Source organism: Corvus cornix, chromosome 1 (genome assembly GCF_000738735.6).
Source record: "Corvus cornix cornix isolate S_Up_H32 chromosome 1, ASM73873v5, whole genome shotgun sequence".
Taxonomy (NCBI): Eukaryota; Metazoa; Chordata; class Aves; order Passeriformes; family Corvidae; genus Corvus; species Corvus cornix.
In genome coordinates, this window is record NC_046332.1 from 83,951,094 (window position 1) to 84,023,182 (window position 72,089).

Sequence of the window (72,089 nt, forward strand, 5' to 3'; positions counted from 1 at the left end):
GTTTCCTCTCTGCAGCGCTCGTCCTTCACTAAAATGATTACATCAGCTTGTCAGAGAAAGTAGATTTTCAAGGTAAAGACATAATTTTCTTCTGAAATGTATGCAATATATTATTGTCATATATTTTTTAAAAGTCATAATATATCACAATTTCATGCTTGAGAGATATGCAATTAATGCTATACAGTGTATATTTCTCCTTACTCTCCACCAAAAATCCTACACTTTGAACATTTATTAGTAGTGGAGACAGTGATCTTGCTTCATTCATATATATCAAGTTGAACTGTCAGGCACATTATTGTGGGGAATGTTAAATTCCACCATGGTTATGATCAGATTGGGCTGAATATAACTGAAGAACTTAAGCACTCCTCTGGATGTATTGTGGGACATCCTAGAGATGTGACACAGTGATTTTAAGGTGAAGGTGAAGATCAGTCTTTCATTTGGTGCCTGAACTCATCGGCAAATTTCTTAATTATAAGGTTTTCAGAACTGCAGTCTCTCTTCAGGCACTTCTCTTCTTGTCCTTTGTTTCCCTTTCTTCCCCATATTCTCATTGCAGCTCCTTCCTGTTATCTCCTCTCTTTTTCTACTTCTATTTCCCTCTATGTAACATTTTTCCTTCTCAATTATCCCCCTCCGTGCAACACAGTCACCTGTGTTCCCAGCTGGCACTCGATTCTTTCCAGCCTCACTATTTCAGACTGTAGGAGGTAGACCCAGGAACTATCATTCCATTTCATCCCCTTTTGAGGTATTTTCCCTGTAAGCAAATCTTAGACTTCCTCTATCCTTTTCCTTTTTTTCCTTTTCCCTTTTATCCTTTTTTCCTTTTGTCTTTTCCCTTTTTTCTTTTTCTTTCCCTTTCCCTTTCCCTTTCCCTTTCCCTTTCCCTTTCCCTTTCCCTTTCCCTTTCCCTTTCCCTTTCCCTTTCCCTTTCCCTTTCCCTTTCCCTTTCCTTTCCTTTCCTTTCCTTTCCTTTCCTTTCCTTTCCTTTCCTTTCCTTTCCTTTCCTTTCCTTTCCTTTCCTTTCCTTTCCTTTCCTTTCCTTTCCTTTCCTTTCCTTTCCTTTCCTTTCCTTTCCTTTCCTTTCCTTTCCTTTCCTTTCCTTTCCTTTCTCTCCTTCCCCTTCCCCTTCCCTTTCCCCTTTTGCTTTCCCTTTCCCTATCCCATTCTTTTCCCTTTCCTTTCACTTCTTCACTTTTCTTTTCAAACCCATGGTAGTGCAAAATCATGTAGGCCATGAATATTATTAAATTAAATTAATATTGTCCATCAGCTTGGCACACACTCTTTTGGAAAAAAATTCACTTTTCTCTCTCTTAGAATTTAAATAGTAAGAATAATTATTTATATTTTAAAAATGTATTCTTCAAGGACGTAGGGATCAGTATAAAATTCCTAGAGAATTTTTTTACCTGTTATTATTAAGTAGAAGTTCCAGTTGTATTAATGCAAATAGGCCCAGCAAGGACCAGCAGTCCAGGACATGAGCGCAAGTTTCTGTGAGCAATAACTAATCCAGATGGAGAACTCTCTTCCAGCCGATCTCTCTATGTAATAAACTAACCAATTCTTACCTTTCTAACACACCCTGCAATTGATTTTCATTTCCCTTACAGAAATCTTCCTTCTGAATATGCTGGAAAACCTTCTATCAGTTGACCTTCTAGGGTTTTGTCTTTGCAATCACAGAGGTTGTAGTACATTTTCCAGCAGCTGCAGGTTGTTTTTCTTTGATATTTATCATCCACAATCTGGCTCAGCCCAGCAAGACATGCATCACAGTCCAATCCAAGCAAGTCTCACAAGGGCAACAGAGACCTGACCAAAATGAAAAAGAAAGTGAAAGGTAACACAGAAGAAGACAACCCAAGATAATTATCACGGTGTCCCACAGTAGCAGGGAGGAGAAGAGAGATCCAGCAGGCAGGAATTGTGCAGCAAGATTGATTTATTTAATCATTTTACAACTCTTTTATAGACTTTTTTCTTCGTATTCTAATTGGTCAAAGGATCAGCCACCCCTTGGGATGATTGACTAAAATCCTAAAACATCCATTGTCAAAATATTTTTCTACTGTACTATAAACAAAGATTTGCAAGGTCGCAGGTGTTCAGTTTATAGAACTCTACTAATATCTTCCATGAGAGAGAAAAATATGTCATGGGACTGGAAAGAAGCAAGAAAAATTCTTGCTAGCCGCATATTTGTAACCACAATTAAAAACTTTTAATGGTGTGGTAATGCAAAATTTTTATTACTGATAAAAATTTATTATGATATAATAATAATAATAATCGACAATATAAAGGGACAGCATCAAGGGATGTCGAGAGAGGCATTCCAAATATTTCTTGTCCAAAGAGATGAATATAGCATCCAGTTCAGTCAGGCCTTGGTTCAGTACCACATGCAAGCAAATATTGTAGATAACCTTGTACAGTTCTCTATCTTTCTATGGTGGAGACCTTATGTCAGAAAAATCCGTGTCCAGAGATCCTCTTTAAATTAATCCTGGATGACCGCAGAAATTATGACGAGGTTCTTTAAACTCCTTATTCCTTACTGAAAGACTAAAAAAGAAAGGACTCCTTCAAGCAAGTTAGGGCTGTAAGAAAAATTAAATTTCCCACTAACCTCTCACAGCGTGAGAAAGCCAATGCATACATTCAGTCCCTTCTTTGCTATTCATATTGGAACCCTGACCTTCTGTTACTGACGTATTTGTAAGAACTTTTTTTTTTTGTCTTTTACAGCAGTAGCCAGATTAAGTTCTAGTTGGGGCTTAACCCTTCTAATTTTCTCTCTGCATAATCTCACAACATCTTTGTGAGATAGTTCCCACTTCAAATCTCTCTGAAGAAAGATCTGACTGAATCCAGCAGGTATAAAAGCACGGAATATTCTGAGAGGGATGAGAGGAGCTTCACCTATCCTTGCTAAAATTCAATATCTGAATTTGCCAATGCTGACCTTGCATGTCTATGTGGGAATAAGTGGACTTCTAAGTTATGCCAACCCTCAGCTGCATGTGAAAAATTGAGACTGAAAATATCACAGCTCGTTTAAGCACCTAAAGGCCAGCACAACTCATCTACTGGAGTAGAGTGACTCCTAATCCCCAGCAGTGCACACAAGTCAAATCTATTTCCTGAGGCACGGAAGGAAGGCTCAATCAGCAAATGGAAACCCATTCTCTCTCTCACTAGCGCCTTATAGCCCTTGGCCTTCTTTCCTCCATCTAGCTTGACATGTTTTCCTCTATATAGAGGAAATCCTTGTGGAATGATTCAGCTTTAGCCCCATGTGCTTTGGTTCACCCTGGGCCTCCTAGAAGCTCCCAATCCCAGCACGTGTGCCAAAATGTGAGTGGTATTGGCTTTGGGGATGTAGCTGTAATGAGCTTTGGGGTGCCAGAACACACATAGCATGCCCCTCGAATACTTTGAGCCTTTGAAGCCCTGGAGGAGTTTTGGGTGGTGAGTTGTCTCCAGAACATTATGCTTTCTTTCAGGGAGAGAGGAACTCTCCTCACCCTCTGAAGCTGCTTTCTCTGTGGATCCTTCCAGGTCTCACCTTCTCACTTCTCTATTCAGGAAGTCACACGGCCACTTGTCACTCTTGGAAAAAGGAGGTGTCAGGCTAGAACCAGTTCACCAAGAGAGAACCCGATACACTCTGGTATGACTACCATTAAGGAAAAAACAACAGTCACCAGTAGATGTCTGTCTATGAACAAAGCTGGAATGAAAAGTGAAAGAAATCCCATTTTTTTGTTAGCCTGATTGTCAAAAAAAAGCACACAGGAAGAGTCAACTAGCTACATGGAACGAAGTAAGTGATCTTTTTCCATTATAATCAGGACACAGAGCCTGTGATATCTCTGGGAGCTCAATCTAAATAAGGCCCCATCCTCTCGTCTATTTCACATTATGAATAAAAACATGAAATTAGTTTTATGTCAGAAGAACAACCCTTAAGACACTTGTAACTTATAATTATAATTTCTAAGCTGTTTGGCTTGTCAGTATCAAGGAATTCACAGCCCAAGACTTCCAGGACTTTATAGGATGAGACATGCTGTGCTAGCTACTGAAAATTAACTATGAATCTCTCATCTGCATCCTGATTTATTAACTACAGTGAGAAATAGAAAGTTTAAGAAAGTACTGTATGTGCATAGCCTGCTAGAGTGGAGGGAGCCACTGGCTGTGTTCTGCTCCTATTCAATAAACTACTAGCGATGGGTAAATGTAGGAGTTTCTTCCTGCAAAAGTATTCAGTAGTTTTCTTGTAAACAAACACAGCAAAATTTTTATCTTCACTGAAGAGCAGAGTTGGCCATTGTCAATTTCAGGATTCTGCTGGACTCACTGGTAGCAAAAAAATAAAAAAAAAAAGATGTCTTAAGAGTCTCTTTCCTATGCAAAATTATGTTAGCATTGCCTGTGATGCATTTTGAAAGAAACAATATTTCTTACCTGGTTTAAATAAGAATTTTGAGAGGGAAGGCTGCCAAAAACAAATTCAGAAACAGAAATCCACTTCAGATTTTCAGCTTTTACCAAAAACAGGAAAATAAACTAAAAAAAATTTTTTTGAAAAATAAAATATTTCATCCAGGATATTTCAGGGGCAGTTTTTACCAAAATTTTGTTCTTTCAAAAAAAAAGTATTTAACTTGTAAGAGATAATGCTCCATGATTCTGCAGCTTCTCCAGATTCTATTTTCACCCCAGTTTAGAAACATTTTTACATTAACACTGAAATTCTACCTTTTACTATTATTTTAGAGATTTAAGAGGCTCATCAGTATTCCAGATTTTGTTTTGGGGAGGCAGAGTAAGGGGGTTTTTTTTTGCAAAGTCAGCTAGTTCCATTTTGTAAGTGAAACACTTTGTGATAGCAACACAGTGTGGATCCTTAGAAGGCATTAAAAAACAGTTTCTGAAAACAAAGGCAAGTAGAAATCATTCTCATCATTTTTTGGTTGGAGAAAAGAGGGCAACTAGGCCAAAATAACTTGTCCACTTTCTCTCTGTTCTGACTACCAATGTCAAGAGGACATATGTCTTTGGTTTCTGGTTTCCCAGCACCCTACAACAGGATGCCCTGAGGGATACTTTTCTAATGAAGCTCCCAAATATTCTTTCCCAATTTCTTCTGGTTCTGTTTTTTTTAGCAATGTTGCTTGTTTTGCTTCTCCCCATCCCCACCTAAGGGCTTTCATTATGTACCCCTTCGCTGTTTGAAATTTTTAAAATTTCAATTGATCAACAATTAAACAAAGGCAAAAAAGAAGAGTCTCCAGAATTTCAAGGGGTTTGATTACATTAGGTCCATGTAGAAATCACTCCTGATTTTTACTTTGCAAGATCAAAATCCAGTGACAATAAATTTCATAATTGAATCACTATTGTGCCACTTATGAGTACAAAGTTATAATTAGACCTGGAACACTGACATTTATTTTTCTTTTTTGTGAACAGAAAATTTCTGAACTTCTAATAGCGATGGTGTTCAGCCAAACACAGAATAGAATTTGAAATTAAATTTAAAGGACCAAAGAACCAAAGAGAATGTTCTTGACTCTGGTATTAAAAAAGGCTTTTCAGAGTCTATGCATTCTGGCTGTGACAGTGTTAAACAACTTCACAGATATTTGATATATATTGACTGTACCAGATTAAAAGTTAGACTTTATTTGCAGCATAAATCTGGTAGATGAATATGTAATGTACATTCTTCTTTTATCGCAGTCATAGAATACTCTGAAACTTTAACCCCCCAGAATGCTATCTACATATTTCCCTCCATATTTTGTATTCATAGGAATAATCACATTAGTTGTTGGATACCCTTTAGTAACACACTTTTCTTTGAGTAAATAAAAAAGACTGCCACTTTCCATCATTTCAAAACACCTAGAAAGACAGTAAAATCTTCAGAGCGATTGCATCTTTCTTTTGCTGGCTCTCACACACGTTCCCCCTAGAGAAGCAGATGTTTGACTTGTCTCATGTAAAAGGCAAAAATTGAGTTACAGCTTCAGATTGCAAGATTTGCAATGTTTGCTACAGTTTATTAATGTTAACCAAATAAAAATGACATTAGTGAAAAAGATCTACATGATATCTCAGAACTCCCAAGATTAGGCCAGATGGTCACTTCTAACTGATATAATCTAGTAAACTCTGTTGAGAGACAGGCTATTGATTGAATTTCTGCCTTTAAATGCAAGCTCCATATCTGCACATGTCCACAGTGATATCAGTTGCTTGAAATCCAATACAGAGGTGTAGATTGGGAGATGATGTTAGTTGCTACCTATTAAAACTGTCAATTCCATCTGTTGTCTAACACTTTAAAATACTGAGTGTAGTTTTTAATAGATCAGTATTAGATTAAGAGGCTGTATATCAAGGCTCTTACTAGCTGAGAAGTGTGGGTAAATGTGTAATGAAATGACACAATGGAAAAGGAACTCCGTGGGCTGGAGCTGGCCCAAATTAGCATCAGGCAGGAAGCAAATGCTGTGATTTAGGATTTCTGCAGCCACCAGACTTCCCTAAAGATGAATAATGTGCAGCCCTATTGAAATTATCTTTACAAGCAAGTATATCATGATTAAAAACTGGAAGTGTAAAATGTATGATTATCCAGCTCTCCGTACCGCACTTCCACAGGTACTTCAGTGACTCTGTACATCTGCCTAACTACCAGGCTCTGATGGCATTCCCAGAAAGGTTGTTTCAGATGGCTGATGACAGCCCTATCAAAGCCATGTTTCTGAAAGGTTGCAACCTTGAAAGACCCCTATCCCTCAGAATACAGTTGAAAACCACCACTGGGGGTCCTGGGGTTACATATAGGGTAGTGGTTCAACTGGCCCCTTCTCCCCAGATGTGCGGCATCTGAGGGCACTTGCCTGGTACGAGGGGCTGATAGAGAGGGAGGGGGATGGACAGCCACTTCCAGCACTGCCAGCCCAACTGCTATTGCTGCTATTGCTGCTTAAATTTAATAAGAAAGGAAAGCTGCCCTTCTTGAGCCCTTTGTACCAGTACGACCACAGGAAAGGGAAAAACTCCTGTAAGGGAAGGGAGAAAGAGAAAAAAAAGATGGGAATGGATCTTAAATGCAGACACATAGACAGAGGAAATAGTTTGTTTTATAGCTCTTAATATTTGTCTGTAGAAGCTAGGTGAATATACCCAGCATGTTGGAAGAAAAACAAGACAAGAAGTCTTCTCCAGAAAGGGCCAGAAGCAGGATCCATGTAAAAATCCATTATTTACTTTTCTCAGAACATTTTTGTTAGAAAAAGCAAGCATCTCCTAATTATTGACCCTAGCTGGGCCAATGCCTTGCAAAATAAAGGAGAAAGTGGGTTTAGTTTTCTTTTTGCATCAACTTTCAGAAGATATTTCAATTTAAGTATGAATTTTCAGAGCAACATTATAGTGACCCATGAAGGATGCAGAACAGGTTGCAAGAGAGGAGTTTGGAAGCTACTTGAAAAATTCTGTTTGCAAACTGCTAGTGAAGGGTAGTAAAAACAGCTTTATAAATTCCCCAAATACACCACAAGAAGTGTTTTGGATACATAAAGTCTCTCCATGTTATTAAGCAGTACAAGGTACATGAAACATTCATGGAAAATTAATGTTAAATGAATACAACAGTATACTCATAGAATACAAACTGTGAATTCAGAAACGCTGTATTCCCAGCAGATACGCAATTTGAAGAATTATGCTCATTCCAGATAGAAACAGAGACAATATTGTGTGATGTAGCTGATAAATTAACCAGCAAAGGTCCAGCCTCATGTATCAAATACTCAAAACAAATCTGTAGGACCAGAAATATTTCAGGGTAGCATGAATCTACTTAGAAAAACAAACGTCTTCAAGAAACCCAAAAGTTTCTATACAGATTGTCCACAGAAACCATAAAAATTCAATCGATTGTTTAGACAGTTCTGCTTGCTGCTTACTATCCTAAGAGTAGAAGCTGTCCTTCAAGAAAGCAGAACCTTCATGATCCTTTTCTCTAAGGTTTGAAACACTTGGTACACCACAGCAGAACAGAGGTAATAAGCATTTCAAGTGTGGAAAATAGCAATTCTACTGTGGCTCTCTTTTAAGGGTCATGATTCACCAGCATGGCCACTTTGGTGGGATTCTCCCTGATATGAATGACACCACCAAAACCAGCAGAGGTTTTTAAAGGTATTTTGTAAGAGTTAAAGCTTTATAACATGAATGGACAGAGAGAGGGAATGGGTATTGCAAAGCTATCAGTGTGCTTTAAACTAAAAGTGCTAAATTTAATTACCTTAATGAGCCACTGAAAAATCCTGTTTCATAAACCAGACTTTATCAAAATAAAGGGTAAAAATCTTAGAAACATTTTAAACTTTTTTAATTAACTCATATGGTAGGAGAAAAATAGTGACTGTAATAAATTGTTCTTTTAAACAGATAATAGGCTTTTTAATTGATGTTCTCAAATGAGACCAAGAAAATGAGTAGCTAAATATAAAAAAATATTATTTTAATATAATATCTCTCCCTCCATTCTCCAGCAGAAATGGCAATTCACAGAAGGAACTAGCACAACAGCTAGACCAAAGTCATGGTAAAATGTTAGATCTGCAAGTTAGTGGGTGTTTTTTATGAAGAGGGTGGACTTAGTGACAGCATAGATGGGAGGAGTTGCATAAATATAAGCAACTCAAGTTGCACCTTACCCCATCACACACATCACATACTTAGGCAGTTCCAAACAGGTACAGACAGTGCAGATGGCCCTACCATGTGAGTTTTGGCTACTCCTTTCCTTTATCCCCAGGACTTCTAAGCAATCAGTTAGACTCATGACTCCTTACAGGACTTGTTATGCTTATCAGTGGTTCTGTATGTGTGGTCTTATAGGAATCAGATGCTAATTTTACATAGAAAAGAAAACAGTAGATGACTTACCAAAATAAGATATTACAGGGATGATGAAAATGTAAATTATAAATTTGGGATGGGAGAAAAAATTGATCTGATATAGTATAAACTAATTATGGTGAACTGCATGCACATGCACATACAAACACATATACTTACAACTGGCCAAAAAAACAGAAGATATAGGATTTCAGCAGACCAAGGAAAAGCAAGAACATGAACATTGCATAAGATGATTAAGCGGATCAAACATATGGAATATTCTCCTGCTAAAATACACAAAGGATTCTATTGCTATTGAATTTTCACCAGCTGCCAACTTGGCTAATACTGTTACAAGAGCACAGGGACAGGACATGCCTCGAGACTAACACCAGGGGGGGATCAGCTTTGCTGACTGCAGTCTTTTATCCACCTCTCCCCAAAACTGTCCTTAACACACACTCTTCTCCAGCTCCACCTCAGAGATGCTATTTCTTTATGGTTGGAACTGTGCTGGAGATGCAAGTATTGTATCAGAGGAAGAAGGCATGGGGGCCAAGAGAAGGATGGTGAGGAAGAAAAAGAGACAGGGAAGCTGAAGACTCTTTTCTGCTTCCTTCTCACTCCCTTTCTTTTCGGACAAAGTGCACAATGTTCTCAATCAGATCTTGATAAGGGGATCAGCACCCAACAATCCCCTTAGATCACAGTCTGCCCAGAAGGAGACACTGAGTGCAGAGCAGGGTTGAAAACTTTTTGAAGTTTTGCTGCATATTGAGTTCTCTTAAAAAACTGACCTGAGTTACTAGCAATTTTGAAAACTGGTTTCCTGTGAGTCTGAAATGCTTAATGTTATAGCACTGAAGTGCAACTGCATGACAAGAGCTTGATCCTCAGTGTCAGGTTAACTGAGTTTCCGGTTTTGTGTAGTAAATATCATCAGGTCAATTATGTACCTGTCCTTGCCCATCCTTCCCTTAGTAAGATTTGCTTACATAAAATAGAACTTACTGAATCGTGTCTATTTTTTTGCACAGTATTTTCAATTCCAGATGAAGGAGAGGGTGACCTGCCTGACGTGGACACATTGAATAAGACGGTCCATTCTAACAAGTTATTGCAACTGCTGTTCTCTTTGTAAGTTATTTAGGTTTACTTATTCATAATACCACTTAGCACAATTTTTTTCTCCACTTATATCTTTATTGTAACAATAAGTGTCACCGTTGCAGCAGCAAGAACAACCCAGAGAAAAGATTGCAGCTCATTATCATTCATTACTGTAGTGAAGAGAGATTAGAAACATAATGGAAACTGAGAGAAGATGTACCTTTGTGTCATTTACCTTGTACTTCGCTCAGAGCTGGGAACTTCCATGGGCAGTGATAGTGACTTGGTCTCTGACTGCCAGTCAGTGACCTTGTGTGGGTCACTTGACCTTCCAATGACTTCATTTCCCCAGCATAAGTTCAGATAAAAAGTACAATCACATGGAAATGCAGTGCTGTATTTGAGGAGAGCTTTCCTGTTTTTACACCTATATTTTTGAGCTTGTGTAGATAGAGCCACTTAGTGAGTTATAGTTATTTAATACTTCCCATTATAAGGCCTAATTTTCAGATATTGTAACTTTGCCAAATTCTAATAGTCCAAGCAAAAATATTTCATGTTGTGTGACTGCCATAGTGCGACAAAAGAAGTAGTAGTAATATCTAGAATTTTAAGGAACAGTTCTAAAGATGAAGAGTTTCTAAACAAAACAAAAAAAAACCCAAGCAAAAAAAATGTTCACTATGTTAAAATAATTATTACAACAGTATGACAGACAAGCCATCTGCTTTGGTAGAGCAATATGATATTTGTCAGGAAGTGCCATCTCAGCTGGGAACTCATCTTTTGCCACTATCCGAAAATCTATGTGTTTTTGAACAAATTATTCAGTTTGGTAAAAAATCTGTTTGTTAATATTCAGTGGAAAATAAATTTCTTTCAGAGACTAAATTATTTGAAAATTTCCATCAGCATACAGAATGTCCTACTGTCTCATCCATCTGAACAGGCAGGGGCCATGGGGGAACCAAGTACACTTGATCCCCTCACAGCTCCTGTGCATTTCGGGAGTGCCTGAGTGGTAGCTCTGGTCCAGAAAAAGACTTACTGTTCAGTACCTCTGTCCATGGTGGCCTTTAGTTTTGCAGTAGTACCTGAACCATGAGGAGAAGAAGAAACTGGTGAACAAAGACTTTTCCTTTTCTGGGCTTGCCACAGTCACACATTAGCTCACATTATTGTAAGGAAGAGCAACAAGTCCAGACTCCAACAACAAATAGCTTATAAAATTGTTCTAGGAAAGAAACTGTGAACATGTCCATGTCATAGCTGAATGGTGCAATGATACCATGTGGAAAGAGCTTTGATTTGATTTTGTTTTATGCCAAGTTCTTACTTACTTAGGATATCTATCACAAGGAAGACCCAAGGTCTGTAGTGATTCCAGGTGTTTTGTCCGAAGACTGAAGGACATGATTTTGCATAATCACCTCGCTACTTCAACAGCACGGAGCAGTCAGACAGCCTTCACATGCCAAAATTCTGGGGTTTGACTATAATACAGCTTCATACTCTGAGGATAAATGTACAGTCATAAGTTTCTCTGGCAGCAAACTCAGATTATAATGCAAGGTACAAACATCCAAGCAGTCTCTACAAGAGCTAGATGAAGTAGAAGTTTATCTGTGAATGCATATAGCTCAAGCTTTCCTCTACCATGTCCACTCTTATTCAGCTACACTGCCAGGATTAGTTTTAACTCATGGAATAGCTCTGCTCTGCAGTATGCCTTGTAGATTCATATATCCTGAAAGAAACAGAGACCAGAAGTCAAGCTTCCAGACATGAGCTGAGGAATGACATGTGGCACATCTTTCCTTCTCCTGTCAGTGACAATAATAAATAGTCTGTGATAGTGTCTCACAAACACATGGGTGTGGAGATGGTGGGGCAAACATGCTCCCAAAAATGTGTTCCTGATCTTGGAAATCAAAGTTCCAAAGTAATTATACACACAAATCCACCTTACATTTAGGATTCTCTGAGGGAGAAGAGTTGCAGACTGAGCTCGCTGAAAAGTGAACATCAGCAGGTTTTTCAGAAGCTTTCAGCATGTAAGTGGGTGGTATTTCTCAGAGCGCAGCCAGACAAGTGCTGAGGATGTTAGATCCCACATCTCATTTCAAAAACTCGTATTTGAAAATGATCCAGGACAGTCTGACAAAGTCTTTTTTTAAGATGAAAATGACACCTTACTGAAAACTTCCTATGGGACAGCTCCTCATAAAATACAAGCCATATGACACAGTGGGTCACTGAATTCAGTACCATACTTCCCAGGTGATGAATGCTACGTAATCTCATCCACAAATTTACCAAGGTTTTTCATACTATTTATTGAAGTTCATAGTTCAAGTTCAGACTGCTTGGTTTTGGACTTTTTTCCCCTACTTAACATATTAGACAGTTGTTCTAAAATTTAATTGATGAATCTTTGCATTATCATGCTCTTCCATGGACAGCATGTGTGTAACATGCCATGGGAAAATCCATCTGGGGTCTGTCAACACTGCATGAACATGGGATTCCCAGCATCTGAAGTGGCATGAGATTTATCCATCATCTATATTCCCCTTTTCATTCTACCTTATGAAAACAGCGATTTTATTATGCCAATTGCTGCATATCCTTCCCCTGTGCAGAACAAGTGTGAGCTTCAAAATTCAGTAATTCTAGTCATCTGTTCCTCAGTTTGGTTTGGTAGCAGACATTACCAGCTTGCTTTCTTGTAAGCACAGCACAGATGTAGTGAACTGTCTTCAGTCTGGTGGACAGCCACCAGTGGGGGTGGAAAAATGATGAATTGTCGCATTTAAAGAGCTGATGCCTTTTGTGAAACCCACTCTTCAGTGTGCAGATGTAGGCAGCACCTCCAAATACATTAGGCAATTAAACAAGTTAATATAAATTACTAGAAAAAGGTAATAAATTTAATCTAAAAATGTTGTTCAGGTCATAAGTATTTCCTAGTGACTTCTGGGTTTGGATGGTTTTTTTAGGTAGTGTTTATTAGAGAAAAAATACTGCTATTATTGCCTTTTTCAAAATAAAGTACTGCAGCTGCTAATTCAAGCTCTAATTAAATGCACAACCCTGAACTTGATATTTACTTGTGTTTCATGTCATTTCTCAACTCAGACTTCAAGACAGACTCAAAGCTGACACCTCTGGATCTTTCATAGAACGTTCTTCTCTTTATACAGACTTCTCTGTCATCAAAAATATGGCTCAGGTATTTGTGTGTGTATGTCTGCGGGTAATGGACAGAAATTTAACAAGCTTTTATTATCCACTCTTAGTATCAGCCTGAATCTTTTGGTTAGTTGGGAGTTAATTGCCAAAAGGTTTTATGGTATATCTAATTGGGTCAGTCATCCTCCTATGCCATGAACCCTACCAGACTGCCAGTGTGCCCTGAACTCAAACAGAGGGTAAGAGCCCATCAGTTATTTAGTATGTGCTAGAAGCATGCATTTTCTTTTCACTCCATGTGAAAATAGTTAACCACAAGGAAAGAGTCCCACCCCTCCACTTTGCAAAATGGTGAAATTAAGTTTTCCGTACAGCTACCAGGGGACTGCAGTAAATTACCCTGGTAACAGAGTTTACATTGATTCTGAAAAAAGCACTTGTCCATATGTAACAACGATAACCTTTTAGAAGGTTTGGAAAACAAATCTGACACCCCATTAAAAGGCAAATGATTTTTTCTCCACACAAGAAAAAGAAACTTTTAAGACATAGAGGGCTATTAATAAATAATGGGGCTTTTTTATAGGAAAGGCTGACATGAAAGCTTAAGCTATAAACTGTATCAGAGGCAGTATTTTGACTTGTGTGGTTTATTTGTCAAAGCAGTGAGATGGGATCTCATTTTTATTAGCTGCACAAAAGATATTTTATTGAATGTCACATTGTAATTTGATTTTAAAAGGAATAGAAAAAAATTACATCTTCTTGGATACGTAATACTGCAAAAACATGATAGTCATACTAACCACTAACCACAACGAGTAGCAATATATGCCCTACATAATATACACTAGTACCTTAACAATGCAAATGTGTATTTTGAGATTCCATGTACCAGAATATTTTTCCTGAATCTGGTTTCATTTATTACTGTCAGAATAATATATAAAAAATATATGCATGTTATTAAATTATGTATGTAAACAACTAACATAAGAGTTAGATTTGAGAAGAAGGACAGCTTTTAATATTTTAAAATTTGTCTTCAAGCTCGTTCACACACTTCATTTCTTTATGAGAAAAAGATCATAGCTGAATGCAGCAGAGAACAGTGTTTATTACCTAGATATGATGGGGATGAGAATAAAGACCCCCCAGCAGAAAGTAAAGAAGTCTGAGTAAATTATATTCTTGTTCACTTTGCCTTTGAGTCCCTGAAAGTTGTTTAAGCCTCCTTTGGTCCACCTCCCTGTCTATATTTGTGAGCCCTACTACCAAAGGTAGCAAGCAGGCTCAGTGCCTAAAGAAAGAAAAATACAGCTTCCAGCACTTTTTCTGGTGTCAGTTTTGTCACAAGAGACAGTAGCATCATCCCTGGGTGGGCATCCTGAGCTTGGTCCCAGGATGCGGAATGCTCAGCCCCTCCTGCTCTCCTCCAAAGCCTCTTCATCACAACATTCAGCCCTGTCAGACCCTGATGGTGAGCCCATGCCCAATAAGAGCCACCCAAATGTACTTTTGTAACTCACAGGAAGCATCCATTTCCACTTTAATTGATCAATATAATACAGATACCAAAAAACCTCCACACTATTCAAATCAAGGCCTGAGTGATATGGAAACATATTTTAATTCTTAATATTTTCATCAAATCAAAGTCACTGAATTTTTATATTTAGTTCTCGTAGAGCCTCACTTTTTGTCAACCACCTGACACATACAGAAAGCAGTTTACCAACTACTCAATATCTACAAGTAAAATAGAGGAAAACAAAAGAAGAAACATTAGTAGGTGAACCAAAATCACATTTAAAGTCATAAGTAGAAAGACTTGTTGTATAGTCCCACTGCTACTCCACCAGTTTAAATCCTGCTTATCCCACTGAAGCTGTCACTGTCCCCTGGACCATTAGCAATCATATATATCTTGCAAGACTCTCAAACTCCTCAGCTGGAAGGAGGTTACAAGTTATCAGCTCCTCCTTCAGAATTCAGTAACTGATAGCACTTACCCTTGCATAATCTTATTTAGATAGAATCAGTTCTGGCAGAAACTCAACACAGTAAGCATTTCACAAACTTTTGTCAATCCATGGTCCTCACCAGGGATAGTCTAAAATCTGATATAAATCCTAGAGGGAAGCATGCAAGAACCATACATACTACTCCACCCCAAAAGGTGGGATTCCAGAACAGCTAAGGAAAATTCAGGGCCAACAGCCTGCAACAGGTCTCACGTTCCTAAAATATTTGAGGTTAAAATCATTAATGGTCTTTTTTGCCATCCCAGTGTTTATTTTTTGACCACTGACTGAAGTGATGGGATGCAGAATGCACTTGTGTATCTACAGCTGCTAGAGGCTGTCTGCTGTGAAGTCCACACAAGGGTGTTGAAACTTGCTGGAGTGTCTTTCAATTTCTTTAAGATTCCAGTGCCAATTTATTCCCTCTCACTTTTAAAATGAAAATTTTATTCAAGAGTTGGAATGAAGATTGCTTTCCCAAACTCCGTAATTTGGTAATTGGGGTATTTTTCTCAGAAGTAAAGGTTCCTATAGGCAAAAGAAAAGGATCATCAAATTTTGTTGCTTCTCACTGTTTCAAAATCAGATCCCTACCATTTCGTCTTCCACTTGGTTTTGTAAAGAAAGCAGTAACTACCACTGTGTTGTGTTAAAAGCTCTCTTCAAGAGAGCCGTAAGGTTGCTATCAAACAGCTTGAGTGCTCAAGGGAACTGAGACAGGAAAACAACATTTTCTGGCAGCTGGTTAGGGTGAAGCAGAAGCGTGATAGTAACTGATGAGCCTGACAAGATCAAGTCAGGTCGGAAAACATAGAAAAGCATGATTCTGGGCTCTGGGGACCTCTCCATTCGAACAATGAAGTTCCTAGAGGTTCTGGCTGGTTCTGGAATTAGGCAGGAGTATCTGAATGCACTTTCAAAAAATTCCTATGTTAGGCCTGAATGACTTAACCAAGCATTAAAGTCTTTATTAAGACCTTAGGAATTTCTGGAGGTGAAATCCAAAGTTGTGAACAGAAATTCAGTACAGCAAAGTATGCATATGCCTTCATAAAAGATAAGAGAAATTTAGAACATGAGCTCCAACAGCAGCATCCCAAATCCTCAATGATCCTGAGAAAAGGCCTCACTCCAAATGTCCCACAGTAAACCTCTAGTTTTGCTGTTGATTCTACAAAATGTAGGAAAATATCCAAATAGGAAAATCCTGTGTGTGTTTGGGGGTTTTTTAATATACCCAAAGGTAAGCTGTTGGGCCTCACAGACTATTTTGGGATTTTTTAAGGAAGAAAATATCATCAGATATTGTCAAAGTCAAATGACAGTACCACAGGACCTCTCACTTGCCTTACCTGTTTGCATCTCTCAAATCTGTCTTTGTCCCCCCACAAGGGTGCCCAGTCTAACACTCAAAAAATTTTTGAAAGTTCTTAAGAAATACCCATTTGTGACCATTTAATGTTGTTATGTTGGGAGAGTTCAGTCCCTACATTGTGCATGTATAATAGCACAAATGATTGGAAAAAAACATATGACCCCTTGTGTTTCCTGGATAGTTTAATTGAAATACCAAATATTCCTATGGCTACCACATGTCTGACTTTTCCCATCCAGTTACTTTGGGCAGATGAGAGATGTTCATCCCTGTCAGAGACAACACATTTATTCTGCAGACAGTCTCCTGATGAGAGGGATGCCGGTTACTGCAGGGCAGCACAACAGCTCCCACACACACCCCTCTAAATTACTATCTTGCTTTTGGGAACAAAGGCCTTCTGAGAGGTCAGCTGGGCACCTCCCCATACTCTCACCTTCTTTTTTTTTTTTCCTACTTGGCTGGCAGGGAAACCGTACCCCTGCCAATCTTATTAGCATCTGCTTCGTCTGATCATTAGCATACTTCATTTGCCAATTAGCATATCCTAATTATTACTGGGCACTTGGCAGAGGCCATAGCAAATTGTGCCAGGAAGAAAGCAAATGTGTCCACTCTCCTCACTGACTCCACTGGAGTCTCCAGTGTTGCTCCCTGCCTCTGCCTCACCTCTTCTACCAGCCAGTTCAGGCCAGCACACATTTCGCAGCTGCTTTGCTAAATGACTCTCCGAAAGCACCTGCTAATTCATCCCTGAAGCAGCTTTTGCATGCTCAGACTCCAGCATTCTTATCCCCCGCATCGAACCTACAGACTAGGCTGCTCTTTTAGTACCACTGCCATAGTGTCTCTCATCTTTTCATGTCCTCCAATCAGCACAAGAATGGTCCTTAGGAAATATCCAAGCATTTCAAAGTTTGGCCTGTATCAGTAATTTCTTTGGTTTCTCTGTAGAATGTCAATGAAAAACATTCCTCTTACATTATTGTAGGGGATCTGGCCACGTTCAAAGCACTTTAATATCCTTTTAGGGATAGCACCATAAAAATATAGGGTAACTAATAGTGTCTGAGGACTTTTGTTTATTAATTATAAGACTTAAATGAATTTCAGATTTTTAAATTCTGCAGATGGGGATGAGAACGTCAATATCCAAGTACTTATTAGATTTACAAGAGCATTGACTTTAAGGTTATTCAAACCAGATTTCTTCTATTAATATTACACTGTTGTGCCAATCTCACAGCAGTTGGTATGTTATGAAGAAAACATCAGAGGGGTGTGGCAGTTGTCTGCAAAAGTTCAAAACAACACCATAGCTACAAAAATGATATTGCTCATCTTGGTCTAATATTCTCAACCTTTTCCTGACCCAGGATTCATAACCAACATAAGGAAAATATGAGGATGGCTCTTAGAGGGGGTTTTATTCACCTAAGCTCAAGATATCTGCCATACGGACCTCTCTGCCTGGGATAGGTGTCACCAGCTCCCTTTAAGGTCAGCAAAAGGTACTTCTATTGTGTAGCTCATTTGAACATGTTGTCGTCTTGAGGGCGAGACAAATTGTTCTCAGAAGAGCTGGCCAGCTCAGATGTAAACACACAGTTCAGACAGATGAATCCTGCCTCCACTCTGTTCCTGATAAGCTCTATTAAATTCCAATGCTGATGCAGAGGAAGAGAAAGAGGAGAAAAGTAGCTATTCCTGCAAATATTAAATATGTGGTCCAGCAAGAAAGGGTTACCATCATCAGGATGTCACACATGACTGTCCATCCACTTCTTCACCCACCAGAATCAGCCCTGGTGCATCAGCTCAGGAAGGAGGCTTTGGATTCTGTCAGCAGCCATGCTGCTGGCCCCGGCACAGGCAAAAACTCCCACCAAGGCTCCCTGGAGGCACAGGGAGCGGGACAGCTCAGGGATTTTGGCACTGAAGCAGCATGTCCTCTCTCCCTTCACGCAGGCACTGTTACCTTCTCTTCCCTGCAGCTATAAAAATCTCTTCTGTTATTAATTATAGTCAAACATTTTGAAGTAAGAACAGCTTTATCACATTATCCCTGACACTGAAATTCACACTATCAGAATTATGTTATTTATTATTCCTTTGCCCCATTAAGAACTTAAAAGTTTTATTTTTACTAATTGCCAGAGATTTGGTGGCAATTTAGTTGGTTTTCTGTGAGTTACCTTTCATTAGGCTGGAGTGTATCACTTTCAGAAATGCAGTAGTGTTCTTCTGTCATGTGAGCACTATTAAAAATGCCCCCTTTTGATGTGCAACCCCTTTAAATCTCTCTATATATGTGAAAGCCGTCTGGCTCTAAGGCAGGGGTTCTTATTTGGTTTTTTTACAACCTAGCAGAGAATAAAACTAATAAGTATTTCTCATTCTTTAAAGGTTGATTTATTATCAGTTCCAAAAACATGCTTTTTCGTTTGGGAAGTCATTTGCTCAGTTATGATTGGATATAAACAGCTGCTAAGGGTCAGCACAGGCCTTGGTGCTTGTTATTGCTTGCACTCCTTATGATTTTAGCTCAGCATAACTAGCAGTGGTGTCCTGGGATTCCAGAGTCTGTACTGATTACCAACAAAAGCCTCTTTAAGATCAGCAGAAGCAGTCTAGGGACTAATGGTGCCAAGGCAGTCTGAGACACTGCAGCAATGCCGCAGGTCATAAAATGAGCAATGACAATTGCCCTGTCCTTGCTGATTTTATCAGCCTGAGAGTTTTTTAGTATCACACGGAAGACAAAAGGAATCTTTAGTCTTGAATAATATTATCAGCAAACATGACTTGTTTGGGGATTTTTTTTTTTAATTCTTGTTTTCTGTTTGGTTTTGCTGCTGATTTATTGTGTTCAAAAAGGCAGGTGGATGTCTTAGTTATAATATATATATAATGGCTTTACACCAGTGGCAGCTCCTTTCACAAGCTACTTACTTTCACTGCTTTCTTAATATGCTTATTTTGGAGAAAGGAACAAAGAAAAACGGGAAGTTTTACTATTTTAAGTGTGTTTATATATGTTGTAAAGTGTATGTTATTCTTATGTATGAATAGCTAAGCTGTATGTCAAATTCACCTCATCAGTAGAGTTTTCATCCTGGCTTAGGCTAAAATGAAAATGATCTGTGACTCGCTCATCTCTCACTCCAAATGAACATTTCAGGAAACCATTATATGACTGGCACTCCGTGCAAAATGCACAGGGATCAAGTTGAAGAAGTGTTCACGCTTCTTGAGCTGTGATCATCTGAATGAAAAAGATTTCAAAGCATCGTGGAATTCCCTGGAAGTTACACCAGAGATGAATTTGGCCTTTAGAATGAGGTTTTATACATCTCATTCACACACAGCAAAATGTTTCATCACAAGTGGAGACACTTTTTAAGAGAGTCTTAAAATTAATCCCAAATGAGGAAGCCTCTCTCTGAATGAGTGAAACTTGGCAGATTTACAAATTCAAACTGAGATGCATTAGCAGATCTTGTGTAGAGAAATTTGTATAATATCTGCCCACAAGATACCTGGTTAAAATCAGGTCTAGCAATCATATTTCTACTGAAATAAATACATCACAGAAACAAAACCTATCAACAAGCAGTTGAGGTTTGCTGTGTTTTGAAGTAGTGGCTATTCCCACTTCCAGGAAGAGCCACATATTTCAAGTACACTCAACTTCAGTTGTTCTCAGGCCCAGATTTGCTAAGGTGCTTGGGCACCACATTCACTTGGTATTCACTGAGCTCCTAAATAACTTGCCTGTTTTTTAATTACAAATAAATAAATTGGGAAAAAAAAGTCCTGAAATTTATTTTAAGGAATAAAAATAGGGATTATTTTTCTGCATGTGAAAATCTCATTCAAAACACAGAGAGCTTTGGGTGACGAAAAAGTGGTCTGGAACGGTAAGCTTGTAATTGCTTTGCAGATCATTTATATTTTTATGCATAATTTTAATGATATCTGGCACAAATCATCACTAATGACAATCCAGTGTTCAAATAGGAAGAGCACAGATTCTGCGGCATAATTCTTTTCTGGCAGCAGGGGAAACTTAAATCAAGATTCAGACAATTATGTAAGCAGAGTGGAGACAGTTTGTCACACATCACTTGTGTCTTGGAATTGCCTGTGTGCTCTTTCAGCTACCTCTGTTGTTCATCTCTAGGCATTCATGCAAGGTGTCTAATAGGATGTTACTGAAGGGTCTCAATGTAAGAGTTGCAGAAGACACAAACATTTAGCACATTATTAAGTGGGGGAACACAGACAGGGTCAAAAAGCAGTAGAAGTAAAATGGCAAAAGAATGGAAAAGTAAAAGAGTTATCAAAGGAAGGCTCGGATAAAAAGATATTTTCCACTACATACATATCCCTATAAGAAAGCAGAATATATGTTTTGTAGCAAAATGTCCAACTGCTTCCAAAATCTCTTCATATAAAACTGAATAAAATTGAAGATTCCCTTCAAAATTCTCATTTTTCAGTCGACACACAGATGCACCCCCTTCACATAAATATTCACTAAAAATTTATGAAAGAATTTTGAGGAAAGAGCTCTCTGATCGAAGACCAGAGGAAATAATGGACAGAGGCAGTTTGAGTATTTGATTTAGGTGCCAAGCTTATGACCTTCCCACCTTTCCTATCTCCAGTGGCCTTCCCATCTTTTCAAAGTTCAGTCCAGCATGCATCAATACCTGGTTTTTCATTTTGTGGGCAGGCAGTAGGTTCCATTAGTTAAATTTCTGAATTTCCTCATGTATCTATTCCCTTCTTAGTTATCTTTAAGAACTGAATGTACACCAATAGCTTGACCCTAAGAACAAGTGTTTCTTGCAGGATCAGACAGAGGGAAAGACACGGCCCGGAGCAGGCAGTTACATTCTCTCCCTCAGCACACTTATGGCCAGTTCTCACCCTGCTCTTTCCTGTCTGCACCAGCTCTGAGGTGGACACCATATAAAACACTCTTCACTGAAGAAATTTTTGCTGGACAGTTCCGCAATGATATTTCCAGAGTCCCTGAGGGATGATCATTCAATTATCTGTGACAACTTTTGAGGTTCACTGTAATTCAGACAGAATCCTTTAAACAATTGTGTGAAGTACAGCTGTGCTTCATGAAGACTCTGAAAGACAGTGCAGCTCAGATTTCCATAACCCTCTGAAAGAATAGCCACAATAATAACCAAGGAAAACTTGAGAGACCTTGAGTTCTGTTTGTAGCTCAAGACTTTAGCTCAGGGCTAAAACACATATATGCTCAATTGACTCTGTGATACCACTCTTGTGTCACTCTGTGGGGAACAAATTGGCTAATATCAAATTATTAAGTGGCAGTAAGTGTTCAGACTTGTTATATAGAAAATAAACTCGCATTATCTATGCTGGGGGGGGAGGGGGCAGGATTTTAAATGGGAAATCTCTTGCCCATTTCTTTTGATCAAAAATGGGCTGACGCAGATGTGTAGGGAAGAGCTGGTGCACACCTCAGTTTGGCTTTGATGTGGATTGAGGGTGACTCACAGAAATTCCCAACCTAAGACATACCCCTAGACACTTGGGTGACTTTGCCCACTTCACAATCAGTCCACTTACCAACATCAGTACAGTTGTGCAGCTACCCTAATATGTCTTCTGCATATTTTTATGCAATTACATTTCCTTCCTTTAAAAACCCACAAATTCGAACACAAGATGGAGCTTATTTGCAGGAGGACCTTAAGATGAACAAAAAAAACCCCTGTTTTTCCTAGAACTACCTAATAATCTAGAATCTTCAACCTATTTCCAAAGTTACTCAGACTACCTTTATTTTTATTGACACTTTTTCAAATCCAGAAACCAAAAGGACATAGTTTCAAATGTGGTTTGTTTTATAATGCTTCTCTTTTTAACATTCAGTGCTACTTTGAAATTGTGTCCAAATATGGCAACATGCTGGCCTAATTTTGTGAAGACAATGATAAATAATGAATACTGGTGAAAGAGAAGTAGAATACAAGCTGTTTCAGTAATAGCTAGTATTTTCAATTTTTTTCATTTTTCTAGGAAATAGAAAGCTAGCAATACCATAAAAGATTTTTAGCCTTGGAAACACTTCTGTAAGAAAAAAAGGAGTGAATTATTGGTTTCATCCAGTTGTGCAAGTTCTAAAAGATAATGTTTATAAATTCTACCCCATCAAACAGTTCATACTGCCAACATCAAGAAAAGAGATGTGTTTGAGAAGCAAAAGGGAATCATACCAGGAAAAACATTACGTGCCTAGTGTAGTTATGTGAAAGTAATAGAGGATCTTGGGGGATGAATCCCCAAGAAACATCAATGAATTAATTGAAGAATGTGGCAAAAAGATTCAAAAGTGAAAAAATAGATGGCATCTTATCAGTATTATTGAATGCGTAGGATTCTTTATATATTCTGTTTTCTCTAACTGGACTCTTACACCGCATCAGCTAACATAACACAATATAAACAACAATTGGACTGTGATCAATTAGAAATTAAAAAGCAAAACTCACACTTCATATCAGTTAAAATACTCATCCTATAGTGCCTTGAGACAAAAATATTTGGTAAAAAGGCAAAAGGTGCATTAGTTGCACAGTTGTAAAATCTCAGTGATTGCAGCAAAAAGCTGTCAGTTTCTTGCTTGTATATACCACATGGTAATTCCTAACAGAGGTACAGAAGTCATGGAGAGATTCTATATTGAGTACTACATAAAAACGACGGGATGCTCCTGTTGCTGTACAGGCAGGAGTTGCAATGTACAGACATGGTTGTTACTAAACATATCTGCCTACTTTTATGGGACAAAGGTGTGCAACAAAAGTACTCATGTGGGTCATAGTCCTGACACATGGCCCACCATGTCCTGGGTGAGGAAAATCTCTCATACCATGCTGTTTGATGTCTGCTTCCCAGAAAGTTTAATCCTACAAGTGGGACCTTATATTGAACATGTGTAATCTTGAAATTGGAGTTCTCATGAGATTTGAGGCCTAATTTGATAGTCAAAAGACATTTTTGAAATATCACTGCCTTGCCTAATGTGGATGTATAAGAGGGATAAATGGGACACTGCAGGAGTTTGCTGTTGCTGGTGGGCAGTTGAACTGGGTGATGAGAGGAAAGAGAGCAAATATAGGCATGGAACACAGCAGGCTCACAAATATGTGAGGATATTCGGTAAAGACACAAAGCAGCACCTGAATCTATAACCCTAGACTCTTTTGTCTGAACTCAGATATTAGTGACACTTTGGGGAAATTAGCAAGGATCACTGGCAGACTTTTAAATCATGTCAAACAATTTCTCCTGATGCCTGTTTTAAAATAAAGTCTCTTATCTAAAAAGCATGTGACAGATACTTCAGCTAGACAAGACAATCTCTGCAGTTTTCAGCATGACTGAGTGATTCAATTTAGGTCACAAGTTAATCTTCAAGTGATAAAATAGGACAGAAGTCCTAATTGTTATGTCCAGTTTCTCAATAAAACAATAATCAATGGAATATTAATAGAGTGATGCCTGAGCTACTGGATTACTGCTTCGAGTATATATGAAAAGTCTGTTACACAGAGGGACTCTGAAGCACAGGAGTTATTCAGTCTGAGAGAAAGAGCAGAGTGGAGTGCAGCGTCAGGCAATGCCTATGGGAAGGACACCACAGATCCTAACACTCCTGCTGTGTACACGGACATTCCACATCCTCTCCCACTCTCCATCCTGACTGCTTACACAGTGAATTCTGTAGTACAGGAGTGTGGAGTCTTTTCAACCTCCACATTACAAGGTCCTCCAAACAGAAATTTGCAAATGATGAATGCCCTTAACCTTTATATTATCAGCTGGGTGCTAAATATTCATAAAACCATATGTGAACATTCTGCTGGTTTTCCCTCTATTTGATGGTCTTATCTACTGGTCCAACACACAGACTAAAAAAATAACTGGCACCTAATTTGGAGCTACTTTTATTTTAAATAAACATATTCCTTGACTAATAACTTCGTCACTATGCAGTGTGCTACTGGATTCAGATTGGCCTCAACCCACTGTAGACCAAGTAATTTCAGGCATGTGAGTCATTAGAAGAATCCCTCTGAATGTCACAAGTATAATTGCAGCAAAAAGACTACCTCTGTTTACCTCTCCTGGAATGGCTGTAGTGTAGACAAGCAGGCTCTGTTGACATTTCTCAAGACCAATTATTCATCTGTTAACAATTCACCTATTCTGTCCCTCCTGCCTCCTTTTTAAGGTCATGCCTTTCATGTAGATATTTGAAAGCTTCACTATGCAACCTATACAAAGCTCTTATTATTGTAAAATGCATTAAATAAAATATAGCAACCAAACACGGGATAAAAAGAGGATTAGAATGAACATTCCTATTGAAGAAAGTGCCTCTTTAACTCCTTTTGAATATTGGTGTATAAAAACTAGTCTGTAATCAATATTTACTTTAGCCTTCACCTTGGCCACAAAAAACAGTCCTTTCTCTATCTGTTAGTGCATCTCTAATTTGGTGATAAGTCATGTTTGCAGGATGTTTCTTCAAGGATGTTGTAAAGTGTAAACTTAAAGCTCAATATTTTTATGAATGTTTTGAAAAAGTTGGGGAATTTTAAACAAATACATTAGAGATATTTTCTGTTGGGTCAGCTACTTCATCTGTGCTGCCAAAAAATGAAAGACGTTCCTTCCAATGCAATCCCTAGTGTTTTGTTTGGCTGTGCTTCAGATTACTCAAGCCAGAAATATTTTTATACAATTTTACATTATTTATATCTTATGAAAAGCTGGACTTGCCTCTGATAAGGAGAAAAGTCCCAAAGATGACATAGGTGTCATGGTAAAGACTATCCTGAACATCACAGAAATCTGTGACCTTATGCAAATTTAATTGTACAAACAAGGGTCAGTACAAGGGATGGGAATACAGATCTGGTGTCTCTTTCCTGCTACCTGAATTTTGTTATAAAGGCAGAACAGACCCAGATTGGAGCTGGCATCAGAATGGGACAGACTGTAACACTTTTACTCATGCCAAGAGGTAACTTAGTCCACAGGGGTGCTCCTTGACTAGAGTGAGCCAATTTAGTATGAGTTTGGGTTTAGTGTGAATGAAGGTACTGTAAATTTCACTCTTGCATTGTTATAAAATAATTCTAACTTTGATTTGAACTCATAGATTAAGTGTCCAGATGAGTGGGATGATGTACTAGCATATCTTGCACCATCACCCCTAAAGAGAATGACAGGTTACTAAACTGAACTGCAATTGCCTGAGCTCCTGTGAAACCAAACCCACAAATGACCACCTGTTGGAATACAGCAGTAGATAACATAGTAACTAGAATGGAAAAAAACAGAATAGGCAACGAATTTATTACACAAGTTAATTGCAATCCAGCTGAAAATCAGGACCGTTAGATGTAAGACCACATGATAGAAAATGAATCCTGCAATATATATATATATATATATATATATATATACACATATATATATCAGCAACAGTAAAGAACCCAATTTAGGTATAAGTGGTGATGTCACTACCACCCAAACACAGTGGATCTTCTTAGAATTAAAATTAAATTATGTTTGAGGAGAAATTCTGAAATACTTGGTTAAGTTCTGGTGGCTTTGTTTTGCATGTACAGTATTCATCAAATGAAAAGAGTAAAGAAACTAAAAGCTGCCCATTCATTTGGCATTTCTGGTTGAGAGTAGAAGGAGGAAGAACTTATTCTCATGAGGTTTCAGCAGATTTCATGTCAAAGAGGTTAGAATAGTTTGAATAAACTCCACATAAACATCTGGGACCAGATTCATGGGATATTCCAGCTGCTTTGGAGCAATTCAGTGACACAAAGCAGCAGTAAGACCCATTTTACTGGCCATTTAAGTCAATTTTATAGCTGCTTTGCATTCCCAGGGCAGCTCAAAACAGCCAATACCAGTGAAATTTACTCTGAACTTCTGGGTTCTGAGCTGAGCTTCCACCTAACTCCAAAATCCTCTAATGTGTCCATTTCTACTAGACAACATCCTAACTCAGCATGTGTCTGCTCATCACCACCTTTGTTTACAGCATGATTGCAATGGTCTAATTAGGAACTAAAAGTACTTTCAATGAATTGAAACTCCTTGAAGTTTCAAAAAACACAACTTTCAATGAGTTCAAGTAATTATTAAAGAAATGTAGAATTTTCTTTCTAATTAATTTATATCTCAGGATGCACACTGTAATTTCAGCCCCTGAAATATGGAATAGCTCTTGCTAGTAGCAAACTATCAGATTTGCACTGAGTTTCCCAGACCTCAAGACTGAAGATTGCCAGGCTTGCCCTGTGTGGGCTTTTCTTGGCTAGCTGGCAACTTTGCTTCTCTTGATTTGTCTTTAACATCAAGTTTTCTAATGTAACAGGTACCTCTGGCTGATTTGTTTTACTTTTGTTTATCTTTATATGGAATACGACTATGATTTCACAACTCTAATATATATTAATGATGTAGTGTAGAGAAATCCAGGCCTGCTGTGACAGCAGAGAAGTGGACAGACAGGATGCAGTCTAGAGGAATACCTCCATGGGATGATAAGAAATGTGTACACAGGCTTGGTACTCAAGACCCACAGCTGTAAGCAACTAACCTACAGTCAGTTAAAGAAAAGCACACCTGGGACTGGACAAAACTGGGCTTAGGTATAACTAAGAATAAAGACATAACATATAGCCTACAGAAAGGGCATATATCCAGCAAATTTGGACATAACTTAAAGCTGCAGACCTATGAGGAAAGAGCAAATATATAATTATATGTTAGCAAGCATATAGAAAATCCTTCATTGAGGAAACCACCAAGATGAACATCATATTTCTTTGAGTAAATGACTAGAAGCTGACAAGTGTGCAATGCACCCCCAACATGCTTAAAATGAAACCACCAACCTTGGGAGCAAGAGGAGCAGGAAAATGTTGAGCATAATAACAGAAGAAGGGGTGGAAATTAAGCATGTGTATTACAATTTTAACGAAATTGTTATTATTAATGAGAATTTCTGTATTCAAATATTCTTTTCTGAAGTTAAATTTGCACAAATGATTCTTGGATTATACTGAAAATATTTTAGACATGACAAAAATAAATTCTTGGCTATGTATATAAAGTTTTTCTTTGCTCACGAACAATATTGTGTGCATAACAACACATATAACGAGCAATAGTAATCACCCATCACCTCCCAGGATTTTGCAGAAATACAATATTGAATGCTCTTGAAGACATTGCATATTATAACAATGAGCACCATGAGTACCATGAGTACCATTAACCTAATGTAGTAGGAGGCCTAAATGAAAAATGATGAGGAAATTAATAACCCTGTACTTAGAACAGGGTATCTATTTTATAAGATAAATAAGGCTTGGATCTCCATACCACCTGTGAAGAGTAGAAAAGTCTTGAAGGACCAGCCAATCCTACAGTAGGTGAAGCAGGAATCCCTGGAACTGTAGCATAATGGTGTTGGCTGCAGAAGCTAAATTAACATTAGACCAGGAGCCATATATTTCCTGGATTTTCAGTGCTTCATTTAGCAACATTAATATTCTTTTAACCACAGGTATTTAGTGTAATGTATATACAATATCTGTTTTCTCATTAGATGTTTTTTTTTCCTTTTCTGCCTGTCCCTTAATAGGGATGGATGGAGCAATTAAAACACAGCTCCACTTCAGAGCATACTGCAAAACCCAGGAGGAGCTTCTGCCTCTCGGAGTGCCAGAGGGCATAGCTGGCAGCAGCTGTGCCATTTCTTCCAAAAGTGTATATAAATATATATATATTTATGTATATACTTTTCTGCAGCTAATTATTTCAGATGGACACTCAAAAGGAAGCAGAAGCTATGACCTGATTTATTCTAAAATGCCTTTAGTGTTTATTAGTACATTACATTACAGTGAAAATAGATTTTACGAAGGAAGGTGAAGGTAAAAGGGGACAGATTCCTTAATCTCCACAACCTCAGAATATCTATAAGGAAACACTCCATCATCTTGCCATTATTATCGCCACATACAAGGTTTTTTTAATAATATACTCCCATCTCTGAGCCAATTTTCACTAATTTTTTCCTCTCTTTTCTCTCATTGCCTTTTTTTAAGTGGTTATAATTATGCAAGAAGTTGATTTCAGTCCTCATTTTTAGCTCAAATAATTTTAAATTCAATACAGAAAATTTTGCCTATTTGCAGTGTATATACATTGCAGAGGAATAAAAGTATGCCATATATTATCAAAAATGTATACATCGTATTTTCAATTATGTACTAATTTGATTTAGAACATTCAAAACTCATTCTGTTTTTCATTGGAAAGTTTGTTTCCTCCAAATCCCAAATAAGAAATCTTGGACTGATCTATGGATTAATTTGCCCTGTGTTTCAATTTAATGTATTTCTTAGGCAATGAGAATGAGCAATGATATATTGTGGAAACCTCACCATGCCAAAAATCCCAATTAGAAGAGCATAGGAATGTGAGCTACACCAAAAAGCAGATCCTCTGCTTCTATGGGGTGTCTTAGGCAGACACAGGTTCATGTTCAGCTAATCTGAAATACATCACCTTGCATCTCTTAGGTGAATAAAACATTTTCATTTGAGCTATTCTAATTCCCCAACTAAATATCATAGTATGTCACTTCCTACTTATAGCATATTGAACAATTCCAAACTTTTATTAAAAATTATGTTTTGATCCAAAAAATGTTTGTTCATGTCACAATGAAAATTCACAGTCAGCTCTATATTTGATCTATAACCAATGTCACAGCAGACTTCAACCTATATCAGTAAAAGACAGATAACTGAAAGGACTGATGTATTTTCCATAGATTTGCTGTAATTTTCTTTATTAATTAATTAAAATGAATGAGATTCTTCCCTTCTACTTCCCTTATCCGCCTCGCTGCTTCTCCATTTATTACATTTTACCAGACTAAAACACCAAGTTTTCTGTGGAGGGATATGTGGTTTTGGGTTGTTGGAGAAATGGGGAGAATTATTTTTTTTTACAGTATTTAATCTTCTGCAGCCAAGATCCTTGAGTGTTTCTATAGTCTTTGCTCCTCTACTTGTTTTTATGGTTCCAACAACAATGATAATGAAAGAAAGAAAATACGCAACCAGTGGTACTTACTTATTTTAAGATGCTTCTTTTTCTACATCACAATAAAAACCAACCATGAGCCTCATGAGTATAACAGAGAAGACGGTATTTTAGTGCATTTCATGCTCTATTATCTTATTTAGTGATACATCAGATTTTAAAATTAATGTAACAATACCACTTACTTAAATAAACCATGCCACAAACACAGGGAAAAGCCATTGAGAAGGATTAGCAGCAAGACAGCTTTTAGGACGTCTTTGTTAGCACAGTATATTACATTTAAAAATACACAAAGTTAAGAACATCATGTTTGCTTTTTTATCACTAGCTGTCTGATAGGCTATTTATTTCAGAAAATAGTGATTGAATGCTGGCTGCCAGGTAATAAGCTTTCTCTAGTCTGTTATAGGAATTAAATTATCAGCAATCAGTAGTGCTCCTGGTAGCCATGTATTATATGTACAACACACTAGCTGTCCTTTAAATCAAGATGTATCTTTTAATCAGAGGTATCTTCTTTCCATAAAGAATTCAAAGTTGATGTAAGTCCAAACCAAGTTAGAAAAAAAAGAAAAAGGCCAACTCATTCATGACTTAGTGTGACTGATGTTGTCACAGTTATTTTTATTTCTAGTCAAGCACTCTTCCAGTTTGGCCAAATTTAGAAATACATCCTCTGAGAGAAGGCAGGTCACAACCACCCCTCCCCCACCATGTTCAGGAAAAATACATTTTCCTCAAAGGAAAGTGAAAGAGATAAAAACTATTTATTGAACAAACACACAGGAAAAAGATAATGATGCTAAATAATAAAACGTCTTGCTCTGCTGAGAGAAACCTGGGAAAATTTCAGTGTCCTTCGGTAGATCTCTCTATCTCCCAGCCCATCTCCAGGGCCAAGGCCTCGGTGGGAATTCCTCCCATGTATCCTGATGTTGAAACAGTCCAGCAGAGAGAAAAGGGAAAAAAACAAAGCCCCGGAAAACAAAAGTTCAACTCTCTGAAGGAAAAGGAGCTGAGGGATAAAAAACTGCCGAAAGCTGGCTGGGAAGAAAAGCCAGCCGGGTGCTTCCCTCCCTTCTCACCCTCCTGCCGCAGCTGAAAAAAAGTCGCTATCTCTGTGTGACCTTGAACAAGTTGCAAACTGCTTTGAAAAAGTTTTGCTCAGTTTTTCCTTCCCCCTCTCAGGCTCAGTTTAAAGGCATAGAAAGGCACAAAAATTAATTTCTGGGCATAGGGCAGCAATATGGGATACACACCATAAAGTCATCCCAAGACAAGCACTCAGTGGTCACTGTGTGGTGCTGGTCCCTGGGAAGACTCAGGGCTCTGTGAGACAGTCATTCTCCTGTGCTGCCCTAGAGGTTTAACAGGAAGCATCCAGCAAGTTCTGTGCTCCACCACGTCCTCTTCAATAACTTCACTAATGAAAGGGTCAGTCATCTTTTGGAGCTATGTACCATATTGCCTTTTGCTTTCTCAAAGGAGAGGTTAAGCCTCTTGATATGAGCTCAGGAGAGGCCGGGATATCCTTCCTTAAACAGCGTAAAATAGCTTCACCAAGGGCCTTTGTGGGAAGCAAGGTAAATTCAGAAAGAGCTGGGATTTGTGAGCCACTACATGGGGCAATTTCATTATTATTACTCAAGTACTGCCAGCTGAGAGACCACAGTGTCCAATTATCAGCATACCCAGATGGACACAAAGAGCAGGTGTCTTTCTGGATCTTTTCTAATGAAAAAGGGCAGCAGTACATATTAAGGCTGTGGACCTCTTGTTTATTTGATGAAATGTCTTGTAAAGTCTTATCTAAAATTTTCTGTCTTTATGCGTGTGAAAATTCATCTAGGGAAGACAAGAACCTGGACTGAACACAGAATCTGCCCATACACCATCTTTGTCTTATAAAGAGTCAATACCTATGATGAAAAAAAAGACCAACCCGCATGCCACAGATTCCAGATATGCATAAAATAAACCCAAAACTCACAGATTTGAGGGATGCAGCAGGAAGGATTACTTCAGACTTTCTCACTGATCATCCCCTAAATACTACCCACTTGTGACTGCCAGGGATAGAACGCCAGATTAAGCTGGTTATTTTAACTGTTCCCTTGTTCTTGAGACTTGACCTTGAGATATTCTCTGAGATGATCAAAACTTGACAGGACAAGGACACAAACAACCTTTTGGAGGGCTGGAGGGCTGGACCAGAAGAGCTCCAAAGACTCCAACAAATATTATTCCGCAATTCTGATGTCACTCTATATGATTTTTTCCTGTGTAAGAGATTATTTTCCACACCACTTACATTGACTTCTTCTTTAAGGACAGCAAAAGAAAAGGATCAAGAAGGGTCAGGAAAGGATCAAGAAGGGTCAGGAAAGGATCAAGAAGGGTCATACACACAGCCATTTATCACCTCAGGAATTCCCACTCCTATTTTATGGGAGCCAGTGCACCAAAAGAAATCACAAAATGGCCAGGGAAAAACACAAGGTGTCGAAACACCTACTCCTATCTTTCCCCATCTTTGAAAACTTCCAGTTTCTGGAGCAGCCACAAGAGAGCAACTGACTTTTCATGCTGTGCACCCCAGTCACCTCCTCTGAGAATCCCCCTGCATGACATTTACTTTAATAGGTCTAATTATAAAGAAATGCACTTTTCAGTCAGAACCGAAGAACCAGTAGGTTTTCTTCTTTAACATGCCAACCAGCTGTTTTGAAAGGTACTTCTCTAATCTCTTTCCTTCCACATGTTCAAACAGATGAAAGCAATTTTGTGCTCAACTGTCTATAAGTAATTAGACTGGGATGTAAAGGAGTCTTTATGTATCAGTTCAGAAAGAGCTACACTCTTAGCATACAGAATAATTATTAGCAATCTTCTTCATCTGTAAGGTATACCTTATGCATTTTACATGAGTTCCCATTATTAACATAACCTGACTATCAAAGCTCCATTGAAACTGGTGTCTTCTTTTTCATGTAACTGGCTGAAATTCCCCAGAAATACAGTAATTTGAAAACAGCAATGCTGATGATTTGTTTCAGCTGTAATTTGTTATTTTTTTCCTCTTCTTTGTTGTTTTCCTAGTAAAGACCTAAACCAGTGGGGCTCCAATATACACAAACAAGTGTTCTGCTTTTGCTACAAGATGGATATTAATATTCAGTGAGGGTCCTAGAATGTTGCCTTTTGTCAGTTTCCCGGGCTAAATTCCCTTAATCTTATTAATTAGGAGGTCACAAAAAGAATACTTTATTGGGAAACAAAATGATGTGTGTTCTAAAGATAGGTTGAATTAAATCTATGAATTTACTAGGAATGATGATGGTAGAAAACTTCTTTAGAATCTGCCTCTGAACTGTGCTTGACATATCTGTAAACAGGGTGGGCAATTATTGAAAAGTCAGAGGGGTAGAAGCATCTTTTGAACAATAGCTGTTTAAAAAGTTGGAATATCTTTCACAAGAAAAATAAGAGCTTCAGGACTGGGATTGTACTCAGTTTAAGGAAAGTTGGAGAAAAAGCACACACCATCCCAGGACTTGCAATCTTGCATGCAGGTGCAGGCAAAACTGAACCAGGTTGGAAGGGATGCAGTAAAAGGCAAGGTACTTCCTTTTCATCCTATATGGCAAACATTATTTGAAAGCTGATTGCTTCCTCAGACATATCCCTCACTTCACAGCTACATACCATGACCACATATTTTCATGAAATGAAGTCCTAATTTTCTTAGAAATGAAATACCATTCTAATTTTTCTAGAATGACAACGCATCCTCAGGAAGTGAAGTCTGACTCTCGGTGTTTTCACCACCAAAGATGGAGGACAGATAGATATTTGCCAACAGACATCTGCATCACAAGAACAGTGGTAGAGAGGCCAAAAGCATCATTCTTTTGGTCACTGCCAAAGAAGCAATATTTTGCCCAAGCACACATCAGAGGGACTTGGTGTAACCTTCAAGGATTACAAGCATTGCATGTCAGTGCAAGTAACTCAGATGCTCTGTGTCTGTCCCCAGAGTAAGACACGCTCTGTGAATACAACCAGAAGTGAGGCACTTTTCATTTGTTGTTTTCACTGACAGAAACTATATAGATGCATTAGAACAGCAGGCTCCTGCCCTGAAGAGCTGATTTTCTAAACAGACCAAAAAGTAGCAAAAGACCAAAATGAAACTGAAAAGCAAAGTGAAACTATATCCAGTTTTTATACAACATGTTACAGAGAAGTGGTCCAGCAGGACAAAGTCAGGGCATTAATCTGTCAAATCCTTGTCATGATGAAGGTATGTCAACAAAACACTATCATAATGGATCAAAACATTATCCCACAACAGCTCCATCCAGTCTGGCCAGCCATACAGTGAAGAGTAAGAACAGCAATACACCAGATATGAACATCTTAAATGTGCTGGGTAAGGCTTGAGAAAAGTCCTGAGGTGGACTTAGCCCACTTTTAAATTGCCTTGTGAGGGAAGCAGGAGATGCATAGCCTCAGGGGGGTAAGCTGGTGGCAGAACATGTGGCACACTCACTACCAACTCCCAAAAAACAGACACACACACTCTACTCCAGTCAGTCTGTTCCTGACAAACCTAAGATACTTATTATGTTTACTAGCTAGATGTATGCACCTCAGGTACATACCCTAGCAGAAAACACAGCAGCAGGACAGACCCTGTCTGTAACAAAGACAGTTCTTCACAAGACTGATTTTCAAAATTAGAAGTTGCCCATTGAAAGGATCCACCACAAACCAAATGAAAAGAACTGGAAAAGTTACCCTATGAAGCAGGTGGAAAGGAAGAGATATATTTCCACAGTTTGTATCAACAAGAGTAAATAACGTTCCAGATTTAACTTTCTGATGGACAACAGATTACCACTCACTAGGCAGGAAAGGATGGCTTGAGATGATGAGAGCATCAGGCACGCATTTTTCCATTAGAAATCAATTAATCTCTGTCTGGCCCAGAGTTCAAGTCATGTGACTTCATGCATAACACTTAATGCATTCGAGACTGCAATGCAAGTATCCCAAGGAGGCACAAAAATATGGAAACAGAACAGAGCTGTAACTGTGTTCTTGCCCTTCACATTATTTGTTTTCTCAGAGACCAAAGGTGTATATGATACATTGCAAATGCACTCTCTCTGCAAATATCCAAAATAATGACTTCCATGTTATGTATTAAAGAGGTTCTTGGATGCTTGAAGCACTTAGGAAAGAGTTCATTCCCACTTTCTCTGGGATGTCCTTACTAGATGATTCACTCCTCACAGAGACTCCTGGATGTTACAGAAAGCATAATAGGAAAGATCACAATAGCGAAATATACAAAAATACGACAATGATACAAGTGAAAATTACTCATCACTTTCACTTGAATACAATTTCTGTGTTTTGGTAGGTTGCTCGCATTGATTCTAGGAAGAAATGTTATTATGTCCATTATTACTTGACTGCTTTGCTAAAACTCTGGTTTTGTGGAGAGTACCAAACTACGCAGTGGTTTTCCACCATTTCTCACAAAGGCATCACCAGAGATCTGGAGATCTGGTCCCACTGTACCTTGTCAAAAAGCAAATAAATATACTGGACATTTCCTGAACATGGGGAGGTGTCAAAGAGACCCCCAAGAATCTCTTGACAAGGTCTGCTTCAGCTGGCTGTGCCCTATCATACATCTATACTTACAGGAACAACAGGGACAAAGGGTGTTCTCTTTTATCCTAAAAAAATCGCTGCCAAAAGAAGAGTGAGAAAAGGACCAAAAAAAGGCAAGATCTTGCCAGCCACTCCCAGGGACTACCTAACATAGCTGTTCAGTCACACTAGAGGGAGCATGGCAAACCTCTGAAACAATACAGCTATGTCCTGATAGAAACTTACCACCATGGGGATCTTCAAGAATCATTAGGACCATCTGAGAGAAGAGGTGCTGGAAAAGGAAACTCAAAAAAACAAAGGACAAATAAATAAAACATAACCCCTGTACCCAATTAAGGAACACCCCATGGCAGACAAGGACTTCATTAGTCAAAGCTGGTTTAACACAAAGGTCCTCAGTAGCTGTGTGGATGCCCTGGAATGGGCAGAAAAATCACAAAATACCCCACATATATCTTGACATGCCTGTGACAATTCAGCTACTATGTCAAACTATTTTTTACGTTGGATGGCATGCTGAAGCTCATTTCAAATACTGGGGACATACAGAGTGAGTAAGTTGCTCAGAGTAAGGTGAGTAGGTCAATAAAATGAGAAATATGAAAGCAGTAGTTACGCAGAATAAGTGTAAGTTATAGGGGAAACTAATTTTTACTTTGACACAAACCTTGCGTATTAATTTTTCTGTCTAGATAAAACCCTAATAAGTCGTGAGTGGTCTCTGAGGATATTTTTCATTATTTAAAAAATTGTTTTGTTTTAAAAGATGGAATCTTTGTTTATTGTAACCAAGCAGTAGAAGAGGCTCTGCGGACAGGTCCTGCAGATAGTAATTTTTCTTAAGATTGCTCTTTGCCAGAGAATGAGTCATTCCTGTTCCTTTTTTTTTTTGTTCATGTTGTGGCTTTTCCTTGTGTTTATTCAGTTTATATGATATGAATTATACCAAGAATGTACATCATGGGAATACATCTCTTGTTGGAGAAAAACTGTGGATTTTTTTTTCATTCTTTCAACTCAGGGTCTGTGACTGTTTATTTTGTTTTCCCTAAATTTTATGAACAGTCACCATGATTTTATGATCTTTCCATTCGTTACACTTTGAAATATATAAATAGCATTTAAAACAATGAGAAAGATTCACCAGGAGGCTCTGGCTGTCTGATGCTGCTGTAGTGAGTGGATGCTTCCCTAAGCCCCCTCTTTGGTTCAAGACCAAATTATGAGCTCTGACCCCATCCAGTAAGGCTCTTAATTCCAGAAGTTTGTTCCCGTGTTAAATACAAGTCCTTAAGTGGTCTCTTGGATGAGAGATTCAAGTTTTTGTGTCCCTGTGCCCCACGCTCACTGCTCAGAAGCATCCAAACACAGAATTAGACGGACAGTGGTGTCCTCTCAGTTTCAGGTCAGACAATGATCTATTTTCTTTAAATTGCACAAGGAAACAGAGCCAAGTATCTATTATCCCTGCTCAATCCCAAGAAGCAAAATAATGCAGAACATATAAAATGGAAACAAAACTTTCCATTAGAATCCCATCTCCTGACAATAAAATTCATCTGTGTGATATAACTAAACTATCTTGCCTTTTGAAAATTCTCAGCTATGATTTTCCTCAGCAAGATCACAAACTGAGATCCTACACTTTAACATCTCAAATGTTTTTTTGGTGGATTTTTGGTGCTCTTTCTAAGGAAGTTAGGGCAATGAAGGATGTGGGCTGTGCAGATGGTTTCCTTTCTCCCGTGGGAGAGAGCTGGAGACAAGAAGAAAATGTTACACCATAATACTCTTCCTTCAAGCCATCTAGCTGTGGGCAAGCAGGCCCATTTCTTGTTTCTGTTGAGGAACTTGTCTCAGCTATTGATGATGATAGCAGAACTGTGGAAATAAAACAACCAGGTACCAGCACTGGTTCTTTGTTCTCAGTAGGGTAATAAATACAAGTACCTTCGCTAGTAAATAAACAGGCTGTTGAAGAAATTCTTTTGATCCCTGTGAAAGCCCATGTTCAGAAAGCATTTGCTCTTGATTGCTCCATTATGGGTTCAATCTCTTTCCAGATCACATCATTGATCTCCTCTCTGAGTTTTCATCAGTGCTGTACCTAATTGTGAGGAACGGTCTGAAAGAAAGTATTGCCAGTTCATACTAACCTCCAGAGTTCAAAGGAGGGATACGCTTCCTCTCAGTTGTTTGAATGTTCACTCTTCATTTCAGGTTGTCTTTGAAATTCACTTTGCTTCTTAAAGCTTGTTTTGTTTGGGCCATTTTTCCCCCATAGAACACAGCCCATAAAGAATTCAGAAGAAAAATTGTAGTGAAGAAAAAAAACTAGAGCAAAACCATAGTATTTTATCTATATTGAATTCTTTACTGTCTCCTGTGTTCCCTCTCTGTCACCTGAAATATTGTTCCTCCCTGGGAAAAAAAAACATTTTAAACACAATTTTTAAGCAGCTTGGTTTTATTGAGAAAGGTGATGATGAGTTAGTGGTAATATGAGTCAGACTGAGTGCTTTCATGTGTCATGTCTCATCCAGATTCTGGGGTTTTTTTTTTCCTCTGAGAATATATTTACAAGGAATGTGCTTTTCTCATCTTCATTTGTGCACACTACAAAAAACACCTCATTATTTGATAAGTCGGCAACTGTCTGTGCCCAGGACTGAAAAACAGACTTCTTGGAAAGAGGTGTTTCTGGCAAAATTGCACAATAGCTGCTCAATGAATGAGTAAAAATAAGTGTTAGCAGTCTTTCTGCTTTCACTTTACCCACATTTCCTTAGAGCAGTTCTTTTTGATAATTGTTGCTAGAATGCATCATGATCCCAGGAGGCTCTGCAGGACATCAAGGTTCTGTCTCACTATTAAGAAACTCCACTTACATGCATCCATTCCAACTTCAGTCACCTAACAGAAGTTCCTACTCTGGGAGCTCCTCAGTGTAGACCTCCCTCTGGTGAAAAGGAGATTGTCATCTTCACAGTCAAATCAAAACTTAGGAGAGCCAAACCATTTTTCAGAAGTACATGTTCCTCTCCATTTTCTGTGGAGGGGATCTCAGTGCACTAAGCTATCTTAACCACTTCAATTATGTGTCTGAAACTACACATGGCAAAAAATCTACGCAAATTACATCCTGAAAAACTGAGGGAAGATGTTAAGTACCACCTATACAGGCAGGTGGATAAGTACCAAAGAGTGAATATTAGAGAATATTCAAAAGACAAAATTCACCTTGGTACTTAAAGCACAGGCTATGGATGTAAGGCACCTCTGTTTGGTTTCTCACCCTGCCACAGTCCGGTTCTGAAAAGATTAGTTGCCTCTGTCTTTGGTCCTCACTTGCAAAATGAGGAGAAAACCCTCCCTTCCCTGAAAGTACATTGCAGATCACAATATGGAATACAGGGAAATCCTATGGCAAGGGGTTTGAATGGGAACAGGTATCTACATTTCCTTAAAACAAATGGATAAAATAGAACTATAGCCCTGCAAAACTGGCTTATTGCAGCATTTCAGGAGTACATGAATATTCTTAAAGCAATAAAGGACAAATGACACCTTTAACAGCACCCACTTCTCAAAGAGGGTGTCCACAACACCATACCGTAATCAGAGCTAAACACAGATGTGAGCTGTCCCAGGGTATATATAAGCCAATGTAAATTACATGTCATGGACTGTATAGTAAAAAAAATCAGTAGTGGGGGATGGGAAAAGAAGAGGGAAGTTCCATCTTCATATTTATTTTGCTTCATAAATATTCATTCCCCCTATGACCCTCTTGTGTCCTGGCACAGAACTGTGCTGTTTTTCATTTTACCATTAAAGAATGTCACATCATAAACAACCAGTTCCAGCAGACATGCATAAAATCTCACACTCAACTGAGCCCATAACTTTCCATGAATAATCAAATGCTCTATGCAATAATTTTTAAGCTGATAATTATGCACTATTTGATCAGCTTGTATGTTCATACTAGACACCTGATGAGCAAACGCTACAGTCTTTAGTCATTTTTCTTCCATTGGCTGGCTGGTTTATCTATCTATCTATCTATCTATTTATCTATTTGTCTATCTTTTATTTATGTGGTTCCCTACTATGACAGTGTCTAAGTAATTTCTATGTATTTAAAAACAGAAACAACACTGTCTTTCTTAGTTTCTTTTTTTGTTTTCTTTCTTTTCCCAGCTTTATTAGTTCATAGGTTTGTCAATTACTTATATTAAACTCATTTTGCCTTGAGTTCAAACAAGTTTTTTACAGTAAGTGACCGTGAATTTTGAAAACTAAGGCTAAAAAAATTCTGACTTCTGCATTTGTTCCTGAAAAAGCAGGAACCACCTCCGTCATCTTGACGGAGACCGAAGGTTCTGCAGTGTTACTGCTCCACCTCTTGAGGGTACACTGCTTGGGAGCTTCCCCTTGCTGGCTCAGTGCATCTTACTTGCCATGAGAGTTCCTGATTATCTCTTGTGAAGAGGAAGGACCTCCTGTCATCCTGGACATCTTCACACTGTAGATACTGTCGTATATTCCGCATTTAATACCAGCAGATAATAATTTCATAAGCAAAATGGGCAAAGGCATTGAGGTTTCTTCATCCCCCCCATCTTGCTCTCCCAGTAGCCTTCTGCACCCCTAAAGGATACAAAACTTCACACCAGCTTAGCTATCTGAAGATAAAAGCTGCTTAATACAGGGAGAACACCGTGCAGGAGGTACAGTCTCCAAGCACCTCTTCCCAGAATTGCTTTGGCATAACTTTAATCACTTGCTCTTAGCTGAAGGCACACACAAAAAGGGTGGGTTGATCACTCAGCACTATTCTCTGACTCACTGAAGTGTTATTGCTGAACACATCTTCTGGCTTTCACTATGCACAAACACAAGGGAGAAAGAAAGAGCAGGCCTGCCCTGCTCCCATGATAGCAGCAGTCTAAAACCAAGCCATAACATCCATTTAGTGCCTCTTTAGAAGAGCTAAATGGATTTTGTAAATTCCATTGGCAAATTAGTGCTAGTGTTATTCACATAAATCTTGCCATTAAAATGATTTACTTCAACTGTAGCATTATTAATGTTCAGTAAATTAGGTCCATAAAATGACATTTGCCATGCCATTAACTGAAGATAATCCACAAAGCTCATTTCTAACTGCCTTTATATTTTTTATAATGTCCTTCATAAACACTACCGTAGCTCTCTGAGATTCATGCAGCCATCAGTATATTGATAGCTCTGACATAGCATACACTTCAGATCAATTACTGAATCAGGAGACTAATTTAAACAATTTTACTTGTGGTCAGAACAAGATTCATTATTTATGAGTGCAAACAAAACTGTATCATTGTTCTTCAATTCAAAACACATGTTCCCTGGAACATCAGCCCTCTTCAGACTGTCTTAAGTCAAAGTAGATTATAGCCCTGGAAAATTTTGGAAATTTCAGAAAGTGGCTGAACAAGGATCTCAGGAATTAAAATAGAGACTTTTAAGCAACCAAGAAAACAAAACTATTTAAAAATTCTTTACAAGTTGGCCAAAAGATAAATCTCATAAAGCATTATAAGTTCATTAACATCTTTTTTCATGTTTACATATATTAAGCATTTCCGTTAAAGCCCTGACATGGTTGAAGTCCATTCACACTTAGAGTTTCGTTTGAGGAGGAAAGGTCTTAGAAGGTATTATTAATTTGTCTGATCTCTAAATTTCTTGATTTTGCTAATACTGAGAATTTCAAGCCTAACACTAGCATTATAATTTTATGTGATTCTAAGTGTCCTCTGCTCCCACTGACGACATGAGGATGATGTCATTGAACCATCTCTCTCTTGATAGATTTGCAGAGCAGATGATCCATAAATGACTTCACTGCATGGGGACAGAAGAGTCTGCACCCACCTAAAAAGAAAATGAGCTATATGGAGAAATATCCAAACAACACCGTGCCATAAAATAATAGTTTAAATTACAAGAATAAAAATATCCAAATTCCTTAGATCAGTAACGTGATTTTATAGCAATATTACAAATTAATTTTACAGTGTCTGTTCTGTGACAACAAAAAGGGTGCAAGCAGCCTGATCAGGGAGTTTTACTTGTGATTACCTTTACTTGAAACTACCTCACGACCAAATCAATACCACCAGGATCGTGCTCCAACAGTTTAGGAATTTACTGCCCTTCAGCTGCTGGTAACTGGCCCCCATGAAAAAGGCAGTATTTATCTGTGTTTGTGTTCCCCTTCTGCTTCAGCACAAAATACAATTATTTGGCTTGAAGAACGCAAATAAGTGTTTTAGCTGTTCAAGCATGACCCAAAGAAGACCTTTGATTGGATCCTATTAACCTACTGATCTCTGATGGAGCTCCTGTCAGAAGAGCACCTTCTAACTCTTTCCTCCAGCTGTGCATTGGCTGAGTTTCTGCACCCATTCTTGCTAAGAGAGGAAATAGCAAAGTCTCACATTCAGCTTTCCTTAACCACTTCTCAGCAGGAGGATCCAAATATCGGAAAGCATCGCAATGACAGCTTAGTTACCTACCTTGTTATTGCTACCCTAAATGAACATGATGATCTTGCTCATACTTAAATTCATTACATCTACAAGACAGAGTGAATTAGTTCCCTAAACCAGATCAATCTCGTTACTGCTCTCCAACCATTTTCAAACAGTGCAAGTGCGAAATGGCTGAAGAGAATTTCTGTAGTGAACAACCAGGAGCTGGCAGAAATTCTTAAATGGGGTAATGGATTGCCATACCAGCCAAAGTGCAGATATAAGGGTGGGCATGGGACGCTGCTCCTCCTACACCAGGGGCACCGACAGTCCTGAGAAGTACAAAACAAAGATGCTACAAAATATGCAGAAATGTTTGGATACTTGGGCTATGGAAGCTGTTCCAGCTTCATCCTACGGAGTTCAAGTTCCCATAATGGACTGCTGCCCCCCAGGGACTCTCACTCTCAAGTGGATAAGCTTTAGGTCACTCTTTATATCCCCATGCCCCTGCTGAACATCTCCATTCCTTTAGTGAGGGGAATTTAAGCTTGCAGCCACTCACAAAATGTGTCTAATGTCCACCCGCTCACATACATAAATCATAAAACATCAAGTGTGGCATAGTATTTTTAGCACATGAAAGTAATAGAACATGAAAGTCATGATTGCCACAACAGAAGTCCAGCTTCAGCTCTAATTAATAGTGTATGCTGCCCCAGACACTTCTTGCTTTCTATATATGACGGCGTGCTTCATGCGATGTGCAAGTTAGCTTGATCCAATTCTTAATGGGTACAAGATGCTGCTGTGGCTTTTGTTACCTGTTCTTCATTAGTTATTAGTAACAAAACACTAAAATTTATTGGGTCAGACTAGCTAATTGAAGAAACAAATATGAAAAAACCAGCATATTCCTTTATGTACAAACTACACCAAACAGTCGTTTGCATTTTTATTTTGAAAACAGAACTGAAAATTTTAAAATAGACAGCTTAGAAGACAAAAGGTATTATTATGCATTTTCATATATGCAAATCCTCCTGAAACAGAGTGAAAAACATGCAATACTTCAGCTTTGCAAAAAAAAAAATACTAATGGCCCTGCAACCTAGGCTTTATAGTTTTAAAGGTTAAACATTGTTTTCTGTATGGATTTTTACTGTTAAAAAAAAACCAGAAAAAATCACAGATTTTTACAGGTACAAATCTCAGCCAGTTCTTGTAAAACTTTCAGACTCACTCAGTCAGTCTTAAGAGAAGGACAATACCTAGCTCCTTGCAAAAATGCTAATGAAGGTTGGCTTTCCACCCGGAAAACAACTGGGCTCATTGTGGACCTCAATAACAGGATGTAGTTATAAAACTGAAGTTTTACTAACCCACTGATGAAACACCAACCATGCAAAAGATATTACAGAGTACATAATAAATATCAGAGGTTTGATTTCTTTGACTGGCAAATACAATGTTACTGTACTGTCATTTCTCTAAACTGTTGTAAAATCATTATTATATATACTCCAGTCAAAGAGTCTAATAGCATGACTATTTCCATCATCACTCAGAGTGGTCATATGCAAAAATGAGCAGTCCTTTCCACCTCCTGTCATGCCTTACCCTGCTATCTGCACACTTTTTGATCTAAGAGTATTTTAAATAAGACATATGTAACCTTACTCTGCTGGCTGTTACACTGGTATGAGCCCAGCAAAGCCAGCTGTGTGACAACAGCTTCAATGCTCTGTTCAGTTTCTCCTCCTATCCTAGAACAAAAGGAGTACAATCTATTTGTAAAGCCTACATTTTCACTTGTTCTTGTATTGATAATCTCAAGGCAGATTTAGCACCTCACTTGTAGAGTTCAACTCAGATATCTAAAGATAACCCTGAAGCAAGCTTCCATATCACTAATATTCTTCACATATTATTTCGCTGATCCCGAGAGAGAATCTATAATACTACGAAGGGAATCAAGAAGAGTGAAACTGCAGAAGAAATACACTGTACTTGTGGTCTTGAGAATGAAAAACAGCATTAGAAGTGTTTAGCCTTTGGCCAATAAAAAACTTATCGCACCAACCCTACAGTGCACTATTTGTGTTGGGGACATTATGACAATACAGGATTCCCCACCCTTTCCCTGTGGAGGTCAACTTGGAAATATGAAGCACACATGAGCAGGGGGGGTCCACTCAGAGCCGAAGCTCATCATCCATGCACTCTGCCAACAGAGTGAGTCACACAGGGTGACAGAGTTGAGGTGAGTAACCTCTGCAGATCCCTTTTTTTCCATTAAGTTTAGAAGGAGCCCATATAACTAGCTTGGCATAGATACTTTAACTTTAGACAGTTAAAGCTGAATGAGATCAATCCAAACCAAAACTAAATTACCTCTTAATGGATGGAAATCATAATTTTAAAAGTCACAATGCCAGAGGCAACCCAAGGAGGCTGACAATGGGCTTCTGACTGTGAAGATCAGTGTCTTTCCATGAAGCACTAAATAAACAAGAGGAGATGGAAGATGAGGCCTGCATTCTTTAGAAGGACAAGAAGTACAAAAAATAAACTCATGGTTTGAAAAAAGGGGAAAAAAAACCAAACAAAAGTAAACAAAACAACTAAGACCAGAAAACAAAGCAGGCTGTTTTCAAAAGTAAACTTGAATCACCAAATGTGTTTAATGTAAGGAACCCAGCATGTGGCTGCATCAGAAATATATATTAAGGAATAAATCTTGTGTCTGGAACACATTTCCAAACCATTATTTCTTTTACTGAGAGAACACAGAATATAGAGGGGAGGAAAGGGGTACATGACTCTGACACCAAAAGTCTGTCCTTTCTCAACTGTGCAAGAAAGATTTAAGAGATGAAAACATTTTAGAGAGTAGTCCTAGCAGAGGAAAGGACTTGGATTCCCTTTGAAGACCTGTAACCCTTTCACTCATCACAGAGGGTGCTTGTGGTGAGGACACTGCTAGCAGTCACCAGAGGTAAGTAGTTTACAAGTAGGGGTGGTTACCAAATCTAGAACCAAACCATGAAACTGTTCTTGAGAAAGCACAGAAAATCTCTGCTGGTGTCACTTAAGTGCTGATGAATGGCATCTGTGTATCCCTCACCTTTGGCAATAACACTGGCAATACCATTCCCTCCACATCAGGAAAAACACCAGAGTAAATGCCACAGCCTTTAGAGATCTTTGACAGGGAAAGTTAGTTCCTGCTGCCTGCACACCATGCAGCAGCCAAAATCAGCATTTTCCAAACAACTAAAAGAGCAGTCATCAACAGAAAGAGAGAAATGTCTCATCTGGTAAGCAACTATAAAATATGGAATATGTCTTCTGATAATCTAGTTTACCTGTGATGGAATGTGCTATGAATTTTATGAAGCACTGCTTTGTTCCTGGCAACCTGTAATTTGCCATTCTTTATGCTGGTGTCCTATGCACTGAGGATTATTTTTCTGAGTGATAACTTACACTTTCTCTACACAAATTTCTGCTTGAAATACCAAAAATTGCAGATAACTATTTGATTTGCTTGTCAATAAAAACCAATTTTTGTGTAAAATAAAAATAATCTGCTCTCTGATCAATGCATTTCAACAGTTTTGTGAAAAACATTGGTGTAGGAGTTCCCAAAATAACATAAAAATAAGTTGCATAGTAAAATGCTGTTAGCAAGAGTGTATTCTATGAGCTGATTGGAAAGATACTTTTATTCTATTCAGATCAAATTGAAATATACTACCACAAATTTTACAAACTATGTTTTTCATCACAATTCCTGAAAAACTAATAGTACTTGTTACCCTACGTGGATATCACAAGTCTTATTTTTTACATATTGGTATTTTACCTGATATTTTAGGAAAGTGGGGGATTTAGCAGTCAGTCTCAGTCACTAAATGTCAGAGAGGGCATGTAGAATTCAAATAACATTTGTATATTTGTTTTCACATAATTTCTTTTAAAATGTGCCCTCTTGCCATATACTGTAGGATAACAACATGTACAGTGGTCTTCCAAGACAACTGCTTGGATTCCAAGAAAATTGCTTAACTTCCTTGGTAATATGTAAGCACCAGGCTTTTCAGAAAGCAACTGCAGTGAGCCAGGCTGCAATCACCAGGCTGGAGACTATCTGGAAACCAAGAGCCATGTGGTGTTATAATCGATCCTAGTTTGCAAGACTTTGTTCTTTCCACTGAAATGCTGTATCTACATGACTGATAGATGCAGGTGATTGATGAAAAAATAGATTTCTTGGGGTACCTTGCATTCTTTTTCCCTTTCAAAAAGACTGCTTTGAAGTAAGCGGCAGAGGGTTGTTTTGAGTGTTTGGGTATTTGGTAGTCAGGTGCAGGAACTGTCCTGCTCATTGCCCTTACGGTTGTGCTTTAAGCATCTCCACACTCACATTCAGTGAAACAGGCTGTAAATCGTTTGTAAAGGAGGAGAGACACAAGTTTGTGCTAATGAAGGGTATGGCAGAAACAGTGCAAGAAACTTTGTCATGTAGTTTTAGCATTAGGTTCAGTATTTTTTTTATATCTTAATTACTTGCTGGGCTCAAGATCACCATTTCTTCAATGGTTTTAAGGATTAAATAAGCTGAGACCCATTACACACCACAGGCATCTTATATTTTGTTGGCATTCATAACTGTACAGTCCAAAATGTTGGCGTATTCTCCCTACTGTTAATGCTAATATTCTGTCTTGCCATTTCTGGGTTTTTTAGTAGACTTTTGGGTCTTGTTACAAGTCCTGAGCATACTGAACCTCTCTCAACAATTCTCCCAAAAGTTTTCTACAAGTTTTCTGTATCTGCCACCAAAATACCCAAGTTGGGTCAACCCAGGAGAATCTGTGGGCTGACCTACCTGCCCACATCCTTCCAGCAGAGCGTTTTCTGTTTCTCTTTTTAAATTCAAGTGTTGATATACAGCATAAATATATATATCAAATATTGCAGATGGGTGATATTTCAGAAATAATTTCCTGACCTTTTAATAAAAAATTTTAACATTTTACAAATGTAAGGTCCTATATTAATTTCCCAGCTACTGCTAAGGCTCCTATTACATTATTACCTGAGAATATTCCAGTAGATTTTTACAGCATACCAGTTGCACTGGAGAAATAAAAAAGAATTATTCTAACACCATAAATTGGAAACTGGAGGAAGCATAACTCATATTATTCAGATAAATCACATTTTAGATAACAGACAGTCAGCCAAAAGATTGCATGAACAACTCTTTATATTACATTATTTTGTGGGTAAGAAATGTTGAGAAAGCATGAGAGAGCTCAGCCTATATAACTTTTTTTCCAACAGTTTTACAGGTATAAATGAAAATGTCAAGTGCTTCTAATAGGTTAGTTTATGGGAGTGTGATAAGTATTTATAGAGATTGGTCTGGATGCTTTTCCATTAGGAAGAGTACTGTAGAGTTTTTGGCTCATGCTTGAAAGAAGTTATAAACCAAAGTGGGTTCCTCATTCCTCAGCATTTGACATATTCTGATTGCAAAACATTTGGGGTTTTACACGATTTATTGTAAATAATCTCTCCTATAATGTTCACAGCACAATAATTCACAACCCTGAGGCAAGAGAGTTCTGCAGAAATGACATTATATGGAAGATAACTTTTCAGAATTTACCATTTGCACATCATGTTCAGAATCTATAACACATGTAAAGAGGTCAAATCCTCATTTTTCAAATTTTTTTCTATCATTTTGTTGTATTTTATTAAAAATAGTTACAGCCAGCCTAATAGCTTGACTGATATCTCAATATGTTACCATATTGCACAGAGGTATAAATTGGAAGTGGGGAAGTCAGATCCTTGGATATAAGATGCCTAGCACTGAGGGCTGTGTACTGAGAACAGGCTTCTTAAGTCTAACAGCAGATGAGACAAAAGGAAAGGCTAATAAAAAGAAAAATTATATGCCACTAAAATTATGTTGTTAAAATGACATATTCTCTTATGAAAGAAAAATTGGTTCACACTTACCAACCTTTAAGTCAAATCTGGAGTCAGCAATTAACTTGTTTTCACCTGTCTTTTTTCACTGTTCCCTTTGAAGGTGAAATTATGATAAATCATTGTTATTAATATTTCTAATGGCAAGAAGAACGTTCTGCACGACTGAATTGGAGTTAGAATCTGAACAATTGGGTCCTGTTCCCAGGTTTACAACCAACTCAGGGTATAAAGCGGAATATACACACTTAATTAAAAGGCTTCTTGTTCTTTTCCCAACCTTTTCCACCCAAACCCCTATGTCTGGAATTTAAAAAAGCTGTTAGAGGAACTCAGATTCCTAAGTGCAAATCCATTATAACTAGTCAGTAAAAATTGTAATAAGATGCCCATTCCATTTAAGGGGAGGAGAAGGGTCCCTATGAGAGGCAACCCACTCTTAAAGGGTTGTAAATCTTAAAAGTAACCCTTTAAAGCCCTTGTAGCTCTAAGGCAGAGGAGCACCCAGAAGAGAAAAGAGTCAGACATGGGACAGATGCTGTGGTCCTTAGGAATGGCTAGGGCTGGGGCAAATCACCCAAAAATGAATGGTCGCTTTGAAACCCTGTGATTTCTGCAGGCTTATGACAGAGATTTCAGTAAAACTCAGCTTTCTCCCATTTGCTCCATGTTTTATAAGTTGCCATCCTGTGGGAGATGTTGCAAGGGAAGTATCTCTAGTTTCACCCTAGTCTGTAGGGAAGGTCCAAACTTCCCAGGAGCAAATTGGGTATCCCAGTTTAAGGTTACAGATATGCTGACCCAACACTGCCTGAACAAGGAAGCCAAGGACACTGACCTAGCACACTCCCGTTAAGAAAGGCTGAATACATCTGTGTCACACAGTGTGGTCTGCCTGGATCAGTGCCTCTCCCAAGATGAAACATGGGACAACAAAGAAGAACAAAGCTGAACTTGGTGAAATAACAAATTCAGAGTGGTCTGGCTCAGCAATTTATACTCAGAAGCCCTAGGACCAGAACTCACAAGATCATTACAGCCAAAGACCAGTGTTATCAAGCAATAGCTGTTCACGCTAATCAACATCCTGATCAACATCAGCATACCAACATTGTTTAGTATGGCTGTAAAATGAGAAATCTTCAGCTTTCTTTCAAATGAACAGTCTTTACAGAGCCTCTTTTATTTGCTAGCTAATGAGACCAATTTCACCTCCTAGGATGATGCTTTGCCTGTTCAAGTATTTCCTCAAAAGCGGCTTCCCTTTATGTCCACCCAGGATTATATTCTCCCCGAGTTTTTACCTTTATATGTAGTTTAATTCATACCCTGACCTTGCAGTGAGTACTAATACATCTCTTTGTTCTCTAAGACAAGCATTTCTTTTACCTAGCATGAAGCACAGGGCTAACAGGTTAGGTCTCTCAGCAGACTAAGGCTCCTCGAGTCATTTTGATAATGTTTAGAAAGTTCAAGGATAGCAGTGAAATTAAACCTCAATGATGCTTTCTTTAAAACTGGGAAAGAGCTATCACCCAAAACTCAAGCACATGCACTTTTCTGTATAACACAGGAGGCAGAATTCTTGCACCCTCCCAGCAAGAACAAAATACATATGTGAGATCTAGAGCTTTAAGGGTTGCATTTAAATCCATATTTCATATAAATAAATAGACTACTTTACAGAAGCATTGAAATACCAGCTTAAATTCCCCTTACTACCACCAGGAACCTAATTCCCAATCGAGAAAAAAAAAGAAAAATTAAAAACCTTTCAAAGCAGGTCCTGCTTGTATCCTCTTCATGGGATCTGACTGGCTTGATGTTTTCATGATAGGTGTTCTGCAGAACCTGAACAGTTGTTCTCTTTAAATGAGCCACAAAATTATGAAAAAGAACTTCAAAAACTGAGCAAACTGTAAGCCCTTTTGTGCTGAACATGCAGACAACTAAAGATAGTGCTCTGCAAGATCTGAGTTGCCAGGGCTCTGCTCCTCCCAAGGGATTAAGCCTAATCCCTAATGATGGCGCTCAAGAGTGTCAACACTGATTATTCAAATTCTGATCATCTCAGCCTGTGAGACAGGGAAAGTTTGGGGAACTGCTGAAGAAAGGGAAACACTGAGGAAGAGTGCTAGGAGATGCTCAGGAGAGCAACACAGAGAATAAATAGTGCTCCCCAAATCTACATTGTGAGCACACGCTAAATCCCAACACAGGTGCCTAAATAATTGTGGTGTCTCATTATTTGGCTCCTGGAAGAAGGTGTTGCTATGTTTCATCTTTGTATGTAATTTTCCAGTAACAGCAGTGGGAAATTCTCTTTGGATTAAAGTGGGCCAAAGTCCTGAATACAGATCCCTGCCCACAGGCCATAATTAGAAATGGAAATTGGCCACCTTCAAGTGATGGCCTGACCTCCCTGAGTTGTAGCGAGTGACCGGACATCGTTGTACCAGCTGCTGAACAGCTCACTTATAGGGAGCTAGGTGTAGGTACTGAAGGTTAAAGCAAAGATCCAAAACCTGAAAAAATAACACCATTAAAAATAACGAAGGTTTTGGGTGACACTTTTCAAAGCATGCAGCAGGAGATGAACAGATGGAGCCTGTGTGTATTTCCAGTGTTGTGTTTTGAACTTTTAGCTTAGAAGGCCTAGGGGTAAAATTAACACTTAATACATATGAAGTTTTCAAATATTTATTGCTTTGAAAGAAATTGCTCCTAAATAAAAGGAAGAGTTGACACCAGTCAAAATAATCCCAGAGAAACATCTTTGTCCAATCCTCAGGAAACCTTGCCATTTTTGTTACCCTGCTCTCCCGCCTTTCCTTGTCATTGCTTATTTGTTTGCATACCTATGCTCATTTATTGTCAGCCCTTAATAATTCATCTCAAATTACCAAGTCTCCATCATTACAAAACATTCACCATCCCTCCTCAGATCAGCTGTGCAGGCTCAGATGAACAGCACAGTAACAAACACTGCATGTACTCTGCAATTTTTGTCTAAATTGCCTTGGCACTTCAGGTGAAATTCATCCTGCGTGGCTGTAGCATAAGGAGAGCAGGAAAACCTAAAGGTCAGACTTTTGAATCTTCCTTCTGAGCACCACCAAATGCCTATGTGCAAAGGAGATTGACTTTCATCTTCATCAGCCACTGCAGTGGCAGTTCTGAATCTTCTAAGCAGCCATCAACAATGATCCTTGAAGACAGCAGAAGATTAATGAGAGGTTCACCTCTCTGAATGTCAGGCACAGAGTTCATTGTCTCTGGACTCCTTTGTCAAATATAAACATGCAATATGCTCCCAATATTATTTAGAACAGAGTATTAGGGATCAGTAGGGTAAATCTGAATATCTTCAGCAGTATTACCAGCCAGGCAACATTAATCAGCCTAACAATGTTAGTTAGTGAAAACTGGGGTTTGAATTGAGGCATACTGCTGCACAGAAAAGTGACATATAAGCCAAATCTATCCGTGGCCTGGAACAGCCAACCAGAATGGTGACTCAAAAGCACAACTGAGTCATGGGTCAGCCTGACAAGGCTGCCCTTGACCCTGTATGCACCAGCACTTGTAGGGCACAGGAGGGTCTGAGGTGTACAAGAGCTTTCCGCCGCTTCTCTCTCCTTACTACAGGCAGGGTAAGGGACAACCTACTGCTCCCCATTTGGCCAGGAGAAGCCAGCACAAGGTCTGACAGCTCAGATATTAACAAGGTCTGATGGAAGAGCAACATAGGTCTATCCCACACCAGCCTGAGATTCAGCTCAAATGTTAAAAGGACAGTGCAAGAGAGTAATCAAAACACAAATCTTGCCTGTAAAAAATTACAGATTTAAATCTAAAATGTTGTAGGCATGTTGACTCTGTATTAACATTGTGATTCTGATGTCATTAAAAAGAATTATATTCAGCACCCCTCCTCAATGTTTAATTATCACAAGCATTGAAGCAAGGCATGTAACACCACATCCCATAGTACTTAACGGGAAAATAACATATTGTCACTGTACTTATGGCAGTCTACTTCAATTTCATAACATTTTTAAATCAGCAAGGAGGAGTAACATAAAAAGAACTGAATGATGCTGTCAGACTTAAATGGATGCTTGCTGTTACATTTATAAGAGTGGAATACCTGAACACAGGGTAGATTGCTTCTTTATAAATGTGTACAGCAATAATGCTGGAGAATGTGTCGTGGCAAGGATACTCAACTGGTCAGCTTTTTATTCCTCGATTAAAAAAAATAACAATCTTTTCACTACAATTTTCATAGTGTCAAAACCACATTCATGCTGTGTCTTTGTGGATCTATGTAAAACAGGCTTGACCCCTGAAGTCACTTTTTAATAATTAACTCTCGCTAAGTTCATTAAACACTAATTGAAGCTACAGAAGAAAAAATTGTGAAGTATATGCAGACAGACAGAAACACAAAATGCGATTAAAGATACTGACTGCGGTATATACGTGCAATACAGTACATGTATTATATAGATTTCAAATTCACTTCCATAAAGGTTTTTAACTCTTTTGTACCACGGTAGATTCTACCATGTTCAGTGCTCCTAAAAGTTTTATTTATAAAGAGTTGCAAGCTAAACTTCATGGACATCCTAACCAATAATCTTTGGAAAGCTTTAGAGAAGTAGACTCCAAACTGTACAAGATGCAGCCCCTGAAACGTCTTTCAGTGCTTTGAAATGAAATAAAAAACAAATAAAGAGAATCAACAGTCTTGAGAGTCCACATTTTCACATTGAATATAATTTACAGATTTCTATGAAAACATTAATTTAAATATATATTTGACAGTTTTCAGTATTCACAGACAAGTTACTGAAAGTTCGTTTAATTCACTCAAGAGTAAAAAATTAGAGGTTTATGTTAATCAATAAAAGGAGCATTTCACTACAACTGATTTCAAATAATATGAACTCAAATATTACAGCTCACTGTTTTCCAGCCTGTTACCCCTCAGAACCCAAAACATTTCATGTTTGCATTCAGACTGCAACAAAGGTATCACACTTGCTCTCCCTAGTTTCTGTGCCCATGGACTTCTCCCACCCACTGCCAAAACATGGAAACTGCTTCCCTGAGTGGCACAATGTTCAGACAGCATTTCCTCAGACAGACAGAAAAGGACTGGGAGTCTGAGTCTGGGTCTCAGGAGACCAATCCTGCCACAGCCTGCTGCACGACTTAGGGCAAATCAATCAACTCCCCTGCCGCAGCGTTAATGTTAGCAGTAACGAGTATTGCTGCTATGCTAGAATGTAAAGGCTCCAAATCTGAGCTTCCTGAGCCCAGGTGTTTCCTATCCAGTAAAATATTTGCAGAAGAGACGGGTTCAGAGCCTTGTTACTCAGGCTTGGCGTGAGTCCAATGAATCCAATGAGGTTGAGGATCTAGCCAGTATTTGGTAGTTGGTGGCTTACAAAATGAGGCTCCAGTTTCATTAGGCTCCTCTAAAGATTAGTGTAACACAAACAATGTAGAGCAAGAGAACGAAAAGCGCCTGTGATATTCTAACCTTTTAAAAAATTCACATCAATTGGAATGGACTTCAGCTCTGCTCTTTGATCCTGCTTCCACAAACTCATCCTTGTTACTTTTCAGCATTCTAATTCTAGGGATATTATAGGAAAGAAAAAAGCAAGAATAAATTAATGGAGCTGAGAAAAAGCTAGAGAAAGGTAAGGAGTTCCATCAGCTGTGATGGTCCCAGAGGTTTTGTAATCTGTGTCAAAAGAGCTCTACCTGAGAGTGCTTTGAGGTCCTTAATCTCGGAACCTATGCTTCTTGCACCTCAACAGGGGCTTTGCCAAAAACTTAAGTCGCTTGGATTATACCAACACAGATTGCTAGGTCACCCCCACACCCGTTTCCACGATAACAAATTATAGAGTCAAACTTTGCATTTTCCCCAGCAGTCAAAAGCACAAGTGTGGCAGTTCTGCTGGAGTAGGAGCGGAGTTCTCATGCAAGGAAGAGATGGGACGCTGTGATCACCCCACCACTCCTGGGAGTGCACTTGGAAATCCCGGGCAGATGAAAGTCTTGCATGCAGGGGAGTGACAAGTGCTTTTCTCCCAATCCACCACAGCTAGAGACAACCTCAGGAAGGTCCAAATATCCAAGGAAATGTACACTCAAGGCTCCCCCCAAGTTTCTTACATTACGTACTATTCTGCTGATGCCATGAAGATTTTTGCTTTTTCTTTTATACCCCTGTTATACCTTTTTACAGCTTCTGTATTCCTAGTGCTTTTTGCCTACATTCTTAGACTTGTTTGTTAAGCTAAGAGACTAAACATCTTAGAAGCTTCGTAGCTAGGGATCAGTGTGCCCCAGACCCCAAGGTCCTCTCCAGAACACATTCTGTAAACCAAGATAGAACCATCCAGGGGAAGGCTCCTTGGGGAGGGGGCTCACTTGAACGTCTCATTGGGGAATCTTTGATAGATAGCTAATTAGAAATGTTATACCCAATGTTGGGGGGACACACAACACACGGAAGAAGAGAGACACAGAGACACAGGGAAAGACTCGGTGGGGTACATCTCGATGCATATGACCTGGACGTGTACACCTAAGGATCCTTAAGAATAAATACCAAGGTAAAATCCCTTTTCCCCTTCTAACCGTGTATGCCTCTTGATTTTAAGACCAGGAAAAGGCATCACTGCAGTAATGGGAATGCAGAATTACTATTGGAAACATTGCGGTATTGAGAAAGTAATTTCTCATTTTCATAAGTAAATTGGGTCAGTAATTTTCCCATTAAAGGTAATGCATATCTTAAGAAATGGTAAAAACACCACTGATCTGAAATCCAAGAGAACAAAATTGTGTCCAAATCACAATATTTTTACTTTTGTCTAGTTTTACATTATTTCAGTTGGTAAAAAACTGAACTTTTCTTAGTTTAAAAAAATATCTACTTCTGGATTTAGATTTGGCATGCCACATTTAGTCAGTGAAACTGCTGCTAATAGCAGCTAGTCTCTGATTATTTAAATAAAAGAGTTTCACTGTAGTTCATAATAACAGAACAATAAAAGAAAAAAAAAGGTAAAAGTGAGATGCAGCAATTCCTTGGAGGTTATACATGCAAATTGCCCTGAATCTGAACAACACTTCAACAAGAAAAGCAATATTTTGGGACAACAGTTCTGCTTTTGTAATGAGCCTGTAAAATTCATTCTACTGAAATAGCTACAGGTATATTATACCCCATGAACTATTACAAAATTAAACTTCATAAGCAATATGCCAGTGCTTTGTGTGATGCATTTGCTAAAAGAATCATTCAATTTATCATGTTTTCCTGAAGCGTTATGAGACAAGATCTTTGAATAAAACTCATTTCATTAGGCTATCTTGTTACATGGGAAGATAAGATCTACACTTGACTAAAGACATCATTCCATCATGCCCATAATCACCCTACCTGGAGAAGTAAACATTCAGGACCTTAGAAAAATGGCATTGCACTGCCTCACTAATGGTACTGAAGGAATACATTAAAAAAAGGTCCAGATGGACATGGTGAAAAATTATCTGAAAGCAAATTCAAGTACACAAAAAACTCTTCTGCATGTACTGGGGACAAGTTGTTTAAGCCAGGCATTCACCCCAGCCTGGGTAAATAGCATACAGCAGTGCAAGATGGTTAAAAACCAGATCAAGGGGCACTTACTGCATGGTGCTTGCCTTGTTTTCCCATGCCAGTTTAAAAAGTATCAAATATTTCTGTCCTCACTAGGAGGATCCTGCTAGACTTCTTATAATGACACTTATATTTGCATAGCTTATTTCATTAAATACTCCTGAAGTAGACCTGAATTCTAGTCCAAGCTGTGGCACAAATTTCCTCTGTGGCTTCAGGTTTAATTTTTCAGTGCTTCAGTTTCTCAGCCTATTCAGAGCAAGCAGAACTGATAATATGTACCTGGAAGGTAGGTGCTGTGGTGATATTTTAGGTCATATGATGTATTTAGATATCTGGAAACAAACAATACAGAGGTCACAGGATTTGAAGTCTGATGTATTTTTTCATTTTTCCTTTGTTAAAGTGTTATGAAGCTCAACACTAAATATCTCCCTGCCTGCTGTTACGTGAATGAAAGGTAGCTCCAGTGAAGTCAACGCATTCAAAGCCAAGGCAGAAGCAGAGCTCTGGCTTAACAAATTATATTTCCTGTTTCATATGCAAAGGTCCTCTGTCGGCCTCATGTCAGCTCACATGGTGTACAATACAGAAAACCTCATTTCCAAAATTTCCCTAGGGAAAGTCAGCATGCCAAAGACCTTTAATGAGACGTGGGACAAGACCTACATGCAAAGCCAAGGTGTTTCCATACAGAATATTTGGTGGTTGTCATGTGCCAGGACTCACACTGATGGCCACCCAATAGTTTGGTGAGAAATCTGGAAATCTCTTTTTATTTTCCTGGCTTACTCTTAAGCCAGATAAATTCCTCAGTCAATCTTGCTATGCAACTGCACAACTGTTCTGGACAGCCCTGAATGGAGAAGACAAAAACACATTATTGGGAAGGAAACTGGGAATGGTTTTATATGGTGTTGTAACAACTTGTTTTGTTACAAGCTTAAACAGGATTCTAGGTGGATAGTTAAATATGTTCAGAGGGATTTCTTCCAGTGCTATTTCACGTCTAAGTTGCAAGTCTCCACTTTTTTCAAAAGCACTTTTAATTACGTTGTTTTGGTGAGCCTTTGTTTATAAACACCACAAATGGGTCTGGTAAGGGAGAGAGTTTTCTATAAAAAAATTGCTTCCGCATAAAAACATTAAGAATATTTTAATTTCCTTCAAAATTCATTCCTCTTGCAGTGAAAACAGGTACATTTATTTTTGGATATTACTATTTTTGCCTTTCCACATTTATGTTTTTTTCATGTTCTTCCCCTCTTCCTCCTTTATGTCCTTTTTTCTCATTTTGACAGCAGGAGAGAGAGAATGGAAAAGAAAAAGTATCCTCCTTTTTTAGGGAAAAAAAGTTGTGTGGGATACTACTTCTAATGTTGCTATTTTCCTGCTGAAAATAGCCAATTTTTACCCATTCTTATGTCTTGGTAAATAAATAATTTTACAAAAATCACTCTGATCAGCTATTCCTAACACTTAGTTGCAGAGCACTTTCATACCCCTTATAAGGTTATTACCCAGCAAATAAATGCATATAACTCACAGAAGCTGTGGAGGTAACCCCAGATGTATTTTTTTGTCTTCTACCTAATCCTCACACAATTTCTTGCTCCAGACTGAAGAGAACCTAGCAGCAAAGTTTCTCCCTTACAATCCATGTAAGAATAAGTTACAATTCTCCTAATGATATGTACATTTAATCCTCATCACTACTCATCCTGGTATTCATTAAATGGATTTTTGATTCAATAGTGTATATGTCAGCCAGTGTGAGAATCTGTCCTGGAAATTTTAAATTGACTCCAATTTCAAAATAGCCAGCAAGAAGAGAGCTGCTTTTTTTTTTTTTTTTCTGAAGTCCTTGTTTGATGAGGTGCCTGAAGGAAATGCATTCCCTCTGTCCCAGCTAAGCCATAAGAATCCAGGCAGAAGCAAAGGATGAAAAAGCAAGTGAGCAAACCCCTTCAGAGAGCTGCATGCTTTGCTGATGGGAGAATTTGAACATAGCACAAAGAAAGGGCTCAGGGACAGAGAATTTCCATTTTTACAGGTGAGCATTGTGTCAGGGAGCTATTAAAGGCCCTTAGTCTATACTGTGCATTGTTTGATGAAGAAATTATATTTTTACTCTAAGTGTACTTCAGTACTTTGCTGTGGGTTTCTGATAGGGATTTCACCAGGATCACCACTGTTACGTAAGGCACATAAATATACAGCTGAAAGACAGAAGTATGATCTTTTATGGTAGGAACCAGAGAAAGGCAAAGATCTAAAAAGCCCAAGAAAAGCCTAGCTAACTCACAAAGCACTTGACTTGTTAGGATGGGAATATCACATCTCGGCAGATGACTCTGTCCTAAAACCCTTCTTCAGGTGCAACCACTGATGGCCACTTCTGAAACTCTGAGGACAAGGATAATATCTTAACATTCACTGATGCCTTATAGGCATCAGGCAGGTCAGGCGGACACGTTTTAAAGACTCGAGATCTTGTCTTATGAAAGGAAAGAAAACATAAACACACTGTCAGAAAGAGACTGAATATTAAATGGAAACAGAACATGAAGAAAAACAATGAGAAAGGTGGTGAGAAATATAACCTCATGAAAATGCTTTCCAGCCTTTTATAAATTACAATCCCCGAAACATTTTTCAGTGGTGCTGCACATCCTTGCATGATGAATTCAGCTTTATTAACAATGGGTTTGATTTTCTTAGTTACTCTCTGTGATTCTCTTAGAAGCAGTCCATTGACCCTCAGGGTCCACTGGTAACCACTGTGACAGTATAATTATGATTTACTAAGTACGAAGAGACAAATTTTCAAAGACCAGGGCTGGAATTTCACTTTGTAAATGGAAGTAATAATATTCAAAGTAACACAATTATATCCAAACATGGCATGCTTAGAAAATGTAGGGACACATAATTTCCTAATCATTTACCATAAATGTCTTCATACAGGAACAAGATCCTCCTACAAAGAATTATCCTTTACTCTCATACTGAACTCTGCCTGTCTTGTACTTAGCATTATATATACTTTTAAGTTAAGAACCAGCCATATGATATGAGGCCATATCCTCAGCTGGAGTAAATCAGCTCTACTGAAGCACCAGAGTTGTGCTGATGTACACCAGCTGAAGTTCTGGCCAATTTTTCAAAATAACAAGTGCTTTGAAGTGACCAGAGCTACAGCTTCTTAACAACCTGATACAGCAGATGAATGTAAATCTCTCAAGTCATTGCAAGATCCTGAGCTCCCATATCTATTGAAAATAGAGTCATCACAAAAGTGATGTATTGCGTCTCATTTTTATTGTCCATGAGGAGGGTGCAGGTGAAAGGAAGAAAAGGGCAGCAAAGGTGTGGGGCTAGAGTCTGTTTCTGAAACTGCCAAGACAACAAAACTGTAGGTGTCATCTTACCTCCAGTTCATGCTGTCTCACACAAGCCACCCGACCCAGGTGAAGGTCATGTCTCTATCACTTGGAACTTCAGAAGTCATTTACATTTATATGTAATTGGTTTTTGAGTGTGCATGTGTTCAGAGGAGCTTGGGAATTGGTAATAGGACATCAGAACCTGTCACCAAAAGGCCACTAGCTCACAACCAGAGCAGTTGTTGGAGCAGCCAAAAGGTGTTAATTTTCTGCTAGCTGCTCTGCAGCTTAGATGAAATGAGTTGATGATTTCAGCCTGGACATGTGTCCCTATAACAAAATAGCTCTGTTGCTGCAACTGCCAGAAAGGACATTTCGTGGATATTGTCAACAGAAAGGTCAAGGACTGATGGTGTGAGTGTGCAGATGACCTCTTTCTCTCACCCCACACAGTTAGTTTTACAGGCGGACTAAGAGACATGCTGCTGGAATAGTGTGGGAAATGTCACCCAGCTGCTGTCCTTGCTAGTAGTCTTCTGGAGGTTAAAGCATGACATCAGACCTGTGCATGTTAAACCTCATGCCTTTCAGAATCACTTTAAAAGCCTGAATGAGGGGCTGTGATGACAGTAATAAATAAACATGCAGAGAGACCTATAACAGGCTTCGAAAAAAGCATTTGCAAAACGTGGCTCAGTACACCTCTCTTACTAAATTTTGCTGACAATGCCAGCAGGTGCCTGGTGGCAGAATTACTGATTTGTATTTTTTTTTCCCTAGCATCTATTTTACTGACTGTTTAGGGTTTTTTTCCCTAGCTCCATGGGATTTATGCCCTTCACTAAGCACCTTCTTCCCATATAGAAAATAAATTATTTGGGTTTGTCTGCCTTGCAGCAGGATGAAGAAAAGGATGGAAGTCCAACACACCTTTTCAGCTACCAAGAATCCCAGAGTAACAGAAAGCCATAATTAGGCTCCTTGACCTCAGCAACACAAATTAAAGCCTCCCTCTGTGCTGCAGCAACAGACTGAGCCAAAGTCATCTTGCACTGAGCAGCATCAGCAGAAGCCCAGCAAGGAATGCAACTTGTCACAGCTTTCACTACTCTCCTCTCCTTCCAAGACAGGGTAGGCTCAGCTGGGAGCAGGCTCACCTCTACCTGCTTATGGATGACAATGCACACACTATTCACAGAAGGCATAGGCATATCCCTAAATCAGGTAGGTGGGGTAGAAAGACAACCATCTAGCCATGACAGCACAGAGTTCAAAGCTGGGTAGCTCATGAAGTATATGCCCCATCACTTATTGTGATTGTTGTTAAAGCCAGCTCCAAATTACCTGTTCCTCTGGATCTGTAGTCACTGGTGCATAAACTGAGTAGCAAAAAAGCTGATGAGGATCTGTCTGTAAGAGCTTCAGTCACCTCTCTAGACTGAAGTGCACCTGTAGTTGCAGAGGTGAGGCTTTACACTATTGAGGTATTGAAAGGGGATCCAAGCCCTTCACTCCTCACACATCAAGAGAACTTGGACACAAGTCAGAGCTTCGTATCTGGTCTTGTTTCAAGTAAACAGTCACCTCTCAGAGTTTCCTGAAACCTCAAAAATATCCTTTCTGTGCCTACAACTGACCACCTAAGCTCTACCACACTTTGGGTCTCAGAGCAACTAAAAAAGATGAAAATATCTTTCTTGTTATTGCCTTGGGAAATTTCCAAATCTTCATTCTTCTGTGGTTGTTTGTACACCTGCACAGATGATCAAACACTTCAGACATATTGAAAACAGCAAAAGCTGAAACAGATGTATTGTGGCAAAGCAGGTGGGTTATTAACCAAACAGTTATTAACCAAATCTGGTGTCTGGAAGGAGCTGGCAAGCACCTCCCCTTCTAAAAACAAAAATTAAAATTATTCCCTGTTTCTGGTGACTAGCTGAGTCCAGACTCACACAAAATTAACCAAAAGATATTTAAGAGAGCAAAAGCAGTCACAACAGTAACCACTGGCATGAGCAGCTGGATCCCTTTCCTGTTGAAAGTCCCAACATCAAAAGTATCTACTTGTTCGCCAAGTTACTCACAGGCAGCTCAGGGGCAGATAGTTAAAGACCAGTTTATTTTCAAGGGGATTTCCTAATCATAGTTTTCTCTTGTTTCTGAAACTGGCATAATTTCTGCAGCTAATATAGTGTATTGTTAGGTCAACTGTCTATGGTCACTACATCATTATACACACTGCATAAATATTTGGAGGCTATAGTAAATTGCACCTTATATCATCTTGTTTCCTACTTGTTTACTTAACAGCTCTTCAAAAGGTGTCTGAGGGAGGTTTATTAGTGTACTTTATATTACAGTAATATGTACAGGCCATTATTACTCCCTATTCAAGCATGGAGGAAGAGAAAGCCCCAGGTCTTACATCTCACATGCAAGATGGTTAGAGGAGCACTGGGCTGGGAGATGAGGTAATGGCAGAGGCAAGGAAAAGTGCAAGGGCTCCTGACACCTACTTAGCATCCTCTCTCCTGAAGCTGACTCATGCCACTGAGTCTTCTTCATGCTGGAACCTCTTGTCCTGTCTGCCTCCTTATTAGTCTGTGGTTAGTGTAATGCCTAGAAAAGCCACAAGTGGGATGTGAACAGAAAGTTTTGAAAAAGAGAAACTCCCTTTCTCTTTTCTCTGCAGGTGTTCAAATATTTGCCATAGCATAGACAGGTGACTAGCCCACCCCACCAGCTTCTCTGGTTCCAACCCCAACAGAGTTGTGTCCACAAGCAGCAAAACAACACTTTATATTCCTCCAGCTCACAATCTCCATTTGCAAATGCTGTGTGTGGGCCTCACTTATCCTGAAATACTCTAACGCTGTTGTGCACAGGTGGGATTTCCTCATGTGTAGCCAGGACACAGCTTATGAGAACCTAATGCTGAAAGCAAATTGACAATTTAGAAATTGAAAACCATCTTTTTCCTCACCGTGGGGCAGAGGAAAGCTATTTGGTCTAGGTCGTTTTCAAGTAATAAATATATGTTGCATTTGTTCAAGTTGAGCTCATGCCAATAACACTATACCAAATATTTTGTCTAGCTGTGCTCACACAGTTAAAGGAAATTGTAAAGTTTTTGGCGATGTTTTGTAGAAGATAGGCACAGCATGATAGAGTGAAATGGCCGTGTATCAGCTAAGCTACTCAAGCACAGTCAGCTAGAAACTGGCAAAGGTTTAATTCAGAAGTCATTAGTAATACTATCAGGAATTATCTTTGAATTAACATCAGGGTAACAGTATCATGCCAATTCAGAAGGAAGCAATCAGCGTACCAGACTTTATATAAAAAAACCACTGCTCACAAGGTGAAGTTTTCCAGTTCCTTTGACATTAGTCAGCAAGACACCACAAGAATTTGTTATTCAGGGACTGTAAGAAGGAATAATTTAAAAACTAACAAAGATGAGAATCTAGAGGACACAATCTGAAATGAAGGAAATACTGAAGGAACTTGAAGTACTTAGGGAATAAACATAAGAAACTCAGCTAGGGCCTTAAAATGTGTAAAAGTTCTCCTGTGAAAAGAGGATGATCTCTTCCTCATACCTGTGTTTAAGCATTTGTAGATTGTGGGCAGAAATAATGGATGGAATGATTCAAGATATATCTAGGAGCCTCCTTCTAACAGGAGGGACCATGGAACACCAGAACAGATTGACAAGACCACAGTGTTAGCATCACTGCAACACAGATAAACACACACCAGAATGAGACAGACACCATGGTCCCTTCCTGTTCTATGGTCTCCTGGCATCCCACAGCAGGTAATTTATGCCCCCAGTATTGCTCAACTAATTCAGCAAACCTGTGGGTTTGGACACGACATACTGCTCCAAACACATTTCTGGAATAGCACTGCTATAACCCACTGTCTTGGTGGGCAGCCAGCCATCTGCTGGGGGTCTGTGAATAAAAAGAGAACTAAAACTCACCTCCAAAAGTCTCATTGTCTTACAGTGACATTGCGTTTAGGGGAAATAGTCTTCAAAGGAATCAGACAAGGTGGATAGTGAGCACAGAAATGGTACACAGTGGAAGCATTCATATTAGTATGGTGGAGATTTCAAAACATTTGAAAGACAGACACTGAACCTTTAAGACCTAGCTACTTTTAATGCAGAAACAATGCAGAATCTGAATTGGCTAATTAAATAGTGATTCATAAAAATTGATTTCTGGGATTTAAATTGGATGAGGTGTAGATGATACTGAATTGTTTATTGCTTGTTACTAGATGATAAACATTTTGAGGGCTGGAATAAAAGACTTTCTGTCATTCTAGCATCCTCTAGCACTACCATTTGTTCTGCTCATTGTTACTACTCCAGATATTTTTGGCTGATACTGATGACACAAGTTAAGAGCAAGAACTAATTCCCTAGTTTCTCTCTGTCTGTTTTTACACTGTGGGATATACATAAAACCAAAACACTTCTCCAGTGTGAATGAAGAGAATATGCCATACAGCATGGTACTGCTGTTATGAAAAAAATCCTTAAATATTAAAATGGACTTCCACACATGGTCTCACTTCTGGACAAGAAGCAGCCAGCTGATATGAATGTTTGCAGTTTACTCACAAATGCAATAGGAAGTTCCTTGAGGTACTCCTGCAGAGAAGTGACTAGAAGGCACAACAGAGCCTCCTGAGATAAAAAGAAACCAACCCAAACTTTCATATGCAAAACTAATCCAAAATAAACTGTTCTCTAAGGCTTATAAATATTTAACTTTTCCTCTTTAAAATATTGCCTAGACTTGGCGATGGCAGGGACCTGAGATTCCTTCCAGTTTTACATCTTACCTTTCTTGTGTTCTTTTTTTCTCTTTCTCTCTGACTTTTCTACATGCAACATCCACCAGATTTAGGAGAAATAAAATGTCCACAAGAAAGTGGCTAATGTTTTCATGGCTTGCAACTTGATCCAAAGCACAAGGAAAATTACTTCCCAGCTAATTTACATGCTAAAAATCTATAAGTATTTGAATCAATATTCAAATGTTCGAATTACTATATGATTACCTGAGATCTCAGGGGCTGTTCTAGGTGAACCATTGAGTTTGTTTAATACTATGGTTGTTTCTGCGAATGACAGTTTAAACAAACCAAATCGAACTTACAAGCAAATGAGATTTGCTCATCATGCGCCCAAATGTCTTTCTTCATGGGACAATACATGCTATTTTTCAACAGTCAATTCCATGAAAATAAATACATTTTATGATCCATGAGACCAATAAAAACTAACTCAGCTTGAAAGATGAATTTCAGTTTTCAAATAATCCCAGTGAAATGTGTGTGAAAGACCTACAGATCAAGAATTATTCATAGAAATTATTCAGACAATGGTTTCAAATAACCAGCAAATGTGAGAAAACTGCAAGTTATTAACACACTATTCACATGCCAGAAAAGAGGCAGTGTATGAAATAAGACAAAGAGTTTTACTGCTGTTTTTTTCCAAACGGTGCATTACTAGAAACACCCTTTCACAGACCAGGTCACTGAAGAGATGGGTTTAGTAGCACACAACATATAGAGGACCTTTACTCACACTGGCCTGCAAACTTGAGGCACCAAAACAGAACTTCTAGAACTTTTTTGTAAATAGCAGAAAAGGAGAGACATGCTGCTCCAGAGAAACATTCACAGCACCTAGTTGGGGCCTATATTCTGTTTGGCCTTTTGGAGGAGGCCACAGAAGGAAAATGAGTCTATGCTACTAATTTAAGACACATATTAGGGGCCTAGAGTAAGAGTTGTGAATATTCCTTACAGTGTCACGTAGCAGATACTGGAGAAAAGGCAAGAGGAACAACTGTCCTATAGATGTGGAAGCAGAAGTCTACAAGGATCAGCAGTATGCCACCTGATTTTCAGGCAAGCAATCTTGAGAGAAAATAACACAGAAACAGTAACAAAATCCTTCATCTACTAGTACGTAGAGATGTAGTGACTAGTAACAGCAACATTCTCCAAATTGGTGGATTTTTAAATGAGGTATTTCCTTCCTAGATCTTCTGGCCTTCCATTTTCCATCTGAAGTTTTCTCTAGACTCTCTACACTGGTATGTGTGTGGAAAAGAAGATCTACTGAGTGAACTACTCACGTGCTATGCTGTGTTCCTCATCACTCAGACTTGCCTTGCTGCTCTGGTCACAACTAGAAACATGATGTTGGAAATAATGCAAAGTTCACTGGTGACAGACCTTCAGTGTATTCATCTGTTTTTGTTGGCAAAACCAGCTTTTGCCTTTGACAACTTATGATCAATTAAAGATCATAAGATTCTTTGCTCAAGAAGAGCTGTACTACTGACAGCATCTTGGCCAAATTCATTAACATTGTCTCACTAAGCTTTGTCTATGAAATCATTCTAAGAGGTTGTTCTTCCTCACCTCATCTCTTCAAATGGCTTTGGAGATTGCTCTGATCTGCTAAATAAATCCCCATATCCATCCATTCACTGTTAAGTAATGAGATGCTTCCCCTTCTGTTTCAGTGTCAGAACAAATCCAGCATGACAAGACTCTGAGAACTCCAGCTCTCTTTCCTCTACAATCCAAGATGATAGAAATCCCTTAAGGCTATCTGGCTTCTAGAATTTAGGTCTGCTAGTGACGAAATCTCATGGAACAGAGTTTCAGCATGGTTCAGCACTACCATGTTTGATTCTGCATCTCAGTTTTAAACCTCAACCTTCAAACAGACCTTAAACCTGACATGGAAATTTATTCCAATTCCTCCATGTGCAGGCTGTTTTTTATTTTCCCAACACCAGTTTCCTCCTCTTTTGCTAGTGAGATCTGCAAATGCTTAAAGAGGCACCTAAAATTTGCTTGCCAGGCTCAACTTAGCTAGAAACAGATTAGGCATGAAGAAGAAAAATCAACCCTTTATTTTCCAGAAAGATTTTCTTGCTAAAGATATCCAGAAAAGTTGGGACACCAACTCCCCACCCCTGTCACACACATATGGGATTATGGCAAAGAAGATGTTCGCAGTCTCCTGTTGGAACCCTGGGTTTAGAAAATTAGAAAACAATCTCCAGCAGAGAAACACTTTAAGGCATTTAAGGCACCCTATGAGCACCAGCTGGAGATTTCAGCAGAGCAGCTGTTCCAGTATATGGGAAAGGGGATTGCAGATTAAAACAGACAAGGCAGCTTAAGGGAGTATTTGGAGTGAGTTCCCAGTGTAGACACCCCTTTTCCACTTAAAGCTGCTCCTAGGGAGGGAGACTGGAGCATGCACTTGCTCCAAACCCCAGGATGCACTAAAAGAAAGCAGATCAGCGACTAAAAATTGCCAGCAAGTGCTGCTGCTGTCTTCAGACCCTCACCAGACAGCCACGAGGAAGTGCCACATGTGTGTGGCAGACATTGCACCAGACACAGCTGTTGCCAGATCCTTGCAAGTGGAAGGCCAGTGTCACTCCTCCAGTGCTTAGTAGGGAAGGGACAAAAAAGGAAGAAACTCAATTTAAATACTAAATATACACACACACATGCATACATCTTTGAGAGGGCAGGAAGAGTAGGAGCTTACAAGAAGCCTCATTTTTCCTCTCCCTCTGTTCCTGGAGCAACACCTTACTGTTGTGGGTTTATGTGCTTCTTGGAGACCAGAAGATGCACACAGCTTGAAAACTCTCTGTGAACAACTTTCCTTCATATATTCACAAGAGTGAACAGTTGCTGACACTGATTTGTGCTCCCACACCTTGTTTTTGCACCTACACAGAGGCAAAGCTTGGGACTAGGAATGGTGGCTTCCTAGAGAGGTGGACAGATGAGCTGGAGCACAAAGAAACCTGAGGACAGGCTGAATTCCCATGCTCCAAAGGGCCTTTCAATTCATTATGTGGGCAGGACCCCAGCTTTATAGTTCAGGTTCAAACTCAAAGCCTGGATTTAAATGGCTGAGCTCGGGCTGGGTGGGCATGTGCTCAGCACAGTTCTGTCCCTCCTCTGGGGGCTTTCAGCAGGAACATGGGCCACTTTGACAGGTCAACCATGAGGTGGGTCTCCTCTCAGCATGCTGGCACCAGCATTCTCAGCATTCTGGCTGGCACCAGAATACATTTTAACACACTTTTAAGGGTATAAAGAAAAACTCTGCTCATTGAGAACCTCAGTGGTGTAGAGATACACAGCATGTCTGACCCCACATGAGCATCCTTCATTTCTGTGAATTTTCCATGGACCAAAGAAGAAACTTGTCCCCTTCACACCTTTTCCCCTGGTGGTAACACCTCAGATCCACAGAGCTTTTTATTTGCCTTCTCTCTGCTGCCATTTTCTGTCACAGAAAAGCAGGACGTGGCCCTGCTTTGCGAGAACTCATTTGTGAGTGTGCAATGGCAAGATCAGCTCTGTGTCTCTCAGGGAGGTGGAGTCTGTCATGTTTGCTGCAATGTATAAGAGACAACTTCCTACAGTTAAAGCACTTTGACAGAACTTGGCTCAGGAAAACTGTCATCAACAGAAAGAAATCTGCTTGATTTGATACCAAACTTTTCATCTACTACATTAACATCACTTTCATACTCCTTTGGCACATAATGGCATGCCAGTAGCACTGAGAAGTTCCCGTTGTGATAGATGCTATGCAGACACATGACAAACTTGCATTGCCTGCATTCAGGCCTGAAGTCAGCAATCAAAAGCACAGCATTAACTTCATAGTCCCAAAATTCTTCTCAAAATACCCCAGTGGCTTATTGCACTGTCTTAAAACACCCCAAAAGCACTCAAGAAATTTCTAGGTATTATGGTCCCCCACCTTTCCTATAAAAAGCAGTTGGTTATTTACAGGGAGGGAATCACATGTGGACATATTGCATGGCAGCAGTGCTCAGTCCCCTTGCTCCAAAGGCATCCAGTGCTGGGGATGGTACTCTCTCCATCGCTGCATGAGTTATTGCTCCATTACCAGCCTGAACTCGGAACACTGCTCAGACTGCAGCAATAACAAGACAGATAGGTCTTTATGAAATCTATACTATTAACACTATTTGTTTTGCCACGAGTTGACAACTTTAGTAAATTGCTCATAATTGGCTATCAAGGAGAAAACACAGCACTGCTCACCATTATTATGGTATTGATTTTCAATAATTGCTTTTTTGGGGGTGGGGGGAGTGGACATGTCACTTTTGTGCTGTAAGAGAGCCTAGAAATAAGCTGGCTGTGTGCATCTGCTGTGTGTCTGGAACTTCACTGTGGCACAAAAAAAAAATCAAACAAAAACATAAAATGTGCACCAGGAGAAGATGAAACAAAGATTTACTATATTTTTTCTCTGGCACTATATTTTAGCATTAAAATAAAAGAATGGAATTAACCATGTAGCTAAACATGATGGCAGCCCTGTAGGATATGCGTGTTAGTCAAAGGCTGAAATACATTAACATTAAAAAACTCCATAGGGTTATTTTAAATATTCATTAGGAAATTTACAAGCTTTGGTGTAATGGTTGAGGACTCCAGTATTTTTATAATTGGAAGCCAGGCCAGTGGAAAGTTTCTCAGCCATGGGAAAATAATGTGGCCCAGTTTCCTATGTTAGAGATTCTTGACTGTGCTCTCTAAATATCAATCCCCTGAACACATTCACAGACACACATACCTGAAATTACAGTATTGTTATGTGGCATCATTCATTATCAGCTCTTCTGCTTGGTGTTCCTTTTTTTCCTTCCTTTTTTTTTTTATGTGCAGACATGCCCATGGCCCAAAATGTAGCACTCTACTCTTCTCACTTCAGATGAAAGGGACAGCATTGCTGGGAAGAGTGCAAAGAGTGTCTAGTGTGTCTCAACAGATGATTCTGAAAATTATTCTGCATATTTGCTGACAAGCACAAGCAGTTAATATAAATCCAGGAAAATTGCCAGAAATCTTATTTAGAGATGACTCACTCAAAATTCAATTAACATAAGATTACAGACTGACCCAGGAAAAGAAGGGGTATTTCTGACACATTTATTTTTCTTTCTCTTTTTTCTCTTTTTTTTTTTTTTAATTTATAATTTTTAAGACATAAACTAGCCAAAAAGTCAGCTTTCCTTCAGTTCTGTAGCCTCCTGTTTCTCTGGACATGGGAGAACTGCCTGAATTTTCTCTTCCTCACTTTCTTGTTCCATAGATGTCAAACGATCACCATGAAACACTGGGAAAGGAGAGTTCTGAAGATTTACCCCTCCCAGGAGATCTTTGCCCAGATTTGCTATAAAACTCAGCATAATCTTTGATCTTCCAGTGACTTGTACTCTTCGCTGTTACTTGAAACCCAGCATTATTATTAAGCTTAAGTAGATTGCTTTAAACTTCTAAAATATTTACTCTCCTGCCTCCCAATGGGATGTTAACAATAAAAAATAGCGAGGGCTTCTACATTTGTTTTTACTTTACATAAACGAATTAAGCAGTCTCTACAAGGCTCGTTTAGACCCACAATAATGTAAACTGAAGCTACACAAAAGAGCCTCTGCATCCATGTTTACAGAATAGAAATCCTACAGTTTTTGGAGGGAGAGGTTTAGATAAGGTGCTGAACTCATCTTTATTCCCTGGACTGTGAGCAAACCTGAACAGGCCCCTCTGTTCATAAGGGAAACGTGTGACACTAACAGCTTGGTTGTTTGCTTTTGTATTTTTTCAAGTGAGTTCAAAGGGACTCACTTGATTATATCCCTTCCCCCTCCCCCACCCTTCATCTTTCATAACCATTGTTTAATGAATTTTTATTAGAAAAGCATGGCTGCACTTATGAAAAAAGAAAATCTGTCTTTGAAACCAGGAGCAGAGTGTGTTTTCCCTGGCATTAGCCTGTTAGTTTTTAATATCAGGTTTGCACTGGAGTTGACTCCTGGTGCATTTTGGAACCATAAGCCAACAAAGTGAGGCTAATGGGAAAGGAAATAATACAGGAGAAGAGAGCCCCTTTTGAAGTGTGGGCAGGAAATCTGCACAACCCTCTCTCCTCCTCCTCCTCCTCCTCCTCCTCCTCCTCCTTCTCCCTCCTTATTCCCTACCCCCAACCCATGCAGTGTCCTCCTCTTCTTATAAAGAGTGTCTTTCACTCTTTTTTTTTTTGTTCAAAGGATGGGATTGAGCAAAAACATCAGCTTAGTATCAGCTTCTCAATTAGCAAAACTTATAGGAAAAACATTCCTTGGTATAAAAAAAGACAAAAAAAAAATCAGTAAACATAAGGAATGAATAAACTAAGGATTCAACTCTGTAGTTTCAGACAAGGTGAAAGATGTTGCCTTCAACCGAGCCAACCACTGCAATATGCCTCCCCAGAAGCCTCTGAGAACCAACAGCATTCATAGTACTTCTCAGATTAGTGAAGACACTGGAGCATGTCATGAGTGCCTCAGAGACCTACTAGCACTAACATCATGTAAAAAACACCAAGAAGAAATTGCCAGGAAGAAAGATTTCCAGCTCCTAAATGGCATGCTGGTGATGCAAAGCATTGCCAGATTGCAGTTACAGATTTGGTCTCAGCTATTTACTGTAGCTCATTCTTTGCTGGCATCCCTCATGAAGCTCAGTTGGGTTTGTGTAACTGTGAGAAGGCTGGGGTAATGTTGGTTGTACATTTCCTATTTCTCTTGGTTACATGTTCATTGTTTCCCAGAGAGACAAGCAGTCAGTAGGAAGACCTCTAGTTTAGGATCTGGAGGTTTGGCTTCTTCACCTATTCAAGTTTGCATACTTTGTCACAGAACTTTTTGTGACACTTGGGTAAGTTCAACTATTTAACAGAATTTGAAGTCTAAAATATCTTTGTGATTTTGTTAGTAACACTGCAGCTTAGAAAGCCATATTCACTCTTTCCTTTCATACAGCACTGCCTAGGGAGAAAACATGGATGAAAAAAGCAGATCTTGCAGCACTGGGAATCACCAAAGTATCAAGAGACTTGAAAAGAGACGATATGGAAAGTGAAAAATATTTCAGATTTTAAAAATGGAGTATAGGAATCACTGAATTTTTCGTACCCACTGTCCTTCAACTGATATGTTCTGGCAAGGTAAAATAATATTACAAGAACAAAGGATATGTCTAAGAAGGGAATAAAAAATGTTTTAAATGTGGCTTATGCCAACAATCAGGGTTAATATTCTAGCACAGTTGTCCAAAATGGCATACTGTTTTCATCAATGTCAGAAATTCATCACATTATTCTAACACAAACCACCAATACAGTATTTCCTTGAGCATATTATCTAGGACTGAGTCACTTGTAAGTTTTAATGGATGTCACATCAAAAGCAGGACATCACCTGGTCAGTTACTGCATATGCACTTATCACAGTCAGGAAACACAGTATGAGCACAATGTATTTGTGGGTCACAGGATGCTGGCAGCAACTCTTTGCTGCAGTTCCCAGAGTCACCTGGACATTAACTGTAATAAGCACAGAAAAAAACTATCATGATCAGAAGACAGAGGCTAACTTCCTCCGAATGCCATGGTCTTTCTCAAAACTTGTTTCTTCGTAGAACTAACACTACATACTTGCTTATTAGGCTAGGCAAGTATCTTCCTCTCTAGCAAGAGAGTTTGCATAAGCTGAGAAGGTAACCCCCTGCTAGTTCTTATTTGCTGCTTTTACTGATGAAAATAGAAGGTCAATAGAAGAGGGTATGGCTGACTTGCTGAAATTTTCCTCTACCCCTTTTAAGCAGCTTGAAAAATTATCGATACCCTGATCCAGTTGCACATTTTTCATTAGGGACTGAACATGCCTGTACAGTACAGGGATAACAGAAAAGTAGATAACAGCCCATCCAGAAAGTTTTCTTGGTGTCCCAAATGCTGCACACTTTAACTTGCCATGTGCTTTTACAATC

General features: G+C 38.9%; 1 long non-coding RNA gene across 6 annotated transcripts; it reads right to left on the reverse strand.

Annotated features, from left to right (window-relative positions):
• Positions 1-1,176: 1,176 nt before the first annotated feature.
• On the reverse strand, positions 1,177-50,066 carry LOC109950905. Of its 6 annotated transcripts, XR_005604249.1 has the most exons (6): positions 49,852-50,066; positions 48,111-48,175; positions 47,176-47,216; positions 4,492-4,522; positions 3,587-4,383; positions 1,177-1,830 (listed from the first exon to the last, which is right to left on the reverse strand). It is a non-coding gene; the product is annotated as an uncharacterized LOC109950905 (long non-coding RNA). The 6 variants fall into 6 exon arrangements; XR_005604274.1 differs by lacking the exon at positions 1,177-1,830 and having other exon boundaries at positions 2,144-4,383; positions 48,115-48,175; XR_005604246.1 differs by lacking the exon at positions 1,177-1,830 and having other exon boundaries at positions 2,144-4,383.
• Positions 50,067-72,089: the final 22,023 nt, after the last annotated feature.